Source organism: Oncorhynchus mykiss, chromosome 5, assembly GCF_013265735.2.
Source record: "Oncorhynchus mykiss isolate Arlee chromosome 5, USDA_OmykA_1.1, whole genome shotgun sequence".
NCBI lineage: Eukaryota > Metazoa > Chordata > Actinopteri > Salmoniformes > Salmonidae > Oncorhynchus > Oncorhynchus mykiss.
In genome coordinates, this window is record NC_048569.1 from 94,140,691 (window position 1) to 94,201,638 (window position 60,948).

The following is a 60,948-nucleotide window of genomic DNA, read 5'->3' on the forward strand; positions in this document are numbered from 1 at the left end:
TGATTTATTTAGAATTCAAGGCACACTTAACCAGCATGGCTCCCACAGCATTCTGCATCGATACGCCGTCACATCTGGTTTGTGCTTAGTGGGACTATCATTTGTTTTTCAACAGGACAATGACCCAATACACCTCCAGGCTGTGTAAGGGCAATTTGACCAAGAAGGAGAGTGATGGAGTGCTGCATCAGATGACCTGGCTTCCACAATCACCCGACCTCAATCCAAAAGATGGTTTGGGATGAATTGGACCGCAGAGTGAAGGAAAAGCAGCCAACAAGTGCAGTTCACAGGAAGCTGCCTTCCTGACCCCTCCTGTCTCATCCTCCAGTATTTATGCTGCAGTAGTTTATGTGTCGGGGGCTAGGGTCAGTTTGTTATATCTGGAGTACTTCTCCTGTCCTATTCGGTGTCCTGTGTGAATTTAAGTGTGCTCTCTCTAATTCTCTCTTTTTCTCTTTCTTTCTCTCTCTCGGAGGACCTGAACCCTAGGACCATGCCTCAGGACTACCTGACATGATGACTCCTTGCTGTCCCCAGTCCACCTGGCCGTGCTGCTGCTCCAGTTTCAACTGTTCTGCCTTATTATTATTTGACCATGCTGGTCATTTATGAACATTTGAACATCTTGGCCATGTTCTGTTATAATCTCCACCCGGCACAGCCAGAAGAGGACTGGCCACCCCACATAGCCTGGTTCCTCTCTAGGTTTCTTCCTAGGTTTTGGCCTTTCTAGGGAGTTTTTCCTAGCCACCGTGCTTCTACACCTGCATTGCTTGCTGTTTGGAGTTTTAGGCTGGGTTTCTGTACAGCACTTTGAGATATCAGCTGATGTACGAAGGGCTATATAAATAAAGTTGATTTGATTTTGATTTGATTTGATCTTTGGATAGAAACAGGAGGAATGGGGAATTTTATGGGCACTGGTAACCTCTAAAAAATGCTGTCAGTTTCTGTTGAAGTCTGCTAATGGGGGTCAATGTTTGTTTACGGGAACCCTTGAACTAGTAGGTGTGTCCAAACTTTTGAGTGGTACTGTATATACAGTGCCTTTGGAAAGTATTCAGACCCCTTGATTTTTTCCACATTTTGTTATGTTACAGATGTATTCTAAATGGATCAAATAAACCAAAATAATCAGCAATCTACACATTATACCTCATAATGACAAAGCGAACACTGCTTTTTAGACATGTTTCCAAATTTAAAAACAGAAATACCTTATTTACATAAGTATTCAGACTCTGAATTGAGCTCAGGTTCATCATGTTTCCATTGATCATCCTTGAGATGTTTCTACAACTTGATTGGAGTCCACCTGTGGCAAATTCAATTGATTGGACATGATTTGGAAAGGCACACACCTGTCTATATAAGGTCCCACAGTTGACAGTGCATGTCAGAGCTAAAACCAAGCCATGAGGTCGAAGGAATTGTACGTAGAGCACCGAGATAGGATTGTGTCGAGGCACAAATGTGGGGAAGGGTACCAAACAACTTATGCAGCATTGAAGGTCCCTAAGAACACAGTGGCCTCCGTCATTCTTAAATGGAAGTAGCTTGGAACCACCAAGACTCTTCCTAGAGCTGGCCACCTGGCCAATTTGAGTAATCGGGGGCGAAGGGTCTTGGTCAGGGAGGTGATCAAGAACCCAATGGTCACTCTGACAGAGCTTTAGAGTTCCTCTGTGGAGATGGGAGAACCTTCTAGAAGGACAACCATCTCTGCAGCACACCACCAATCAGGCCTTTATGGTAGAGTGTCCAGTTGGAAGCCACTCATCCATAAAAGGCCCATGACAGCCTGCTTGGAATTTGCCAAAAGGCACCTAAAAACTCTCAGACCATGAGAAACATGAGAGTGCAGCAACGCTCCCCTCAAGCTGACAGAGCTTGAGAGGATCTGCAGAGGAGAATGGGAGAAACACCCCAAATACAGGTGTGCCAAGCTTGTAGCATCTTACCCAAGACTCGATGCTGTAATCACTGCCAAAGGTGCTTCAACAAAATACTGCGTAAATGTCTGAATACTTATGTAAATGTGATATTCCAGTATTTTTTTTATTTTTTTATAAATCAGCAAAAAGTAGATGTGTCTAAACTTTTGACTGGTATTGTATATATATTTTTTTGTTGTTTCCTGTTTTTCATGTTATTTTGGCATTAATACATATCAGTTTGCAAACAATGTAAAAAAATATATATATAATTGAATTATTAAAGCTTTCTTGAGTAAGGCAGCTCAGGTGTTTCAGCCTAGTTAAGTGCTTTCTATGGTGGTTGGGCAGCCAGCGTAAAATAAGGAGTGTAGGGGTTGACAATGTTCTCTAGTTACGCCATGATTGGCTCAGTGTTCTGTCACTCATGGGGACACTACGTCACCGCAAAATCTACGGGGAGAGCTAAAAAAATTCAAGCCCTTTTGGTGCTGCCATAGAGTTAGTTACATTAGAAGTGCCCATGCAAGAAGGCTCAAGGTCATTGGCCACAGAAAAAATAACGTCAAATCACGTTATATCTACCGTAGCTTTGATTGGACTGATCATGTCAACATCATACTTTCAACATCTTAGCTAGCAGTCATCATGAATCAACTCGACAATCTACTGACAGATCCTTTTCAACCCTCGTCAGAGAAAACCAGACTTTGATGACAAAGTTTGATGACAGAATTTGCCCACGAAGGACCGCCGCGCTACCTTCCTGTTCAAGTGAGCACAGCACAACAAGGTGACACAAAAAAATTTATATGAACCGGCCGCGACCAGGAGGTCCGTGGGGCGACGCACAATTGGCCTAGCGTCGTCTGAGTTAGGGAGGGTTTGGCCGGTAGGGAAATCCTTGTCTCATCGCGCACCAGCGACTCCTGTGGCGTAATAGGAAAGTAATAGGAAAGTAATACTAAGTGTATGTTGTGTAGTAAGCTGTTAATAGCACATGTGCCTCACCCTAATAATTTGGAACCCTTTCCCCCTACTAATTTAGCCTACTGTTCTGACTTGGTGGTGCACATGTAGCCTATAGCCTGTTTTAGAGAAATGTCATCATCGAATATTGTAAGAGCTTTCATTGTCTGTTTATATGCCCCCTTTATTTATCCAACGATTCTGACTTGGTGTACAGGGAGAACACTTTAAGAATGGCCCAAGTTCTGAATTCTGTCGCTGTACATTTCAAAAGTGCTAAACAAATAGTTATATTGACTACGTCTGTCCTAGCTCGCTCATTAATGTCTTATTTGAAATTACGGATTGCCTCTTATCAGCTCGCCGTTCCCTTATTCCATAGTTTGTATATCTCAATTGTCAGTAGAAACCATATTTGTATAAGCAAGTCAGCCATTTCAGCATTGTTTTTTTTAAAAGGCAGTAAATGAGGCTGAATGAAATGTTTCGCTGCCAGACAAAACTCCGCTGATAGCCAGGTGTAGCAGTGGTAAGATGTTGGGACTCTGCTGTTGGGACAGCTTTATGTAGGCCCACAGTTTGTGGGCACCGTTTGTCACCGTTATAGTACAATAAATGTATTGTTTAGTGTTGTGTAGTGACATGCATCAAAATATTTTTTTGTTTGTTTCTTTACCCCACCAAGATTTACATGCTAAAATCGCCACTGAGTAATGCAATATGTAATGTATGTATCGCATTGTGACCCATTCTGTCCAATCTTTGGGACATCCCTACTCTAATCCCCAACCCTTAACCTAACCGGTTCCTTACCTTAACCCTTTTAAAATGTCAACTTCAATGGGGTAGGGACATCCCAAGGTTCGGGATAGCACGAGCCTAGCACCAAGTACCTACCCCTTTTAGCTCAAGAGCACCCCTAGAGGTAAAAGTTCTGTAAATAATGTTTTATTGTATGATTGGTTCTGATACGTATCAATTCAATTTCAATTCAAGGGGCTTTATTGGCATGGGAAACATGTGTTATCATTGCCAAAGCAAGTGAGGTAGATAATATACAAAAGTGAAATAAACAATAAAAATTAACAGTAAACATTACACATACAGAAGTTTCAAAACAATAAAGACATTACAAATGTCATATTATACATATATGTATATCTATAAACAGTGTGTGTTGTAACAATGTACAAATGGTTATCACTCACTGGGCTTTGACCAATCAGAGGCGACACAAACAAAGAGATGCGCGCGGAACCTTTCAGCGTCGGGTGCTTCCACCGGTGTGAAAATAGCCACAATAAGGATTAGCCACACTTGCTGAATTTTAGGTTCGCATTCAAAGTTAAAGTCCCCCCTTGAAATTGATTAAAACGCATACAAAAGGCAATACTTTGTTAATTTGACACAAAAAGTACAAATCTGTTGAAAGCACACTATGGCTGTAGTAGACTTTAAAATGACATCAGCCTACTCAGTGACACCCACAGATAACAATTCTGAATAGATTACACAAATACTAGCGTTATGGCTCATACTCATATTAAGAATCTTTAACTGTGTGAAATCACCTCACTATGAAATCAAATTTAATTAGTCACATGCTTACAGCCTTCACAGCTGTAATCTATGGATGTCACTGAGTAGGCTGATACTCCATTTCATGGCCCCTAGATCCATAGATAAGTCTGTTCATTTCAATAGAAATGTCAATATGCACAATAGGCTGAATAGTGAGGTAATTTTCCACAGTTAAAGTTCCTTAATATGAGCTACGACACTAATATTTCTGCAAACGCTTCAGAATTGTAATCTGTTTGTGTAACTGAGTATGATGATACCCCATTTCATGGACACAAGATCCATAGGTAAGGGGCAGCAGGTAGCCAGGTGGTTCGAGCGTTGGACTTGTAACCGAAATGTTGCAAAATCTAATCCCTGAGCTGACAAGGTAAAAATCTGTCCTTCTGCCCCTGAACAAGGCAGTTAACCCACTGTTCTTAGGCCGTCACATTGAAAGTAAGAATTTGTTCTTACCTGACTGGCCTAGTTAAATAAAGGTAAAAAAAAACAACAACATTGCATATAAGTATGCCTACAATGGAATCCTACAATCTAGTTCAGCCACGGTGCGATATTTTTGTTTGTTGTGGTTGCAAAATTAACAAATTATTGTCTTTTGTTGAACTTATATTTCCACATTCCGACCTTGTTTAGCGTTATCTCGTCCAAATGTGTCATTATTCCACTATTTGTATCTGTTTGAATCACTTTCAATTATGGACTTTTACTCTGAAGGAAAACCGCAAACGCCTCTATAGTCGCTCATCCTTATTGTGGCTAGCTTCACACAGGCACCTCTTTCTTGCTAAAGTTTTCCATAAACTCTCGATACAGTTTGAATATTTTTTAAACCAGTTAGCTGGCGAAGCAAGCCATGTCGTTTTTCTATGCATGTAATAACGCAAGTAAAAATTACATTTCGTGGGGATTTGTGAACTACTGAAAGAAAGTAGCAAGGTAAACACAAGCTTATCAATGTAGCTAGCTAACGCTACTTAGTTGGCTAACGTCAACGGAATCAGAGCGAAGCTTGTTAACTAGCTACCTTGCTAACGAGCTGGTTGTAAAGCGGTGCTGTTATCCAAACCTAACCTGCAGCCAGCTAGCTAACCTTGACAAGTTTAGTGCCTGTACAACCTCCTTAGCCGTCTAAACGCAACGATTTACGATAGAGTTGGTTGGCTCCGATGCCAAATAAAATGATTCAAAACGACTGACTTCAGCACCAAAATAATATCCCACAATATACACACAATATTGTTCTTTGGATGCTAAAAGCAGTAGTTTTGATAAGAACTTCATTTTACGACATTAGAGCTGTCTGCCCAAACTAGTCGCAGCTCAACTCCATCGTAAATCGTTGCGTTTAACCGGCGTTTCTATTCCTATGATTTAACTAGTAGCTTGCTACATCTATGGTTTGTAGAGAAAAGTACGAGAATAATGTTCTTTGTTTTGTAGTGTACACCACCTAGGCTGTCATCACCACCATGTCGCAGACCACTCTGTTGGAAGAGGTGGTCCAGTGGAGTAAGGACACCTGTCGGCTGGAAGTCAAATCCGTCCTCCCCAAACTCATCATATCCTTTGGTGGGTCACTATTGTACAAAACATGGCATGGGGCATAAATGATTTAATTATGGTTGAAATGACTGTAAACATCAGTTCCGGGGTCTGCACAAATGCACTTCAGACCTATCCAGTTGATGTGGTATGCCTGTATGTGTAGCTACTACTGTTGAAGTCAAATGGCATTACCTTTGAACTCCCTTAACTGTGTGTACTCCATGCATTATAAGACCGAAAGCTGGGAAGAACATATACGTAAGTCTAATCTTTTTAACATCAAATCAAAGTTTTACGAGTCGTGAAAACACAGATTTGCTGCCGTTATCGCAGGTCCAGCAAAATACGTGTGTTTCTAGCTCCAACCGTGTAGCAATACCTAGCAATAACGTTTAAAAAATATCAGAACGAGCAACGTCGGAGACTGGAATATAAATATATATATGCGTACATACTTTTAATGGTGTGTAAAGACAGTTTTTGACTCACATTTTAGTTGGGGACATGAAGTTCAGGTCGCAGTTGTAATTGAGAACTTGTTCTCAACTGGTCTACCTGGTTAAGTAAAGGTGAAATCAAAATCAGAAGTTGTCACCTGTCAGTAAAACCCAGTCATAATTCAGTGTTCTCCGTGAATAAGGCCTGGAGTGAAAGGACCAGTGGCACTCGTTCTCTCAGTTCATGTTTGTGTCTTCTTTTAGATGTGCTGAAAGTCATCACAGACATGTTCCTGCCTCACCTCAGCCTGTCAGAGCTGGAAGACGAGTGTTTCTCCAAGGTCTTACCTAAGGTAGGACATATTTCATTTCTTGTTTGGACACAGACACGCATGTTCACAAGCATCAGCTCAGTGTGTGTGTGTGTGTGTGTTTAACTGTTGTAATGTCTGCAGGTCGGGAAGATGTTCAACACACTGATGGAAGAGATCACTAACCAAGTAGGAGGGCTGTCCATTCAGAACACGGAAATACACTCTTTTCTCAGGAACATTCTACAGGTGCGTTCTTAATGCCTGGTAAATTCTCTGTCTCTGATACAATATGAGAGAGAATCACTCCCGTCTCTCTCTCTCTGTCTCTGATACAACATGAGAATGCTAATTGTACTGAGTGGACATCATTAGCTGGGGGGAGTTCTGTTTGCCAGGTGATGGTGCAGGTGTTGGAGGTGCTGTCTGGCTGTGTGCGTCATGTCTGCTCATTTGAGGAGGCCCCTGCCCTGGATAGTATCCGCTCCTTACCCTCCTGCATCCTTAAGGTCCTCAGGAACACCTTCCATCACTGCAAGGTATGACTGCAAGGAATTCACTCTTTTAATTATTCTTACTGTGCATTATGTCTATGTCTAGGAGTATCTCTGAGTCCATCATGTTCATATGTAGTTTTGTACTGTATGGAGTCAGTGGCGTTATTACAATATGTTGTGGGAATGACTGTTTCCCCAGGAGAGTGGGGAAGTGTACTGTGGGCGTCTGTCCCTGGTGGGAGACCTGCTTCAGGGCCTGTTTAAAGAGGCTTACTCACTACAGAAAGGTCTGATGGAACTAATGGACAGGATCTCCCCGGAGAACACAGCCTCGGAGGACGACGTCTCCGACATCATCACTGGTGTGTGTGTCTCTCGGAAGAGACTTATGCATCCGTCTGGTTGTTTGTGGGTAGTAATTCTCACTGTAGATAAAAGGGACCATTTTATACTACTCAGTGTTATGGTAAGACATTGTCATACATCAACAATAGTTTTTGCCTCGGTGATGACATTGAAAATGTGTTTATTTTCCTCAGTGATTCATAGTCTCCTGGATATATGCTCGGTTATCTCAAACCTTGACATAGCACTACACGCCAACACATGGAAATTCATTATTAAGTAAGTATAGAACGTGCACATTTTTAATCATCATAAACATGATCTGATCGATTGTAAATTAATTATTCACTAAGTAAAGTCCGTCCCAAAAACATTACATTTTGCTGATAATTTAAATCTATCTGGCTGTTTTTGTTGGCTGACTGATTGATTGATCTGATCAGGCAGTGTGTGAAGTATGGGTCATTGGTGGAGGAGCGGCTTCGTCACGGTGACATCACATCCTGTCTGTGCGATGACCTGCTGGCATCGTTCCACAGCTGCCTGGAGCTGGCTGAGCAGATCAGTCAGGCGGGGTCACAGGTACACGGCCAATCACATCACAGTCAGAGGAACACTCCCTATGAGCGAAAGACGACGATACATCTTTTGGGTTGAAAAGCTGTTGAAAATTGATATTTTTGTTTGAAAAGACGTTGAAATATATATTTTTGGTTGACAAGATGTTGAAAATACATATTTTTGGGTGAAAAGACGTTGAAAATAAATCTTCAACTTGTGCTCACCGGGCTGGCATTCATCTTTCATTCATTTCCTCATGTTTTTTGTTGCTGCGTGCTCACTGAACATGACCTTGATGAGTGGAATGAGCTGATTTCCTTCTATAATTATTGATTTATTTCACCTTTATTTAACCAGGTTGGCCATTTACAACTGCCACCTGGCCAAGATAAAGCAAAGCAGTGCGGCACAAACAACACAGATTTACACCTGGAATAAACAAACGTACAGTCAATAACACAATAGAAAAAGCCGTATACAGTGTGTGCAAATGAAAAGCCTGGAGTCCAAATTTATTATTCATTAATATTACACAACAATAGAGTTTGTTACTGGTCAATTCAGGACAGAAATGCAACGTTCTCACTGTGACCCTAGATGTCTGAGCGTGAGGTGAAGGGTAGAACACAGCCACACAGTGAAACAATGCTCTCTGCTTGATCTGGTTGTTCCTGCTGTCCTGTTGAACCGCTGGTCTCTGTGTTTTCTACAGCAGGTGGCACACAGCCCAGAATACAAGCTTTTTCAGAAAACTACAAAGATGTGCAGATTTTTTGCCAACACATTAGTTCATTACATAAAGGAATTCAAGGCTTTTCTTTCCAAGTCTTGCGGACGCTTCCACCAACTCTACCTTCAAATTGTCAGGTACAATACGGCTACACCTTCTGCAACTCACGCGTACTGTACACTCACACACACACACACACACCCCCTCTGTGGTTAACGTTTGCTATTTTATCCACAGCAAGTTTCCCCCCAGCCTGTGTTCCCCAGTGCTCCCCTCCCCTCTGTCTGAGGAGCTGAACGGAGCAGCTCTGGTGCCCATGGACGCTCTGCTCTCCCAGCTGCTCCCCCTCAGACCCTTCGTCGAGTCCGTCCTCAACCCCAGCCAGCGTGAGTCCACCTCTACCTTCACCCTTGTGTAGAAAAATAAGAAATACTGCAGTCTATGCTAACCCATGTGCTTTATTGACATTGTTTGGGGCCACACGTTTTTTTTCTTCCCATGATGCACTTTACTGCCATGAGCCTTAGGTCTTGAATTGTACAGTCTTGTTTCCTTATTACATCCCTGTCCACTGTCCCACGTCCATCTGGGGCCTCTGTCAATGTACTGTAGGGATGCTTTCCGCCTCGAGACATATGTAGCAAACACACACACACACACACCCCTTCTGTTGGTGTCCTTTGAGGACATTGGTTTGCTGAGTGTGCTCTATTTTATTTTTTATTTTTTGGGGGGTCAGAGGTCAACTTGGAACACAATTCTCTCACAAGGCCAAAGTACTACTTTGAATATCAGGGCTCTGCTTGTTATCTGTCATTAATCAGGCGACATAAACAGTAGAGATAAGAAGTTCAGCTCTTTTTACTGACTCTGATCTTATTGACTCGTTCAGTCAAAATAACAAATCTTTCGACTCGTTTAGTTCCTTTGAGACAGTAATGCCCAGTGCACACAGGACCACCTTACCTGCAAACCATGAACTGAAGACTCTACAAGTTCACGTCGTTCACTCTAAGGGCTTATTGGAGCTGTCATTTGTGACTGAGAAGTGTGCTTTAAACAATGTTGATCGCTATTGTATTCATTCTTGCACCATGCGACCAATGATAATTTCTAAACATGTCTTTTTCGTCTATGCTGCCTGCAGCACGATCTGTTTTCCTGCGCGGCTACATGACAGACAGTAGTTGGTCAGAGGACGTCTCTGGAGACACTGAGCCAGAGGAGAGTGTAGTAATCCTGCTGTAGGACTTCACTGGAGCCACTGAGCCAGAGGAGAGTGTAGTAATCCTGCTGTAGGACTTCACTGGAGCCACTGAGCCAGAGGAGAGTGTAGTAATCCTGCTGTAGGACTTCACTGGAGCCGCTGAGCCAGAGGAGAGTGTAATAATGCTGCTGTAGGACTTCACTGGAGCCACTGAGCCGGAGGAGAGTGTAATAATGCTGCTGTAGGACTTCACTGGAGCCACTGAGCCAGAGGAGAGTGTAGTAATCCTGCTGTAGGACTTCACTGGAGCCACTGAGCCAGAGGAGAGTGTAGTAATCCTGCTGTAGGACTTCACTGGAGCCACTGAGCCAGAGGAGAGTGTAGTAATCCTGCTGTAGGACTTCACTGGAGACACTGAGCCAGAGGAGAGTGTAGTAATCCTGCTGTAGGACTTCACTGGAGCCACTGAGCCAGAGGAGAGTGTAGTAATCCTGCTGTAGGACTTCACTGGAGCCACTGAGCCAGAGGAGAGTGTAGTAATGCTGCTGTAGGACTTCACTGGAGCCACTGAGCCAGAGGAGAGTGTAGTAATCCTGCTGTAGGACTTCACTGGAGCCACTGAGCCAGAGGAGAGTGTAGTAATCCTGCTGTAGGACTTCACTGGAGACACTGAGCCAGAGGAGAGTGTAGTAATCCTGCTGTAGGACTTCACTGGAGCCACTGAGCCAGAGGAGAGTGTAGTAATCCTGCTGTAGGACTTCACTGGAGCCGCTGAGCCAGAGGAGAGTGTAATAATGCTGCTGTAGGACTTCACTGGAGCCACTGAGCCGGAGGAGAGTGTAATAATGCTGCTGTAGGACTTCACTGGAGCCACTGAGCCAGAGGAGAGTGTAATAATGCTGCTGTAGGACTTCACTGGAGCCACTGAGCCAGAGGAGTGTAGTAATGCTGCTGTAGGACTTCACTGCGGTCAGCAGGTCAAAACGAATTACTAAAATGAACGAGTCACTCACAACAACAAAAAACGAAGCACGACTTGAGTCAGTAAAAAGAGTAGATTGCGATAATAATGCCTAAAAATGTCACTAATAATAATGGCTAAAATATCCCCTCGTGTCCGTTTTACCAGTAGGCCTACAGTCTCATGAGTCTTGTCAGGCCTACCTTGTGTTGAGTGTGTGCCTTTTTGTGGCCCCTGCCTGTCCTGTTTGTGTACCTGTATGTAGAGTTGAGTCCTGAGACAGAGTTACCTCATTGCCTCCTGCTGGTGAGTGTCATGGGTCAGTTCCCCTCCCATCCAGAGGAGGCACTGCAGCTGTGGTGTGACGGCAGCCACTTCCCTGAGGACACACCCAGGTAGGAGGGCTCTAGACTATGGCTGTCGACCAGACATGAGTCAAATAGTTTTTTTATTTAGTTTGACTAGTGCAAAAGAACCCATTAAATAGTCCCAAAAACTCCATAATACATCAAGTATTTCATTTTCATCCAGACATTTCTTTGATCTGGCATTCTCTCTCTCCCCTCTATCTTTCTCTCCTCCCTCTCTCTCTCCCCTCTATCTTTCTCTCCTCCCTCTCTCTCCCCTCTATCTTTCTCTCCTCCCTCTCTCTCTCCCCTCTATCTTTCTCTCCTCCCTCTCTTCCCCCCTGCCTGCCCTGTCTTCAGACTGCCTCTGTTCCGGGCCTTGTTCCAGAGCTTCAGGCGGTGCTGTACGGAACGCAGGGTTCCAGTCCTGTTGCCTGGGGTGATGATGAAGGGTCAAGCCCAGGGGAACGTGACCCTACATCATCACGTCTGTGTGATGCTCTGTGCCCGTGTGGCATCGCTGCCCCCAGAACACTTCCCCGTACTGGTGAGGCCCTGCCCACAAACTGTTGGGTGTAAATTGTTGTAGATATTGTGTGTAAGAATTTTACACACACACATACTCTACACAGCACTGAGCCCCTGAGTTTTTCCTAGCTTGGAAAAACTGTAAATTATTGCATTATGATGAAATTGTGGATACAGTATGTTTATGATATCGTACCAAATCTCAGTTTCTCTTTTATTTAGTGGAAACAACAAGGTCATTTCTGGTGAAATTATCACCCTGAAACGCGGCTCAATCATTATCCTTCATCTGTTTTTCTACTGTGGATCAGTTCATACCAAACCTTCCTCTCTTTGTTTCTCTGTCCTTCATTTGTGCTAATCCATCCATCAGGAGCGTAGTCTGTTGGAGGCCGTGCTGCAGCCTGACACCCAGACGGCCCTGCTGGCTACTGACGTGTGGTGCTTCATGGCCCGGTGAGCATCTGGCCACAAAAACACCGGCCTTCCTTCCACCAACACTGACATTGCTTATAAACTGATTATTATTTTTTTTTTTCAGGGACAAAATTAGCTCACTATGCTTATGTGGTTGTCTCACTTAACCACCTTTTTAAAAAAAATGGATGTACTAACTGGAAGTCTTCTCTGGAGGGAGACTGTCTGCTAAATTACTCAAATGTAAAGTACATTTCACATAAATGTCGCGATACTGTAAATGTCCGTTGCATGTCCTGTGTGTTTGCTGCCGGCTGTGAGTGACTCTGTCCTCTCTCTGCAGGTATGGTACAGCTGAACTGTGCTTGCATCACGGTCTCCTCACAGCTCAACTGGTGAGTAGAGAGGACAGACGGACCACAGGGGTCACACCTTCTCCCTTGCTATCAGTGATCTCTCTCTGTCTGGTCTCTTTCTCTCTGTGTGTATCGTAGAGAGGACAGACGGACCACAGGGGTCACATCTTCTCCCTTGTGATCAGTGATCTCTCTCTGTCTGGTCTCTTTCTCTCTGTGTCTATCGTAGAGAGGACAGACGGACCACAGGGGTCACACCTTCTCCCTTGCTATCAGTGATCTCTCTCTGTCTGGTCTCTTTCTCTCTGTGTCTATCGTAGAGAGGACAGACGGACCACAGGGGTCACACCTTCTCCCTTGCTATCAGTGATCTCTCTCTGTCTGCTCTCTTTCTCTCTGTGTGTATCCTAGTTTATGATCCCTATCCAAGGCCCAGGCCCGAATCCACCCCATAAGGCCAACGCACTTGTGGAGATCTGAGAGGATTTGATTGTTAGTTATTTATTTCACATTTATTTAACCAGGTAGGCAAGTTGAGAACAAGTTCTCATTTACAACTGTTATAAGGCAAGCTGGAGCTGCTACCAGATGGCTTAACACCTGTCTAATCCAGTCAGATCTCCACAAGTGTGTAGGGTGCAAGCCTTAGGGGTAGATTTGGCATCTCTCTGTGGGCAGGGTGGCTGTGGACTAGGGCCTCTCTGATACCCCGACAGAGGCGACAATTGGTGTTTCTGGATCCTGGGGGAAGGAGACACCTGTTAGTAACCGTGCCCCAGGTCATGAAATTAACTGAAGCTACCTACCTTCCCTTTTTCCACCCCCTCCTCACCCCCCCCCCCCCCCCCCCCCCCCCAGGTGAAGTCGTGTGGTGGGGAGTGTTACCAGCTGTCCCACCTGTCTCTGCTGCTGAGACGTATGGTGTTCCTCATGACTCCTGAACACCAGGTCAGACAGCAGCACGGAGAAAACGTGTGTGTGTGTGGGGGGGGGGGGCTGGCTGTCACTCTCTGGTTTTATAAAGTGATATGAGCTTGTGGTTTTTATTTACGTTAGTATGTGACAGAGTGTGTGTTTTTCATGTGATATGTGTTATACAATTCTGTGTGTTTTCATTGTAGATGGAGTTGGTGGAGCGTTTCCCTCCCTCCCAGGATGACAACCTCCCTGTATGGTGTCACATCCTCCTTAGAGCCCTTTCCCATGATGCCCGGCAGCGGGTCGAGGCAGACATCATCACCTTAACTGACACCACTGTGACAAACTGGCAAAAGGCTGGGTGCAAACTGGGACAATTGGACAAAGTGGTGAGGAGGACACTTCAGAATCCCTCGGTTCAGAAGCTGCTTTAGACCAAGGGGCAAAGCCTATCTAAAACGCTTTTTAGTGCCCAGCTGAACAAAGTTAATGTTGTGGACAATAAAGTTGTATTCTATTCCACTGGAGTGATAGTGCTGAACCTACTTGTTTTATACAGCCTCATTGACAGGCAGGCACCTTTAAAAAAAATAATGAACATGCCTCGTGACACATTTCGGCCTTTAGTTACCACGCTGAAGGTCTCATTTCATTACCAAGAGTATAGACAGGGCAAGGCTACACTATTATCTGCTGCGTGGTTGTCTCCTGTCCTATAGTAGGTGTTGAATAGAAAGATCATGACTGGATATAAGAGCTTAGAGAAGGTGAAGAGTTTGGTTTAAGAGCTTAGAGAAGGTGAAGAGTTTGGTTTAAGAGCTTAGAGAAGGTGAAGAGTTTGGTTTAAGAGCTTAGACAAGGTGAAGAGTTTGGTTTAAGAGCTTAGAGAATGTGAAGAGTTTGGTTTAAGAGCTTAGAGAAGGTGAAGAGTTTGGTTTAAGAGCTTAGAGAAGGTGAAGAGTTTGGTTTAAGAGCTTAGAGAAGGTGAAGAGTTTGGTTTAAGAGCTTAGAGAAGGTGAAGAGTTTGGTTTAAGAGCTTAGAGAAGGTGAAGAGTTTGGTTTAAGAGCTTAGAGAAGGTGAAGAGTTTGGTTTAAGAGCTTAGATAAAATGTACCAATAAATAATTGTTTGGTGTGAGGAAAATCAGGGTAGAGAAGGTAATTTCTTGTCGTCCTAAGTGGACCATTCTGTTTTTAATTTAGTAAGAAAGCACTACAGTATGGCCTGTCAGTTCGGCCCATTTTCCCGCCCCCCAGAACAAAGCGCTGTTGTCCCTGCTGATGGTGGTTCGAGGTGTATCTCCAGAGGCAGAGTGTGGCTCGTCTGCACTGACGATCATCTCACAACTCTGGGTTGCCATGTGTCCCAGACAGGTGAGGGAAATGCTTCTGGACACACGCAAACACACTCACAAGTACATTTGGGTGTACAGTTTGCCTGTTCAGTTAACTCTATCCCTTTTGATTGGCAGGTGCAGAGCCACCCTAGCATCCAGTGCACTCTGAAACTCCTCCTCTCCATGTCAGCCATCTTGGTGAAGAGTTTTGACCCACAGGTCATCTGTCAGGTACAGAACACAAACTCACTTCAGTGACTATGATGCTCAGTGATGTGCTAAACTATCAGGTCCAGTGGGCTATCCAGACAACGCACAGGAGGGAACTTGACTAGTAGAATACAAAAGGTGCAATTTCGACAATCACTCAATTAGCCCATGTCAGAAAAACATTTTCTTCATTGGTAAGTTAGTCTAGCCAGCTATCTAAACTAGTAGTAATCATGGTTAAATTACCGACCGGGAGGGGCCCCATTGATTTTGTTAGTCACTCTCACTCAGATATCATATTCAAAACTGAAAACTTTTCTCTCTGTCCCATGGCAAAATGTGTAGAATTGTGTTATAAAATTGCAAAATCTTCTACCCCATGGCAAAATCTGTTGAATTGCACAACATTTTCTCTCCGCCCCATGGCAAAATGTGTGGAATTGCAGGAGATTTACTCCAAAACAATGTTTTGTCTCCGCTGTCAAGAGGGGGGGGGGGGGCGCTAAAATGTTTTGCTCACAAGGTGTGGGGGGGCCCGCCAACAACATTTCACTTAGGGCCCCCAAAAGGCTAGGGCCGGCTCTGACTGCATGTGTATGGATGTGGGTAGGCAGACCTGCGGCCCCTCGTGATGATTTCATATTTTTTGTGCCCCCACCCCAATTATTATTATTTTTTTGTAAATGTGGAGATGTTCATATTGAAATGTGTATCTCGTGAACTGCACTGCAATTCAGTTTTCTTGCCTAGTTAAATAAAGGTTCAATTAAATAAATAAATATTGTAAACTGCTAAAGTGCACCAGTGTAAAAAGGCCTATAGTTGACTCTAAAATGTTGTACCCTATACCTATTTGAAAAATGTGTTTTAATAAGATTACAGATTCTCAAGACTCCAAGTTTGGGAACCATTGTGCCACTGATCTCTCTTTCTCTCCATCTCTCTCTCTATATGTCTCTGTCTCTCTCTGCCTCCATGGTGGCCGGCCTCACTACTAAAGCCACGTTAATTTTGTTATGAGAACTTATAGTAGCCTATCTTTTTGTTAAGAATATAGCTTAATTTCAGTCAACTACTCATGCTGAGGTCAGGCTCCGTTTTAACGTTACCTTCTAACTTAATCCTTCTAGTTATAACTAGCTATCAGGCTAAAAGTAGCCAGAGTCCTTGAGCTACCTGGCTGAAATTCCAGCGACTATTTACCAGTTGTTGTGTATTATAAATTGATTGAGTGTGTTTTTAGGCCCTTGTGTGTGTGGGAGCCATGGTCTCTGAGAAGTGTCCTGATGACCTGCTGCTGGCTGCTCTGGAGTTCTTGGCCTCTCTAGGCAAGGTGTTCATCCCACATGATAGCCAGGTATTGTATGATAGCCAGGTACTACTGTACGATGGACAGAAAAATGTATTCTGAACAAAAATATTAAGTGTTGGGCCCATGTTTCATGAGTTGAAATTAAAGATCCCCGGAATTTTCCATATGCAGAATAAGCTTTATCTCAAATTTTGTGCATACATTTGTTTATGTCCCTGGTAGTGAGCGTTTCTCCTTTTCAAAGATAATCCCATTCATCTGACTGGTGTGGCATATCAAGAAGCTGATTAAACAGAATGATCATTGCACAGGTGCACCTAAAGGCTACTCTAAAATGTGCAGATTTGTCACACAACACAAGGTTTTTAGGGAGCGTGCAATTGGCAATTTGAATGCACAGAGATACCGTGATGCGATCCTGAGACCCATTGTCATGCCATTCATACGCCGCCATCACCTCATGTTTCAGCATGATAATGCACAGCTGAAAAGGTCTGTTCTGCTATGGCCTGCATACTCTAGACATGTCACCCAATGAGCATGTTTGGAATGCTCTGGATCGACGTGTACGACAGCGTGTTCCAGTTCCGGACAATATCCAACAACTTTCACACAGCCATTGAAGAGAAGCGGTACAACATTCCACAGGCCACAATCAACAGCCTGATCAACTCTGTGCGAAGGAGATGTGTCGTGCTGCATGAGGCAAATCGTCACACCCGATACTGACTGGTTGTCTGATCCACGACCTTACTTGAATTTTTTTTTTTTTAAGGTATATGTGACCAGCGCGTGTGTGTGGTGTGTCGTCCACAGAGTCAGGTGTTTCCCAGGCTGAGTGCTCTGTTTGGGGTCCTGCTAGCTGAGCGGTCCTGGCTAATAAACCAACATGCCCTGGAGGCCTTCGCCCACTTTGCAGAGGTGAGACTCTCCTGAACACCGTTTTATAAGTGATAGGAATATAATGAATCTTAAAAATTCCTATGAGTTTCCTTCTTCCTGAGGACACTTGGCTGAGTTTTTATTTAAAACTGGAGGGACAGTGGCCACTTTAATGTACGCATGAACTTCAATGTGCTTTCAGAAAGGATACACACCCCTAGAATATTTTTCACATTTTGTTGTATTCCAAAGTGGGATTAAAATGGATTTGTAATTTTTCTTCAACGATCTACACAAAATACTTTGTCAAAGTGAAAGAGAAATTATTACATAAAAAAAAAAATCACTAATGTATCTTCATTAGATAACTATTCAACCCCCTGAGTCAATTACAGTTGAAGTCGGAAGTTTACATACACCTTAGCCAAATACATTTAAACTCAGTTTTTCACAATTCCTGACAGTTAATCCTAGTAAAGATTCCCTGTTTTAGGTCAGTTAGGATAACCACTTTATTTTAAGAATGTGAAATGTCAGAATAATAGATTTATTTAAGCTTTTATTTCTTTCATCACATTCCCAGTGGGTCAGAAGTTCGCTCAATTAGTATTTGGTAGCATTGACTTTAAATTGTTTAACTTGTGTCAAACGTTTCGGGTAGCCTTCCACAAGCTTCCCACAATATCTTGGGTGAATTGTGGCCCAGTCCTCCTGACAGGGCTGGTGTAACTGAGTCATGTTTGTAGGCCTCCTTGCTCGCACATGCTTTCTCAGTTCTGCCCACAAATTGTCTATAGGGTTGAGGTCAGGGCTTTGTGATGGCCACTCCAATACCTTGACAATGTTGTCCTTAAGCAATTTTGCCACAACTTTGGAAGTATGCTTGGGGTCATTGTCCATTTGGAAGACTCATTTGCGACCAAGCTTTAACTTCCTGACTGATGTCTTGAGATGTTGCTTCAATATATCCACATAATTTTCTTTCCTCATGAAGCCATCTATTTTGAAGTGCACCAGTCCCTCCTGCAGCAAAGAACCCCCACAACATGATGCTGCCACCCCCGAGCTTCACGGTTGGGATGGTGTTCTTCGGCTTGCAAGCTTCCCCCTTTTTCCTCCAAACATAACGATGGTCATAATGCCAAACAGTTCTATTTTGTTTCATCAGACCAGAGGACATTTCTCCCAAAATTACGATCTTTGTCCCCATGTGCAGTTGCAAACCGTAGTCTGGCTTTTTTATGGCGGTTTTGGAGCAGTGGCTTCTTCCTTGCTGAGCGACCTTTCAGGGTATGTCGATATAGGACTTGTTTTACTGTGGATTTAGATACTTTTGTACCTGTTTCCTCCAGCATCTTCACAAGGTCCTTTGCTGTTGTTCTGGGATTGATTTGCACTTTTTGCACAAGTATGTTCATCTCTAGGAGACAGAACGCGTCTTCTTCCTGAGTGGTATGACGGTCCCACGTGGTCCCATGGTGTTTATACTTGCGTACTATTGTTTGTACAGATGAACGTGGTACCTTCAATTGCTCCTCAAGTCTTGGCTGATTTATTTTGATTTTCCCATGATGTCAAGCAAAGAGGCACTGAGTATGAAGGTAGGCCTTGAAATACATCCACAGGTACACCTCCAATTGACTCAAATGATATCAATTAGCCTAACAGAAGCTTCTAAAGCCATGACATAATTTTCTGGAATTTTCCAAGCTGTTTAACCTTTCTGATCTCCCCATCCCGGATCCGGGTTCGTGAATACAGACTCAAGCTCATTACCATAACGCAACGTTAACTATTCATGAAAATCGCAAATGAAATGAAATAAATATGCTAGCTCTCAAGCTTAGCCTTTTGTTAACAACACTGTCATCTCAGATTTTCAAAATATGCTTCTCAACCATTGCAAAACAAGCATTTGTGTAACAGTATTGATGGCTAACGTAGCATTTAGCATTAGCATTCAGCTGGCAACATTTACACAAAAAAACAGAAAAGCATTCAAAAAAATCATTTACCTTTGAAGAACTTCAGATGTTTTCAATGAGGAGACTCTCAGATAGCAAATGTTCAGTTTTTCCTGAAAGATTATTTGTTTAGGACAAATCGCTCCGTTTTCTGCGTCACGTTTAGCTATGAAAAAACCCCTGTATCCAGGATTGTGTAAATCTATCAGCAAGCTCATTAGCATAACACAACGTTAACTATTTATGAAAATCGCAAATGAAATGAAATAAATATGCCATCTCTCAAGCTTAGCCTTTTGTAAACAACACTGTCATCTCAGATTTTCAAAATATGCTTCTCAACCATAGGAAAACAATAATTTGTGTAAAAGTAGCTAGCTAGAGTTAGCATTTAGCGTTAGCATTAGCGTTAGCATCCAGCACGCAACATTAACAAAAACATAAAAGCCTTCAAATAAAATCATTTACCTTTGAAGAACTTCTGATGTTTTCAATGAGGATACTCTCAGTTAGATAGCAGATGCTCAGTTTTTCCAAAAAGATTCCTTGTGTATTAGAAATAGCTCCGTTTTATACATCACATTTGGCTACCAAAAAAAATCCATAAATTCAGTCCTCAAAACGCAAACTTTTTTCCAAATTAACTCCATAATATCGACTGAAAACATGGCAAACGTTGTTTAGAATCAATCATCAAGGTGTTTTTCACATATCTCTTCATTGATACATCGTTCTTGGACACATGCTTTCTCTCCTGAATCAAATGGTAAAGTAGAAGCAGCTGGCAATTGCGCACCGAATTCGACGCAGGACACCAGGCGGACACTTGGAAAATGTAGTCTCTTATGGTCAATCTTCCAATGATATGCCTACAAATACGTCACAATGCTGCTAAGACCTTGGGCGAACGACAGAAAGTGTAGGCTCATTCGTTGCGCAATCACAGCCATATAAGGAGAGAATGGAAAACAGAGCTTCAGAAATTCTGCTAATTCCTGGGTGATGCATCATCTTGGTTTCGCCTGTAGAATGAGTTCTGGGGCACTTACAGACAAAATCTTTGCAGATTCTGAAACTTCAGAGTGTTTTCTTTCCAAAACTGTCAAGAATATGCATAGTCGAGCATCTTTTCGTGACAAAATATCGCGCTTAAAACGGGAACGTTTTTTATCCAAAAATGAAATAGCGCCCCTAGAGCTCTAACAGGTTAAAGGCACAGTCAACTTAGTGTTTGAACTTCTGACCCACTGGAATTAGGATACAGTTAAACAATCTGTCTGTAATCAATTGTTGGAAAAATTACTTGTCATGCACAAGGTAGATGTCCTAACCGACTTGCCAAAACTGTAGTTTGTTAACAAGAAATTTGTGGAGTGGTTGTAAAATGAGTTTTAATGACTCCAACCTAAGTGTAAACTTCTGACTTCAGCTGTACATGTTAGAATCACCTTTGGCAGCGATCACAGCTGTGAGTCTTTTTGGGTAAGTCTCTAAGAGCTTTCCACACCTGGATTGTACAATATTTGCACATGTCTTTTTTTAAATTCTTCAAGCTCTGTAGTGTTGGTTGTTGATCATTTCTAGACAGCCATTTTCAAGACAATTTTAAGTCCAAATTGTAACTAGGCCACTCCGGTACATTCAATGTGGTTTTGGTAAGCAACTCCAGTGTATATTTGACCTTGTGTTTTAGGTTATTGTCCTGCTGAAAGGTGAATTAGTCTCCCAGTGTCTGTTGGAAAGCAGACTCAACAAGGTTTTCTAAGATTTTGCCTGTGCTTAGCTCTATTCTGTTTATTTTTATCCTAAAAAAAACTCCCTAGTCCTTGCTGATGACAAGCGTAGCCATAACATGATGCAGCCACCACAGTGCTTGAAAATATGAAGTGGTACACAGTGATGTGTTGTGTTGAATTTGCCCCAAACATACAGCTTTTTATATTCTGGACAAAAAGTGAATTTCTTTAGCATATATTTTGCAGTATTACCTTATGCATCCTGTTTGCAACAAGGCACTGTTTTGGAATATGTTTATTCTGTACAGGCGTCCTACTTTTCACTCTGTCATTTAGGTTAGTATTGTGGAGTATTTACCAAGTTGTTGATCCATCCTCAGTTTTCTACTATCACAGCCCAAAAAAACTCTAACTGTTTTAAAGTAATCCTTGGCCTCAAGGTGAAATCCCTGAGCGGTTTCCTTCCTCTCCGGAAACTGAGTTGGCAAGGACGCCTGTGTCTTTTGTGCTGACTGTGTGTATTGATATACCATCCAAAGTGTAATTAATAACTTCACCATGCACAAAGGGTATTCAGCATCTGCTTTTTACATTTTTACACACCTACCAATAGGTGCCCTTCTTTGCGAGGCATTGGAAAATTCTCTGGTCTTTTGTGGTTGAGACTGCTTGAAATTCACTGCTCGACCGATAATTGTATTTGTGGTGTACAAAGATTAGGTAGTCATTCAAAAATCATGTTAAGCACTATTATTGAACACAGAATGAGTCCATTCAACTTATTCTGTGACTTGTTAAGCACATTTTTACTCCTGAACGTATTTTGCCATGACAAAGGGGTTGAATACTTATTGACTCAAGACAATTTTCTACAAACAAAATTCCACTTTGACCTTATGGAGAATTCTGTGTAGATAATTGAGACAATCTCAATTTTAATTTCAGGCTATATCACAACAAAATGTGGACAAAGTAAAGAGGTGTGAACTTACAGCACTGTGTAAAAAAACTTTAAAAAAAACGATTTAACTGGGCAAGTCAGTTAAGAACTCATTCTTATTTACAATGACGGCCTACCTTGGCCAAACCTGGACGACGCTGGGCCAATTGATGTGATACATCTAAGTCGTTCTGGATAAGAGTGTCTGCTAAATGACTAACGTGTGTCATGTTCATGTTTCAGGTCACCAATCATGAGGAGGTGATCTCCCAGAGCTTGTCTTCAGAAGACACCAAAAACAAAGTGGTGAATTTCCTCAGTAAGGTAATGAATGGAAACTCAACTAGCAGAACTGAGCCACAGCATTTTATAGTTAAGACCCACCCTCCTGAATACATGACAAACAACAGATGTGTGGAATGGGTCAAACGTTTAGGATTATTATGAAATAAATGAGTAATTCATAGCAGACAGAATCTGCTATGAAGACTGTTCTCATTGTATGGAAACCAGGGTTTGGCCCCCAAGACGAGGTCCTCCTTATCAGCAATTCATAACGGATCTCGTCCCTGGTACCTTAGACACCCATTTTTGTTTTAGGTCAGTTGAGAACATGTTCTCATTTACAGCTGCGACCTGGCCAAGATAAAAAAACAAAGCAGTGCGACACAAACAACACAGAGTTACACATGGAAGAAACAAACGTACAGTCAGTCAATCACACAACAGAAAGACATCTATATACAGTGTGTGCAAATGAGGTAGGATTAGGGAGGGAAGGCAATAAATAGGCCGTAGTGGCGAAGTAATTACAATTTAGCAATTAAACACTGGAGTGATAGATGTAAAGTAGAGATACTGGGGGTGCAAAGGAGCAAAAAAAACAAAACATATGGGGATGAGGTAGTTGGATGGGCTATTTACAGATGGAGGCTCAGTCCCTCACATGCACCACTGATCATAGAATGGAATGTGGCTGTTGGGTTTTATCACCTAGCCATCACTTAATCAGTTGCCAGCCCAAGCTTCAGAGACTCCTCCTCATATTGTACTTTTCTACCATAACATGTGTTCTTCTAGACTATTAACGCACAGGAAACGGCGGAGACTCGGCTTGAGAGGTTAAGATTGGAGATGCCTGTTCTCGAGCGACACAACATCATACTGGAGACCAATGAGGAAACTGCTGCTGAGGTTTCAGCTGCATCTGCCGATGATGACCAGTCCACTGCTGACACTGAGGTGAGTGATGAGGCTGATGCCTGTGACCATATTATGTGTGGTTTTTTTTTTGAGGGGGGGGGTGAAAGATTAACTCTACAACAGCTGTTGATGGCAAACTTGGCAGATTTAGTCAGTGAGAGGATGGTAATTCTAAAACAAATAGTTTGTCTCTGAACCAATAGCTCAAAATACCTTATTCATTTCACTTCCTAGACGTACATTATTCACCAAGTCTGTCCCGTCAGTGATTACTTAAAGGAAGTTGGGATGTATTTTGTAAGTGTTCAGACTTGGATAATGATACAGTGACTCATTACCCCCCCCCCCTATCCAGCCCTGTCCCAAGCGAGCACGGCAGGAAACCAGCGTTGAGGAGTACAGCCGTTACCTCCAGACAGCTGAGAGTTCCCTGAGGGCCCTGCAGACGCTGGTAGAGGGGTGTGCCACCGACACCCCAGTCCCCACCCCACATTGGGTGACATCCAGACTACAGGAGCTGCAGACTCTAATAACCCATATCAGCACAGCCAACCCACCAAACCACTAGTGAACTGGACATTTTTCTATTTTTTGAGCTTTGTTATAAATCTGCCCTTTTTATAAAATAGTTTTTGTAGGGGGGGGGGGGAAGGGTCAGTCCTTATTAAACATGAATCCCTTTAATCTCCCTTGAGTCTTTTCAGTAATTTGGGTGTGTCCAGGCTGGATTGACAAGAGGTTCATGATTGCCCTCTGCTGGTGAATGTGACATTACCATCCTGTGGACCTCTACAGCACAAATTCACTAGTTCTCAATCAACAGACAATATTGCAAGTGAAGCTGCAGTACGGTATAATTTAATCTAGGTCCATTGTAGCCACTCATAAGACAAGGCAGGAAAGAGCAATTGAATCATGTGCTTGAACTGGGAAATCAAGATGTCTAAGAATCCCAGTACTGAGCTATGGTCCATTTAAAAAGCTTGGGATTGTTTTGCTTTTGCCTGTAAATATCCAGTTGCTTTCACTTTAAATCAGACTGTTTCTTCTTACTGTTAGCATTTAATTTTTTTTGACAAATGTCACGTGGTGCAAGTGAAGCTGAGCGCAGGGATGTAAACGCAGCATTTGGGGCGGCAGGTAGCGGGTTAGAGTGTTGGGCCAGTAACCCAAAAGGTTGCTAAGATCTAAACATAGCTGGCAAGGTAAAGTCATCCTGCACCTGAACAAGGCAGTTAAATTCTTCAAGGTTACATAGGAAAAAATGACCCATGCCCCGCTTCCATCCAGACACTATTAGGCTTGTCAGACAACTGAACCGGAAAATTAAAATATTTTATTCCACCAGAAAGATACAAATAGTCAAATCTTTCATTCAAAGTCTATTCCCCCCCCCCCCCCAAAAAAAATCTCACTTCTCTCCAGGGGTTTATCAAGTCTTTTCCTCAATTCCTTGCATGCTCTCCTCGGAGGGACGTGAGGAGAGTATTGGAGATCTCATGAAAATTCTCAGGAAGCAAAGAAAGACTTGAGGTTACCCCCCTCTCAAAAAGTCATCCAAATTAAACTGCCAGATGAGAAATGTTTGGCACAAAACTAGAATTAAAACAGTCCACTAGTTTAGTGGATGACATTTTGGCAAACTATGATGAAGGATTCCCAAGGTCGGTCTGCTGCCCCAGTCTAGCTGGTAACAATCCCAAAGAGTCCCCTCACATCATTCTAGTACAAAAGTCAAGTTCCATAGATATAATTCCTTATTAACCATCTGAAAACTCTTGATTAAAATCTCAATTGTAAAATGTATTCTTCAGTGTCTCACATCCCATCACATTTATTTTTCATTTGCAATATTACTTCATGATAACGGTTTAGAACAGGATGTGCAGCTGTTCCAGTTCTCTGATTGGCTGGTTAAGGAGAGGTGCATCCTGGAAATTGAAGTGCTGCAGTAACCAGCAACATGTAAGTCTCTACAACGTGTCTGAGTAATAGATCCAGCCAGGTAACTGTCAATCACCAGGGGTTCTCATCCTCTCCCCAGTTAAGGTCATCTCCTTCTTCCCAGCCTTCTGCTTCCGTCTGTAAAATAAAGGAATACAGAGATTAATTAACATGGCCACTCATGAAGCAGGAACTTTTCTTACGCTAATGAATTTCCTTTATAGTACGTGGGATTGACATTACATTCTGAAAGGCACTTGCCCGTTGGGCAAGTCAGGACTATTATGTTGGTTGCCTGAAGTTTATGATCACTTGCCTGACAATGTAAATGAACCAGTTACACGCAGAAATGCCATATTGGCTGCCTTTCACCTACACATTCGGGGAGGAACCAGAAAGATCACTACTGGAATTCTGTGTATTTTGACTATCAGTAAAAAAAAAATTTAAAAACAGGCTCAACTGCCATAAACACAAAATTGTCTTTCACTTAATTTTTCCAACAGCAAACATTTTTTGTTGTTGCCCCTTGTAAACTCACCTGATTCAACTCGCAGTGCTTGATGATTAGAGGACCAGTTGAATCAGGTGTGTTTACAAGGGGCTTCAATAATGTGCATCGTTGGGGATTCTCCAGGACTGGAGTTGGGGAAACAGACTTAAAAAAAAATCACTGGGCAGGCACCAGACAAAATCCGTACTGGAATTCTTAGCCGTTTGACTTTAAAAATCACATTTCAAGCCCTGGATTCTGTGAATATCCCGGCGAGGGCCTGGTGAAAGACGTGGATTGCTTTTTAAAGTGATCCAGGGGTACACAACTGACCCTGGACCTGCCTAGTCACAGAGAATAGTAGTACTTTGTTCCTTTCACATGGACTCACCTCCGTCTGGTCAGCAGCTGCGAACTTGGCGGGGAGTGTTAGTGTGTCAACAGATGGCTCAGTGTGTTCTGACGGTGCGGCTGTGAGCAGCCCAGTATCACTAACATTGCTCTTCACAGGCAGCAGCAGAGCTACAGCAGACGATAGTTTAATGTCCGGCTCCATGTCTGCAAAGAAGTCCAATTCCGGGTCTCTCTCCTGCTTCCTCTTCACCTCGATGGTGAACTCCTCTCCCAGAACCCTCGTGCCGCCATCCTTGCGTGCGGTGTGCAGCTTGGGCCTGGGCTCGTCGTTAGGTTGCGGCTCTTCTTCCTGCCCCCAGCCGTTGTCCCAGGAAGACGTTACCGTTGTCTTCCTCTCTAAGGCCTTGAGGTTATAGCTCAGTTTGAGTGGTTTGGACCCCCCTCGCAGGGGCTCGGCCATCAGGTTGAGGGGGGGTGGTGGTGCGGTTAGGACGACAGGGTCTGGTATGGGCGCAGTGGGGGAGAGGTCAAACGTGGGCTCTGTGTCTTCGACGTTGTCCCATGGTTCCTCTTGATCCCGCGTTCTGTCTGAGGCCTGGATGTGTGTCTGGACTGGCTGCTCCTGTTCCCCCTCCTCTGGGTCACTCCAATCTGGCCAGTCCTCAGCCTGACTCCGGCCCTCTGGCCTTTCTGGCTGGTCGGGACTGTAGGAGGACTCCTCTTCCTCGTTTTTGCTGAAGCCGTTCAGGGGTAGAGATATCTCTCTACTACTACCTGGAATAAGGGCCAGATGACTGGTATAAGCTTCAACCACTGAATGTGAGTGAATTGGAAGAGGTAAGGTTCTCAGTATTACTTCCTTACCTGATTTGGGTGGCAGGGAGTATATCCTGGTGGTCTCTCTGGCCTGAAGGCTGTCTATGTTCCCCAGGACCAGACCCCCTCTCACTGCTACCGGTTTGGGGAACAGACTCAGGACCTTTGAGGGCTGGGCAATCTGGGGATGGGACCCTCCAACTATGTGAACTGGAGAGGCTAGAGAAGGTAAGGATGAATTGTTTTGTAGGGAACTATGACTAGCAGCACCGCAGTTATACGAAATCTAAAAAAGATAAGCGTTATCTTATGCGTTTCTTACTTTCTGGGGTGACCTCTGTAGACTTAGTGAAGTTGGGCCTGGTGCGTTTGAACACCTTGGTCCTCTCCCCACCCACCACCACTTGGGCACCTAGCAACGGCACCAGCACAGCCAGGCTCTGCAGCGTCATGGCTACCAGAGAATCATTTGTGTCTCTCATCCCAAGCAACACCTGCAGTTTACAAGGGAGGGAGGAAGAGATCTTGAATTGAAAGTGTTTTCAAAACATACGAGGCAAATCCCAGCAAAGACTAAATATACTGAACATGCAAATGTTGGAACCACAGACATTACCGTATATTGTTTCTGAATAAAGTTATTGGAGGTGAACCACACATCTGGTAAGTAACTTTCCGGAGACCCCTAATAACTAGGTTCACATCAGTGGGGTAACAGTCGTGCAGCAAATGGACAACCTGGCTTCAAAACCAGTCAGTAACATCAGCAAATATGAAAAGGGTGTTTTGTTTGTCTGACCTGAGGTAGGATTTGGTTCTTTAGCTCATCTTGGGAGAAACACTCAGCGTAGACGTGAATGTGAGCCAGCAGCACCATCCGGACGTGTTCCTCGTTGACCTTGAAGAGCTTCAGCAGCTGAGGAACCACGTGTTTTCTGTAGAGAGAGACCGACAGGAGGCACTCCTCACTCCCACCACAATCTGTCAACACAGACAGATTGAAATTAAAATATATTCATTGTGTGTAATCCCTTGAATAAACTTGATTTAAAAACGGAACACGGTGCATTCAACATGTCAATACTACTCACAAATAGGTAAGTAGTGATGGAGTCAATCTCTCCTCTACTTTCAGCCAGGGGAGATTGACATTAATATTAGCTCTCGGTGTACATCCAAGGGCCGGCCGTGCTGCCCTGTTCTGAGCCTATTTAAGTTTTCTTAAGTTCCTCTTTGTGGCACCTGACCACACGACTGAACAGTAGTCCAGGTGTGACAAAACTAGAGCCTGTAGGACCTGCCTTGTTGATAGTGCTGTTAAGAAGGTAGAAACTAGGGCCTGTAGGACCTGCCTTGTTGATAGTGTTGTTAAGAAGGTAGAAACTAGGATCTGCCTTGTTGATAGTGTTGTTAAGAAGGTAGAAACTAGGATCTGCCTTGTTGATAGTGTTGTTAAGAAGGTAGAAACTAGGATCTGCCTTGTTGATAGTGTTGTTAAGAAGGTAGAAACTAGGACCTTCAGCTGCACTGAAGTCTAACAAAACAGCTCCTACAATATTTGTATTATATATATATATATATATATATTTCTCTCAGCCAATCAGTCATTTGTGTAAGCTGTGTACATGTTGAATACCCTTCCCTATAAGCGTGCTGAAAATCTGTTTACTGTGAAATCTGGTCAACAACAAACAAATTCCCCTAACGTTTACTAAGGTTTGGCAACAGGCTGATTGGTCGGCTGTTGGAGCCAGTAAAAAGGTGCTTTGCTACTTTTAGGTAGCGGAAGGACTTTTGCTTCCCTCCAGACCTGAGGACACACGTTCTAGCAAGCTTAGATCGAAGAGATCGCAAATAGGAGTGGCAATATCGTCCTCAGTAACTTTCCATCCAAGTTGTCAGACCCATGTGGCTTGTCATTGATCCAGAGTGCTCCACATGGGTAATAAATAACCAATAATACAACATTTAAAAAAAAGACAAACCCTTGTTTGGCTTTAAGAGGTGAGGCAGAAAGCTCCTCACAGCGGTGGGTTCAGCAAACACCATCCCATTGAGGAGTTTAGGAACAAGACGAGTTGCGATCAGTTCCTCTGGTAGACTCTGCACCCGGTCCAACAGAAACCTGCCGTACAGACAGAAGATACTTTCTGTGGGCTCAGACAGTAACAAGTTCATTGGCAGACATTTTGTATGAGGAAATTAATAATACAAAGATAACGATGTATTGTCACATACACCGGGTAGGTGTAGTGAAATGTCGTTTTACAGGGTCAGCCCATAGTAGGAACGATGACAAAGGCACAGCTGTCACTGACAAATCACTAAACAATCTAATTAAATACGCACACAGTCACTCACTCACTTAAAGAATTCATTCTTCTCTTCCTCTGCCTTCAGGGTCAGGCTCTTCAGAAAATTCATGACCTCCAGAAAGTCATTTCTGAAGAAGTCGTGAGTGAGTAGGGAGCTGAGAGAGGGCCGAGACAAGGGGTCAGAGGTCAACAGGCCTGCTTGGAGAGTCCTCTTCAGACTGCCTGATAACTCTTCAGAGACTGCAGAAAGAGATGATACAGAGAGTTCCCTCAAATTAAAAGCTGACAGTCTGCACTTTTAAATCAAATCAACATGTACTTAATAACACATCTCATAAGGCCAAAGTACCACTTTGAATATCAGGGCTCTGCTTGTTATCTGTCATTAATCAGGCGACATAAACAGTAGAGATAAGAAGTTCAGCTCTTTTTACTGACTCTGATCTTATTGACTCGTTCAGTCAAAAGAACTAATCTTTCGACTCGTTTAGTTCCTTTGAGACAGTAATGCCCAGTGCACACAGGACCACCTGACCTGCAAACGATGAACTGAAGACTCATGATTCTACAAGTTCACGTCGTTCACTGTAAGGGCTTATTGGAGCTGTCATTTGTGACTGAGAAGTGTGCTTTAAACAATGTTGATCGCTAGCAAAACAAATATGATTATTTCTTGATGCATTTGAAACGAAGTCTATAATAAAATTTTTAAAAATCTGCAAGTTGGCGAGCAAAAATACAGATTTCCGATTGTTATGAAAACAAGAATGGTCCACCACCCAAAGAACATCCAGCCAATTTAACACAACTATGGGAAGCATTGGAGTCAACATGGACCAGCGTCCCTGTGGAATGCTTTCGACAACTTGTAGAGTCCATGCCCCGACAAATTGAGGCTGTTCTGAAGGCAAAATGGGGAGGTGCAACTCAGTATTAGGAAGGTGATTCCTAATGTTTTGTACACTCAGTGTGGGGAGAGAGAGAAGAGGTTTGGCAGGAAGAGAGAGGACAGGGAGGATGAGGGGAAGACAAGACCCGGCAAAGGAGAAGGAGAGCGTCACAAAGTCGGAGATTATCAAGCATAATGTTCACTTCTATAAGAAAAAAAATCTATTCCATCCTATTGTACAAGTGTTCTGTTCAAGGTTTGAATGGAATGTTCCAACAGTCAATCAAGTTGAGGCTTCTCCACTCACCATAGCCATTGAGAGAATCATTTATTTTCAAATTCAGGAGAGGGATAAGGGTTTCCACCATCATTCCAAAGGAGAAGCAGTCTCGAGAGTGTGCGTGCTTATCTGGCAGCGTTTTAAAGCCTTCCACCTGCAAAGAATGATTTTATGAATTAAAGACTTAAGACTGCATAATTACCAATAATACAACAATGTTAAAATAACAGTGATGGGTCTGTTAACCTTACCCGTTCCTCCGGAGGAACAGTACTGGTCTCCCTCACATTCTGAATGGTGCTGAGAAACTGAGGTGGACAATAGAATATAACTTTAAAACACTTACAATAACCACAGACAATAGTGATGGAAAGTAGATTAGTTCTTTCCAGCTGAATTGTCAGTCACCTCTGGGGTAGCCTCAGCGAACTTGCAGACAGTCTCCATCCCCCCCAGCTTCCAATGGCCGTCTTCACTTACGAACACAGAAGACATGCAGACGTTGTTGTGGCTCGATTTTCCCTGAGGGGAGAAAGAAGACCTGTTATAACAGAAATGAGAACTGTAATACTTGATCAGCGCAGAATCATGTGAGAGTTTAAATGTTAAAACGTTCCCGTCCACCACTTCGGTCTTATGGAGAAAAAAAATGGATGCCTGCAGGGATTCTTCATTAATAGTGTCTGCCTGTGTGTGTGTGTGTGTTCCTTACCCTCTCATGCAGGAAAATCAGGGCCTGTAGCAGGTCATAGATGCCTGCACACAACTCCTCCGGAGTCAGGCTGTCCAGCAGGGGCTCCAGAGGCTGCACACGCTCCGTCACCAGGTGGATACCCCCGTCCTGCACCGAGCATGACAGGAAACGCAGCAGACACGGGTGCCTCAGGGTCTTCAGGTGCTACAGGGAACCAAACATTCATTAATGGCTCTTATTTTGTTCCAGCAGCTCACTCCTGTAGGATGAATGTAAAACTATAATTTCTTCAGGTCATAAAAGGCAGTACAGGATGGGAGGGGAGAGGCTGGAGGGATGTGGATGTAGCCTTATCCCTTGTAATGCTGTGCTTCCTTATCACATTGATGTTTTTTTTTTTTTTCACGATACCACACTCAAGCAAAGGGACGGCAAGTGATTTCCTTGGTAATGGCAGCTACATACACAAGGGAGCATCATTGCCCTCCATTAGCCTCACATCATGAGTAGCAGCATGTCACACTTACTGTAAGTCACTCTGGATGAGACTGTCTGCTAGGGCTTAAATATAACGCAACAAGGCTCAGACAATTTCAAGTGACCATTTATCATGAGGATATATTACAGCCAGGGCAGCAGACAGGAGACACTGGTGATGCCTTGCCCAAATGTGACTAGCCTGGAGAAATCCAGTCTGTTTGTGCTAACATTCCACTTAGTTGCTTGAATAATTGTAAGCGAGCGTTGCGCCTTTTCAACATTCCTCTCCTTCTCACGCTAAACATGGCATGACACGAAGTGGCAAAGAGTGGAATGACAGCTAAACAGGCTGGTACCCAGGCAACAATCAGACGGCTGTGTCACTCGCATGGGTGATGCCATACTCTGTCTGGAAGAAATGTTTTATAGATACCATATGTGTTTACCTTAGCAGCTTTGTTGACTTTGTCTTCGTTGCCCTGCTTGTGAACAAACACAGAAGCCGGCTTGCCATCCTGGAGCACGGCAGAGTACATGGTCAGCCCTGAGGGCAGGGTTAGGAGCGGTTCCTCCAAGATGATGCTCCGCATAGCGCTGCTCTCCGCGCCCATGGTCGCTCACCCCTCGATGCGGTTGTTCGGGACGCAGTGCCTGACGATCACACTGTACAGTGATTTAAAAGAGAATTAGAAAAACTTTATTGTCCACATTGTGGACATTTTTCTTCAGCTTCACCACATAAAAAATACATTGAACACCATCAGAAGCACATCAACATCATTAAATAAACTATACAAAGTACAAAAGTGCAAATTCTGTATCAAGTTCACATATATTAAATCATTTATCTAAACCATAATCAATAGTTCCTAATTTAAAATAAATCAAATTATCAAAAACCATCATCATCATCATCATGACAGATAGTTAGCTAGCTAGGCAGCGTGGCTAACTAGTATCTGTATGTTAAAGTGATACACATCTGGCTAGCTGACATGGTTGAATGCTGTTGATTTAACTAGGTCACGCTAACCAGCCCCTTGGACTCGTGTCAAGCAGAGTAAATACAGCAAAACGGAACTCGGAAAGCAAAAGGTGTTTACACCTGGCTAGCTAGCTAGCTACTAGCTAACCTAATCATCTTATTTTTTTGCTAGCGATACCCCGGTTGCTTTACAAATGGCTAGGTAGCAATGAAATAACGTAGTGTACCCAGTATCAGTAGTGTTAATGTCACATCGAAGTGTGTGTTACCTGTTTGGTTGAGTGCCACTTCTACGTATGGACAGCCAGCTAAGTTAGATGGCTACGCTCGCAAGCTAGCCTTGCTAAAAGTAGTCATCGCATTGGTTGTCACTTGGTCTTCAGTCATAGACACAAACATTTATATATATATATATAATGTAAATTGCCAATAGGTTAGCAATCCACGTATTTAACAATGAAAAAAATATTCGCTGTTTAACTTTAACGTGAAGCAAATAAATCGCTTCCTGTGTACCAACTGTAAACAACCGGCTCTTCCTGTCAAAGATTAGGACGAAACCATTAAATAAAAGCCAGTGGCAGGCGGACCGGGCATCAGAATCAAAATATGAATTGTCGTTTGAACAATCACGAATAAGTGACTATAAAATAATTATAGTGGTTCTAAACAGTTCGTTCATTTGGTATCGTGTGGCATTTGTTGATTAAATCCGTATGATGTAACAACATCTAAATACGTTACCCTCTTTATCAATACAAATGGTCAATGCCATAGTGGTGCGGGAAAACGCGGGTAGAACGCAACATATTTCGCTACGTTACGTAACTGCAATCATTTATACACCTGTATGGCTGCAATAGCAGCGGGCTATGCATTATTTATTTTTTGACATGAGGCATTGCCTACTCCAGTCGTCGGGGCCCTGATTGGTGTCACACTTTTGCCCCAGCTAACACACCTGACTCCAATGATCAACTAATCATGAGTCTTCAGTTTAGAATGAGATTACGCTGAACAAAAATATAAACGCAACATGTAATGTGTTGGTCCTATGTTTCATGAAGTGAAATAAAAGACCCCAGAAATAATACATACATACACAGAAAGTGTGTTTATCTCCAATTTTGTGGAGCAATAAGTTTACATCCTTGTTAGTAAGCGTTTCTCTTTTGCCAAGGTGTGGCATATCAAGAAACTGATTAAACAGCATGGTCATTACACAGGTGCACCTTGTGCTGGGGACAAATTTTTGTTTGGTATAGTTTAATCAGCTATGTTTGCTACTATCCCTGAGGGCTGTAGTTTCCCAGCCCATAGGCCAAAGGCAGGCAGATAGCGATATTGAGTCCTTTCCTAAAACATTCTCCATTAAGGCTGCAAATGAATCGATTTCCTACTTTCCTACTAACATGCACCTCCATGCTAAAGCGTCTAATGCCTAGGAATGCTAGTCCTGGATGGTGCGCATCTCGTTCAGCCACGAACATGAATGGTGGTGGAAATCAAATCATATCCAATTTTATTTACCATGTGCGCCGAATATAACCTTACAGTGAAATGCTTACTTACAAGCACTTAACCAACAATGCAGTTCAAGAAATAGAGTTAATTAAATATTTACTAAATAAACTAAAGTAATTAAAAAAATTTTTAAAAAAAGTTACACAATAAAATAACAATTATGAGGCTATATACAGGGGGTACCGGTACCGAGTCAATGTGCAGAGGTACAGGTTTGTCAAAGTAAATTGTACATGAATCCCCGAGCTGACAAGGTAAAAATCGCCATTCTGCCCCTGAACAAGGCAGTTAACCCACTGTTCCTAGGTCGTCATTGTAAATAAGAATTTGTTCTTAACTGACTTGCCTGGTTAAATAAAGGTAAAATAAAAAATAAATGTAGGTGGGGGTAAAGTGATTATGCATAGATAATTAACAGCGAGTAGCAGCAGTGTAAAAACAAAGAGGGAGGGGGGGGGGGGCAATGTAAATAGTCAGGGTGGCCATTTAATTAATTGTTCAGCAGTCGTATGGCTTGAGGAGAGAAGTTGTTAAAACTTCTCTAGGGCAGGGGGCAGCATTTGGAATTTTGGATGAAAAGCGTGCCCACATTAAACTGCCTTCTACTCAGGCCCAGAAGATAGGATATGCATATAATTAGTAGATTTGGATAGAAAACACTCTAAAGTTTCCAAAACTGTTAAAATAATGTCTGTGAGTATAACAGAACTGATTTGGCAGGCGAAAACCTGAGAAAAATCCATTCAGGAAGTTGGATTTTTTTTGTGTGTAGTTTTCTATTCAATGCTTTTTCATGCGCGCGCTCGAGAGAGTGCCTTTCTTGTTTACCTTTTATATTGACACGTTATTGTCCGGTTGAAATATTATCGATTATTTAGGCTAAAAACAACCTGAGGATTGAATATAAACATTGTTTGACATGTTTCTATGAACTTTACAGATACAATTTTGATTTTTTTGTCTGCCTGTTGTGACTGCGTTTGAGCCTGTGGATTACTGAAGAAAACGCGCAAACAAAATGGAGGTTTTCGGATATAAAGAGAGACTTTATTGAACAAAAGGAAAATTTATTGAATAAATGAATGTCTTCTGAGTGCAATCATATGAAGATCATCAAAGGTAAGTGATTCATTTTATCTCTATTTCTGACTTGTGTAACTCTTCTACTTGGCTGGTTACTGTTTGTAATGATTTGTCTGTTGGGCTATGTTCTCAAATAATTGTATGGTATGCTTTTGCCGTAAAGCATTTTTGAAATCTGACACCGTGGTTGGATTCACAAGAAGTTAATCTTTAAACCTATGTAAAATAGTTGTATCTTTTCTGAATTTTTATAATGAGTATTTCTGTTTTTGAATTTGGCGCTCTGCAACCTTACTGGATGTTGGCCAGGTGGGACACTAGTGTCCCACATACCCTAGAGGTTTTAAGGAGCCTTTTGGTCCTAGACTTGGCGCTCCGATACCACATGCCGTGCGATAGCAGAGAGAACAGTCTATGACTTGGGTGACTGCAGTCTTTGACATTTTTTTGTGCCTTCCTCTGACACCGCCTAGTATATAGGTCCTGGATGGCAGGAAGCTTGGCCCCAGTGATGTACTGGGCTGCACACACTACCCTCTGTAGCGCCTTATGGTCGGATGCCAAGCAGTTGTCATACCGGGCGGTGATGAATGTATTAGAATGTTTTAGGTACGAACCGGTCCACGGGGGATACAAGTGCCTTGCAGGCAGCATGGACCAGGGATGTGTAGCCTAAAGGCCATTAGAGGGCGATATTAATCTAGTATTGAGGGTTTCATTTCACCGTGCGTTTGGTGTATGGGCATTGCCAACCAGTTTTAGATTATTTTAACCACAGTTAGCAAATTAATTTGTTCAAAAACAAACATGTCAATAAATAATCAGTGGTGTAATGTAGTTCAGTAAAACATATTTTAAAGTAATACTTATGTAGTTTTTTGGGGGGTATCTGTACTTTACTATTTATATTTTGTACAACTTTTCCTTTTCCTTTACCACATTCCTAAAGAAAATAATGTACATTTTGCCTGACATCCAAACGTACTTGTTACATTTTGAATGGCTAGCAGGACAAGAAAATTGTCAAATTCATGCACTTAATCAAGAGAACATCCCTGGTCATCTCTACTGCCTCTGATCTGGTGGACTCACTAAACAGAGAACATCCCTGGTCATCTCTACTGCCTCTGATCTGGAGGACTCACTAAACAGAGAACATCCCTGGTCATCCCTACTGCCTCTGATCTGGAGGACTCACTAAACAGAGAACATCCCTGGTCATCCCTACTGCCTCTGATCTGGAGGACTCACTAAACAGAGAACATCCCTGGTCATCCCTACTGTCTCTGATCTGGTGGACTCATTAAACAGAGAACATCCCTGGTCATCTCTACTGTCTCTGATCTGGAGGACTCACTAAACAGAGAACATCCCTGGTCATCCCTACTGCCTCTGATCTGGAGGACTCATTAAACAGAGAACATCCCTGGTCATCCCTACTGTCTCTGATCTGGAGGACTCACTAAACAGAGAACATCCCTGGTCATCCCTACTGCCTCTGATCTGGAGGACTCACTAAACAGAGAACATCCCTGGTCATCTCTACTGCCTCTGATCTGGAGGACTCACTAAACAGAGAACATCCCTGGTCATCTCTACTGCCTCTGATCTGGAGGACTCACTAAACAGAGAACATCCCTGGTCATCCCTACTGCCTCTGATCTGGCGGAATCATTAAACATAAATGCTTCATTTTGTAAATGATGTCTGAGTGTTGGAGAGAGCCCCTGGCTATCTGTAATGATGTCTGAGTGTTGGAGAGAGCCCCTGGCTATCTGTAATGATGTCTGAGTGTTGGAGAGAGCCCCTGGCTATCTGTAATGATGTCTGAGTGTTGGAGAGAGCCCCTGGCTATCTGTAATGATGTCTGAGTGTTGGAGAGAGCCCCTGGCTATCTGTAATGATGTCTGAGTGTTGGAGAGAGCCCCTGGCTATCTGTAATGATGTCTGAGTGTTGGAGAGTGCCCCTGGCTATCTGTAATGATGTCTGAGTGTTGGAGAGAGCCCCTGGCTATCTGTAATGATGTCTGAGTGTTGGAGAGAGCCCCTGGCTATCTGTAATGATGTCTGAGTGTTGGAGAGAGCCCCTGGCTATCTGTAAATGATGTCTGAGTGTTGGAGAGAGCCCCTGGCTATCTGTAAATGATGTCTGAGTGTTGGAGAGAGCCCCTGGCTATCTGTAATGATGTCTGAGTGTTGGAGAGAGCCCCTGGCTATCTGTAATGATGTCTGAGTGTTGGAGAGTGCCCCTGGCTATCTGTAAATTATGTCTGAGTGTTGGAGAGAGCCCCTGGCTATCTGTAAATGATGTCTGAGTGTTGGAGAGAGCCCCTGGCTATCTGTAATGATGTCTGAGTGTTGGAGAGAGCCCCTGGCTATCTGTAATGATGTCTGAGTGTTGGAGAGAGCCCCTGGCTATCTGTAAATTATGTCTGAGTGTTGGAGAGAGCCCCTGGCTATCTGTAATGATGTCTGAGTGTTGGAGAGTGCCCCTGGCTATCTGTAAATTATGTCTGAGTGTTGGAGAGAGCCCCTGGCTATCTGTAATGATGTCTGAGTGTTGGAGAGTGCCCCTGGCTATCTGTAATGATGTCTGAGTGTTGGAGAGAGCCCCTGGCTATCTGTAAATTATGTCTGAGTGTTGGAGAGAGCCCCTGGCTATCTGTAATGATGTCTGAGTGTTGGAGAGAGCCCCTGGCTATCAGTAATGATGTCTGAGTGTTGGAGAGAGCCCCTGGCTATCTGTAAATGATGTGTGAGTGTTGGAGAGAGCCCCTGGCTATCTGTAAATGATGTCTGAGTGTTGGAGAGTGCCCCTGGCTATCTGTAAATTATGTCTGAGTGTTGGAGAGTGCCCCTGGCTATCTGTAATGATGTCTGAGTGTTGGAGAGTGCCCCTGGCTATCTGTAAATTATGTCTGAGTGTTGGAGAGTGCCCCTGGCTATCTGTAATGATGTCTGAGTGTTGGAGAGTGCCCCTGGCTATCTGTAAATGATGTCTGAGTGTTGGAGAGTGCCCCTGGCTATCTGTAAATTATGTCTGAGTGTTGGAGAGTGCCCCTGGCTATCTGTAATGATGTCTGAGTGTTGGAGAGTGCCCCTGGCTATCTGTAATGATGTCTGAGTGTTGGAGAGAGCCCCTGGCTATCTGTAAATTATGTCTGAGTGTTGGAGAGAGCCCCTGGCTATCTGTAATGATGTCTGAGTGTTGGAGAGAGCCCCTGGCTATCAGTAATGATGTCTGAGTGTTGGAGAGAGCCCCTGGCTATCTGTAAATGATGTGTGAGTGTTGGAGAGAGCCCCTGGCTATCTGTAATGATGTCTGAGTGTTGGAGAGTGCCCCTGGCTATCAGTAATGATGTCTGAGTGTTGGAGAGAGCCCCTGGCTATCAGTAATGATGTCTGAGTGTTGGAGAGTGCCCCTGGCTATCAGTAATGATGTCTGAGTGTTGGAGAGAGCCCCTGGCTATCAGTAATGATGTCTGAGTGTTGGAGAGAGCCCCTGGCTATCTGTAATGATGTCTGAGTGTTGGAGAGTGCCCCTGGCTATCTGTAATGATGTCTGAGTGTTGGAGAGAGCCCCTGGCTATCTGTAATGATGTCTGAGTGTTGGAGAGTGCCCCTGGCTATCTGTAATGATGTCTGAGTGTTGGAGTGTGCCCCTGGCTATCTGTAATGATGTCTGAGTGTTGGAGAGTGCCCCTGTCTATCTGTAAAAAAAAGAAAAACAAGAAAATGGTGCTGTCTGGTTTGCCTAATATAGGGAATTTTAAATGATTTTTACTTTTAATATTTGAAGTATATTTTAGCAATTACATTTACTTTTGATACTAAAGTATATTTAAAACCAACAACGTTTAGATTTTTACTCAAGTCGTATTTTGCTGGGTGTCTTTCACTTTTAATTGAGTCATTTTCTAATAAGGTACCTTTACTTTTACTACAGTATATGACAATTTGGTACTTTTTCCACCAGTGTAAAATAATGTGATCATTATAGACCAAATTAACAGCGTAATGGGTTGTTGTCATTGGAGAAGATCTTGCATCACTTATAGCAAAAGTTTGGTGGATTTCATTGATTGAAAAAAGTATATACATGTGATAAATTACTGTAGTATGCAGTTTGAATACATTTCAGTGACCTGTCAGTCGGACAAAACATCTGCATTGAATCAGGTAGGCCTAGGTTTCATCATTAGAATAACATTGATCCAATTTGTCAATATGACAAGTTTACTTATTGGCGATGGGGCTCCCCTCCCTCAGCCACTGCCTGTCACCAAGGGAGTAACCCTAGGCTAGTTCCTAGGCCCCGTTCTTCTCAATTTACATCAACAACATAGCTCAGGCAGTAGGAAGCTCTCTCATCCATTTATATGCAGATGATACAGTCTTACAGTCTTAGCTGGCCCCTCCCCGGATTTTGTGTTAAATGTTCTACAACAAAGCTTTCTTTGTGTCCAATAAGCTTTATCTACCCTTAACCTTGTTCTGAACACCTCCAAAACAAAGGTCATGTGGTTTGGTAAGCAGAATGCCCCTCTCCCCACAGGTGTGATTACTACCTCTGAGGGTTTAGAGATTGAGGTAGTCAACTCATACAAGTACTTGGGAGTATGGCTAGACGGTACACTGTCCTTCTCTCAGCACATATCAAAGCTGCAGGCTAAAGTTAAATCTAGACTTGGTTTCCTCTATCGTAATCACTCCTTTCACCCCAGCTGCCAAACTAACCCTGATTCAGATGACCATCCTACCCATGCTATATTATGGCGAAGTAATTTATAGAATGAAAGGTAAGGGTGCTCTCGAGCGGCTAGATGTACTTTACCATTTGGCCATCAGATTTCAAATCAAATCAAACTGTATTTGTCACATGCGCCGAATACAACAACTGTAGACTTTACAACTGTAGACCTTACAACTGTAGACCTTACAACTGTAGACTTTACAACTGTAGACCTTACAACTGTAGACTTTACAACTGTAGACTTTACAACTGTAGACTTTACAACTGTAGACTTTACAACTGTAGACTTTACAACTGTAGACTTTACAACTGTAGACCTTACAACTGTAGACCTTACAACTGTAGACTTTACAACTGTAGACTTTACAACTGTAGACCTTACAACTGTAGACTTTACAACTGTAGACTTTACAACTGTAGACTTTACAACTGTAGACGTTACAATTGTAGACCTTACCGAGAAAGGCTTAATTGCCACCAATGCTTCTTATAGGGAGAATAAAAAACGGCTACAATTTGTCGTTAACTTTTGATTTGTACTTTCTTTGAATTACTTCCGTGTCTTGCTATCGGTCTTTATACCAGTATGACAGCTTAGACATCCTGTATTTCAGTTGTTGTGTATCTTGAGTAATGTCTTCATCGTGGCACATTTAGTCAGTTATTACGATCTGCCCTCTCATCCTCAGTGGTCTTATGCAGTGAGCTGTATGAACCTGGGAAGGGTTCCATGGCCTGCTCCCATCCCCTGGGCTCCTTCAGCTACCTGTCCACCTGTACCTTTACCTGTGAGGAGGGCTATGAAAGGCTGGCCTCCAGCTCTGCTACCCTGCAGTGTGGAGCCTCGGGACAGTGGAACGACTCACAGCCGCAGTGTGTTGGTGTGTACAGGTTCTGGATATCTGTAAACGTAGCCCCCATAACATGTTACATCAACTGTAGTTGACTTTAGCTGCTCTGAGGGTTATCTCCTCAAGGGGGCGATCACGCTGACCTGCACATCAGCTGCTGAGTGGAGTGAGGAGATACCACACTGTGAAGGTCAGGACAAACTTTTTTTCATCTTTAAAATAGACCTGATTTTAACCATTGTCTATATTGACAACAGTTTATAAACCAATTTAAACCATTATCTTTGTTGACAATATAGACATATGAACACTCTAACAATGGAAATACATGTCCTTAAAGATGCAAAGCAGACGGGTGGAGGCAAGAATGTTGAAGTATTACATTTTCTTCTCCCTCATTGGCCGATTGTTCCCAACTCCTAGAATCCCCACCCAGGGGACTACTAGAAATGAGTGGAGGCCTCTAATGGCAATCTCCCTGCTAAAAGGGTTAAAGCCATGACGAGTCCCCCATCTACAGTGCCTTGCGAAAGTATTCGGCCCCCTTGAACTTTGCAACCTTTTGCCACATTTCAGGCTTCAAACATAAAGATATAAAACTGTATGTTTTTGTGAAGAATCAACAACAAGTGGGACACAATCATGAAGTGGAACGACATTTATTGGATATTTCAAACTTTTTTAACAAATCAAAAACTGAAAAATTGGGCGTGCAAAATTATTCAGCCCCTTTACTTTCAGTGCAGCTCCAGAAGTTCAGTGAGGATCTCTGAATGATCCAATGTTGACCTAAATGACTAATGATGATAAATACAATCCACCTGTGTGTAATCAAGTCTCCGTATAAATGCACCTGTACTGTGATAGTCTCAGAGGTCCGTTAAAAGCGCAGAGAGCATCATGAAGAACAAGGAATACACCAGGCAGGTCCGAGATACTGTTGTGAAGAAGTTTAAAGCCGGATTTGGATACAAAAAGATTTCCCAAGCTTTAAACATCCCAAGGAGCACTGTGCAAGCGATAATATTGAAATGGAAGGAGTATCAGACCACTGCAAATCTACCAAGACCTGGCCGTCCCTCTAAACTTTCAGCTCATACAAGGAGAAGACTGATCAGAGATGCAGCCAAGAGGCCCATGATCACTCTGGATGAACTGCAGAGATCTACAGCTGAGGTGGGAGACTCTGTCCATAGGACAACAATCAGTCGTATATTGCACAAGTCTGGCCTTTATGGAAGAGTGGCAAGAAGAAAGCCATTTCTTAAAGATATCCATAAAAAGTGTCGTTTAAAGTTTGCCACAAGCCACCTGGGAGACACACCAAACGTGGAAGAAGGTGCTCTGGTCAGATGAAACCAAAACTGAACTTTTTGGCAACAATGCAAAACGTTATGTTTGGCGTAAAAGCAACACAGCTGAACACACCATCCCCACTGTCAAACATGGTGGTGGCAGCATCATGGTTTGGGCCTGCTTTTCTTCAGCAGGGACAGGGAAGATGGATGGAGCCAAATACAGGACCATTCTGGAAGAAAACCTGATGGAGTCTGCAAAAGACCTGAGACTGGGACGGAGATTTGTCTTCCAACAAGACAATGATCCAAAACATAAAGCAAAATCTACAATGGAATGGTTCAAAAATAAACATATCCAGGTGTTAGAATGGCCAAGTCAAAGTCCAGACCTGAATCCAATCGAGAATCTGTGGAAAGAACTGAAAACTGCTGTTCACAAATGCTCTCCATCCAACCTCACTGAGCTCGAGCTGTTTTGCAAGGAGGAATGGGAAAACATTTCAGTCTCTCAATGTGCAAAACTGATAGAGACATACCCCAAGCGACTTACAGCTGTAATCGCAGCAAAAGGTGGCGCTACAAAGTATTAACTTAAGGGGGCTGAATAATTTTGCACGCCCAATTTTTCAGTTTTTGATTTGTTAAAAAAATTTGAAATATCCAATAAATGTCGTTCCACTTCATGATTGTGTCCCACTTGTTGTTGATTCTTCACAAAAAAAATACAGTTTTATATCTTTATGTTTGAAGCCTGAAATGTGGCAAAAGGTCGCAAAGTTCAAGGGGGCCGAATACTTTCGCAAGGCACTGTATCTCTATGACAACAACAGGTACAACTCCAATATTAAGTAATTTTTCTCAAAGTTGCTGAAATGCCACATGCGTCCACTCATATCAGTACATTCGTAAAACAACATGTATTTATTTAACTTGGCAAGTCAGGTAAGAACAATTTGTTAATGTAACTCAATTAAAAAATATATATATATATGAGCTCTCACATGAGCTCTCCAACGACAATCATTTTCATTATTTCATCCACAACTGTTTGTTTCCTTTTGTGGTGTTTTTATATACTAACCACTGTGTCCTTCTCTCAGCTGTCCAGTGCCCCTCTCCTGTGGTTCCTCTGGGGGGTCAGGTCAGCTGTGAGGCCCCCTCACATCCCTGGGGCACTGTCTGCAACTTCAGCTGTGATGAGGGCTACGATCACCAGGGGGCCCCAAACATGCAGTGTTCACGGTCAGGGGAGTGGAGCGCTGACACACACCTACCTGCACAGGTATGTTATAACCTCTGTTACTCTCTCTGTGAGACACAATCAAACTGAATATTCTGTGAGACACAACCAAATTGAAATTCTGTGAGACGACCAACTTGGATTTTTGCTGGTCATCAGGACAATGTACGTTTATGTAGAGGTTATAAAGGCTTCATGAATGCATCATGAATGCATATCCTACATAAGGGGGCTACCAAAATTCGAACATTCTTGAGAGGGTTGTAAATCAGTGATGTGACCGATCAGTTGATTCAGATTGTTTGACTGTTTTCCTCTGTTGTTTCTTGTTTCCTCCAGCCACACCTGAGCCTCCATTGAACCCCACTATCCTAGGCCTGGCAGCAGGGGGCGCTGTGTCATTATCTGGCCTGTCTCTGGCTGCATGGCTCCTCAAACGAATCAGACAGAAAGGTAAACACAGAAGAAGTCCCTTATCTTCTACACTCAGTCATTGGTTAGGAATTAGAAAGTTATAAGAAATTCAAAAATATCTCTGTTTCATAACACAGATTTGATTCAGAATGGCTATTTCTTACTTGACAATACTCATCAATATTCTCTTCATTGTCTCCTTCCAGCTAACAAGTTTGATCTGAACAGCACCTCAGACATTGAGCATCCTTTACAGACCTACAGGAACAGCATCGAAAGCCTGATATAGAGACCAACAACAATAACAACAGCAGGAACAACAGCAGGAACAACAGCAGGAACAACAGCAGGAACAACAGCAGGAACAACAGTCGGAACAGGTTGGCTCTGTTTTCAAAGAAGATCTGCTGGTCACACCTGGATCACAGTTCCTCAGTATTGTAATGTAGTAGGTTAGATAGCCTTGAATCGTCTGACTGGGAGAGAGGTGCTACGTTGAGTATACAGAATCATCTGTTCTCATGATGGTCCTACAGAAAATGTATTTTTTCTCCCAAAGGGAGTTTTGTATTGAACAAATTGTTCACCACTGGCTGGTATATGACCACAAGTCGACACATTTCTTATGATACTGATTTTGACAGCTATTTTATACAAACTACAGAAAGTTATATATTGTATTCCCCTGTATAATTATTTGTATTATCATAAATATATTTTTATGATTTTACAGAACTGTGAAATCAATGCCTTTCAGTATTTAAGATGTATTTATTTTTAAACCAGTCTGTGTTACAGAATTACATTTGATGTTGAAAAAGTGTATTTTTAAATATAATTAATGTTTCAAACATTGTCAATAATGTTCTTATTTTTTCCATTTTCTGTGCAACACTTTTTATAATAGCTGTAAATAAATAGTCCATGGCTATCTGAGTTCAAATGTACCAACAGAGAGCAACATTACTTCAAATACACCAGTAGAATAAGAATAGGTGGAGTGGCACGAAAGGACCCCAAGAGGGCTTCGCTAAGTTACTTTAGCAAACTCAGACATTTTCCCAGGAAGCCCAAATCCCCTTTCAACCACTGGCAAAATCCCCTCAGAATGATCCCAATCTGTGTTTCTAATGAACAATAAATAAACACAGACTACCCCTTACAAATCAGGAAACTCTTGGGTATGTTGTGTCAGACTTCACTAAGCCCCACGCCCCACTGGGTTACTATAGCAACCATTGACATTTTCCCAGAAAGCCCAAATCCCCATTCATTCACTGGCAAAATCCCCTCAGAATGATCTCAATCTGTGTTTCTAATAAACAATAAAATAAACACAGACTGACTACCCCTTGAAAATCAGGAAACTCTTTGGTATTTTGTGTCAGACTGTCATTACAATTGCTTCACAGAAACCTGGTAAAATGATGTTTGTAGTATAACTAGCCACTAAATGGCTCTGAATTCACTGTCAGCATACAGTCAAAGCTATAACCACACAGAGCACAGTATGACAATAGGCAGAAACTGCTTCTCCTATAGAAATCCCCAATAAAACTCAGGCGATACAGTTGCAATGTTGGCTGGCTAAGCTCATATGTAGAAACACATCATGGGGTCTAACGGTCTTCTCACACCAAACTGTGCATGTGTAGGCCATCAAATCAAAGGCACTCCTTTGATATAAAGTTGTTTTTGACAAAAAAGAAAACACGTCAGTTTGTAACTGATGTCTACAGCAGATTGGAGTTGTATTCATAACATTTCCAACTTGCTAACATACATTTTGAGAACAAGTTATTGTGAGGACAGACGCTCGGAGACGAGAAGCAAGTACAGGGAGTGAACATATAATAAACGACATGAATCAAACAAGGACAGCATCTGGACAGGGGAAAACAAAACAACAATAATGCTGACACAGGGAACAAACTGAGGAACAGACAGATTTAGAGGGGCAATCAACAAAGTGAAGGACTCCAGGTGAGTCCAATGAGAGCTGATGCGCGTAATGATGGTGACAGGTGTGCGTAATGATGGGAAGCCTGGCATACTCGAGCTCCAGAGAGGGGGAGCTGGAGCAGGCATGACAGTTATATTATATTAAGTGGTTAGCTAGCGTCAGCAACGTTTTGTGGTCAATGAGACTGAGAGCTAGCAAACCAGCTGATCTACCAAATAATGTCACAAAAATATAATTTTGGATTTGAAAAAAATACTCCATCAACAGGCTCTGCATTTCAGAGATCACATTATCAAGTACTCCTGCTTCTCTGTTCAATTATTTAGCCATTTAAACATGATTTGTTTTAATGATAATAGCCCTAACTGGCTTTCATGGGATTTAAAGGTGAGCTCAACTTGTTTGAGGTGTTGGACTCAATGACATTTCCTATCCATTGGAACACTGTTAATGAATGCATCATGGTGGCGGTGGGGTTATGGTATGGGCAGGCATAAGCTACAGACAACAAACACAATTGCATTTAAAGGATGGAAATTTGAATGCACAGAGATACCGTGATTGAGATCCTGAGACCCATAGTCATGCAATTCATGAGCTGCGATGAACCTCACGTTTCAGCATGATAATGCACGGCCCAAGATGGCAAGGATCTGTACACAATTCAGAGAAAACAGATTCGCACAGCCATTTAAGAGGAGAGGGACAACATTCTACAGGCCACAGTTAACTGCATTGATCAACTCTACGCGAAGGAGATGTGTCTCACTGCATGAAGCAAATGGTGGTATCACCCAGTGGCGATTTTAGCGTGTAAATGTTGGTGGGGCAAAACCTAAAATAAGTGGGATGCATGCCAGCAAAGCCACTACACAACACAACACAACACTAAACAATACATTAAACAACTAAATACAAAACAAAACAATACATTATTTGCACTATAACAGTAACAAACGATGCCAACTAACTGTTAAGGCCTACATAAAGCTACACCTGGCTAACAGTGGAGCCTTGTCTGGCAGCGAAACAGTTCATTCAGCCTCAATTACTGCCTTTCAAAGAAAAATAGATTTTATGGCTGACTTTTGCTATGCTTAAACAAATGTGGTTTTTAATGACAACTGAGATATACAAACTATGGCAATAGGGGACGACAAGCGGATAAGAGGCCATCTGTCATTTCCATTAAGACATTAATGTGCGAGCTAGGATGGACCTAACGTTGGTCAATATAACAATTTGTTTAGCACCTTTGAAATGTACAGCGACAGAATTCAGAACACGGGCCATTCTTACAGTGTTCTCCCTGTACACCAAGTCAGAACAGCAGACGAAATTAAGAGGGGTAAATAGACCAAATTATTAGGTTGAGGCACATGGACTACTATTTTTATTTTTTTTTATTTAACCTTCATTTAAACAGGAAGTCACATTGAGATTAAAAATCTATTTTACAAGAGAGCCCTGTACTCATTAGAATAAAAACAGAATATTAAAGCAACATACACATGTTTATAAAACAATATAATTCAGCACAATAAAAAACAAACATTTAATAAAAGCAATCAACTGCAACTACGTAGAGGTCGTCAATCAATCATTTAAACTTCCAGAGTGACATCAGCACATCTAACTGCAGTGAACTCTGCAGATTGTTCCACAAATTAGGGGCAAAAAAACAAAACGCAGATTTTCCCAAATCTGTGGAGACTGGAGGGATCTCTAGTTTTATCTGTTCCTGTGAACGGGTTTGATAACTTATGATTCTTAACTTTATTAATGATGTTACATATAGAGGGAGTTTCTGTCAGATTGCTTTGTAAATAAATAAAAGAGAATTCACCTTTCTTCTTACAGACAGAGAGGTCCATCCCACATGTTTATACAGAATACAATGATGAGTCCTAAAATTGTCCCCTGTGATAAAACGTATTGCTGAATGGTAGACTGTGTCCAAGGGTTTAAAAACAGAGGTTGTGCCGCGTGCATGTAAACAATATCACCAACATCCAATACAGGGAGAGGTGTTGTTTGAACAATCATTCTCCCATTTGTAATAATTAGGCTTGATTTATTTTGATATAAAAAAACTATCTTGGATCTTAGCTTCTTCACTCAGATTTTTTATATGTATTACGAAGGACAACTAACATTTTACTACACAACATAGACTTAGTATTTCTTAGCTACAGTATACATATCTCTCTGGCATATTACATCATTTATGCAGCAGCATACAATACATTTTTGGACTCCCCTTGTTGTGCTGTGTTCACTTCAACAGGAAGGTGGTGCGGCGGTCCTTCGTGGGCAAATTTTGTCATCAAAGTCTGGCATTCTCTGGATTTATGGGTCTTTCAAAACAACTGGAGGCTGGATTTACAATCCTGAGTTGGATGACTGTTCAAAACGTATTTTCCAAGTTGGAGCTAATTTATTCACGACTTCCCAGTTGTCGTGAACTCACTAAAGTCAAAGTTTTCACACTTCCAAGTTAACAGTTATTTGGACGAGGCACAAATCATGCTTCACTGACAGCATGGCCGATGTCGAATGTTGATCATTTTAAACTTGGAAAAGAGCCCCTTAATCCCAGATTTGGGACCACACAGCCACTGTCACTGATTCCTTCCAAACCAATCGCTGAATTTGCGATTTCCAACTTGTTGTGTAATGTTTATGTCCAATGGCCGATGAGCACCGATACATTTAATCTATAATTTCTCTTTCTCTTGACAAGGATTAAAAAGGATTTGTCAGTAGCTTGTCGAGTTGATTCATGATGACTACTAGCTAAGATTTTGAAAGTATGATGTTGACAAGATCAGTCCAATCAAAGCTGCCTGTAGATATAACGTGATTTGACGTCATTTTATCAGTGGCTAATGACCTTGAGCCTTCTTGGATGGGCACTTCTAATGTAAGTCTATGGCAGCACCCAAAAGGGCTAGACATTTTGAGGTTTTCTTTTAGACTTTGGGGTGACGTAGTGTCCACATGATTGACAGAACACTGAGCCAATCACGGCGCAATGCTCCATATTTTCTGCTGGCTTCCACACCACCACAGAGAGCACTGAGCTAGGCTGAAACACCTGCATTTTTCTGCCTTACTCAAGAAAACAAAAAAGAGGTCATGTTTGTATGCGGCTTTTTTAAACTAAAATAAAGTTTGCAAACTGATATGGGACACGTATTAATGCCAAAATAACATGCAAAACAGGCAAGCCACACCCTCCCACCAAAACATTTTCATAACATTTTTTTCCCAAAAATGTGGGGCTCAAAACATGAATGACGGGTCACTACTGGTCACACCAGACACTGACTGGTTGTCTGATCCATGGCCAGGCATTCTTTTTAAGGTATCTGTGACCAACAGATGCATATCTGTAGTCCAAAGATTAAGGCCTCAATTGACTTATTTCCTTGTATGAACTGTACAATCTTTGAAATTGTTGCATGTTGTGTTCATATTTTTCTTCAGTGTAGATGATACAGTATCTGTCACCTCATCAGTCACACCTGGACTTCATTACTACCTTGATTACTTAACCTAACCTTTATTCTAGCCCTGCAGGGTAGCCTGGTGGTTAGAGCGTTGGACTAGTAAATGAAAGGTTGAAAGTTCAAATCCACATGCTGACAAGGTAAAAATCTGTTGTTCTTCCCCTGAACAGGCAGTTACCCACTGTTATTGAAAATAAGACTTTGTCCTTACCTGACCTGCCTAGTTAAATAAAATAATTCTAGCCTGAAAGCTAAACCTCATTCTGGCTTTCACCAGCCGTCTTTCATCCTAGCCTGAGAGCTAACCCTCATACAGGCTTCCTTCTTTCATAATAACAACCATATTTGAAGCCTAAACTTGATTTTTTGGCATGTTTCCACATCTCCCTTTTCTTGTAAAACATCTACAGGGCTTCTAAATTAAATAGCTTTGAAGATACCAACATCCTGCCCTTTTCCTCTGCATTTACAGTATACGCCAACCTTAACAATAACCGTTATGACTAGTAAAAATGTCACTGAAGTTACCAAGCAACACTGTGTATGATTACATTATTAAGTGGTTATACTCAAACATAAACTGTTGGAAAGTGATTATTTCTCCACCTGTTATTACTCATAACTGAGTCATCCTAATTAGAATCCATTAGGGATTATCAAACGTTTATCAGACTTCATGTTGAAATCTCTGTTTCCTCACCGTCAGCATTAACGTCTTGGCCTAAGGAATGGGGGAACCTCTAGGAGTTAAATAAACAGTACTTCTGACGTAGACTTTCAGAGTGTAAGTGAGTCCAGTCAGGAAGGATGTGAGCCATGGTAGTCAGTGCAGGCAACCAAAAGGAGTCTATAGTGTTGTTTCCCATCACACAGACAGAAAACCTGTCTGTCTCCCTGTATCCTCATGACAAGTTGTCTTTCTCCCTGTATCCTCATGACAACCTGTCTGTCTCCCTGTATCCTCATGACAACCTGTCTGTCTCCCTGTATCTTCATGACAACCTGTCTGTCTCCCTGTATCCTCATGACAACCTGTCTGTCTCCCTGTATCTTCATGACAACCTGTCTGTCTCCCTGTATCCTCATGACAACCTGTCTGTCTCCCTGTATCCTCATGACAACCTGTCTGTCTCTCTGTACCCTCATGACAACCTGTCTGTCTCCCTGTATCTTCATGACAACCTGTCTGTCTCCCTGTATCCTCATGACAACCTGTCTGTCTCCCTGTATCTTCATGACAACCTGTCTGTCTCCCTGTATCCTCATGACAACCTGTCTGTCTCCCTGTATCCTCATGACAACCTGTCTGTCTCCCTGTATCCTCATGACAACCTGTCTGTCTCCCTGTATCCTCATGACAACCTGTCTGTCTCCCTGTATCCTCTCAAGCCGTGCATATCCTTTAATAAAAATGCAGAAACACAGTAGTGGGTTAGTCAAGTTCTACACTGTTATAACAACTGTAACGGTTTTCTTGAGGTGAAGGAGAGGCGGACCAAAACGCAGCGTGGTTATTATTCATGGTTCTTTAATGAAGAAAACTATACATGAATAAACTAACAAAATAATAAACGTGCGAAAACCTAAACAGCCTATCTGATGACAACAAACACAAAGACAGGAACAATCACCCACGAAACACTCAAAGAATATGGCTGCCTAAATATGGTTCCCAATCAGAGACAACGATAAACACCTGCCTCTGATTGAGAACCACTCCAGACAGCCATAGACTATGCTAGATACCCCCACTAAGCCACAAACCCAATACCTAACAAAACCCCAAGACAAAATACACCACATAAAAAACCCATGTCACACCCTGGCCTGACCAAATTAATAAAGAAAACACAGAATACTAAGACCAGGGCGTGACAACAACACCTAATTCAATGAAATTAACTTGAAATAGAGGTTGACTTGACATAGTACATTTCTCAACTGTTAGCTTAAAAAATGATGACTAATTAATAGATTATGCACCCCACTATTCATGACAACAAATGCTTGATGTGGTGTTAGCCAGACATTTCAAAGGAGTGAAATAAATTTTCATTTCAACACCAGCTCAGTATCTATGGGCAGAGGCTGTTGTTGATGTGAGCTTCCTGCTACCTCATGTTTTGTTTCCTGTTGCAGCCTGGGCTTTGGGCTCTGGCACCTGCTCAGAAAAACCATTCTCTGTCTGACCGACACATTAGGATAGAGTCCAGATATCTAAAAGAGGGAGGGAGAAAGAGGGAGAAAGTTTCCAAGTTGAAATTCTAGAGTAGCTGATTCACGCCCAGGCAGTGTCATAACGATGAATTCCGGTCTTTGGCCATTGTTGAAGTGTTGGTTGGTGTATATATATGTATGCACAGAGTACCAGAGAGCAGTATCATTTCATCCACTGGATCAGACTAGAAACATATCCTTTGGAGATTTACCTGCAAAAGAGCATCACATTTTAATCTTACAATGGTAAGTACTGTTGAGAGAATTGTTTTATGCCTTAAAATTAAGATGCACCAGTTAGTTTATATACATTTCAGACAGCCAATGCATTTCTCAGTCTGTAAGGTATGGCTTGATGTTGTCTCCACAGGACTTCTGCTCTGCATCACAGCAAGCCAGAAGCCCCAGCTCATGGATCACCCTCTTCCTCCTGTACACAGGTAAGAAACACATTTCAAAAGATCTATGCATTTCTAAAATCCCACTCATGTAAACTCATTCATGTACTGTATGTCAATATTGACCTTTTTTGTCATTCCTCAGTTGTCACCATGTGCACTAGAGTAGAGGGCTGGTCCTACCATCACTCCAACAAAACTATGAACTGGGACACTGCTAGAAAGTGGTGCACGGAGCACTACACTGACATGGTGGCAATCCAGAACCGTGGAGAGATCTCCCACCTTAACAGCATCCTGCCCAGGCAGACCAACTATTACTGGATAGGGATCCGTAAGGTGGACGACGTGTGGACCTGGGTGGGGACCAATAAGATCCTGACTAAAGAGGCAGAGAACTGGGCAGACGGGGAACCCAACAACGGGGGGAACAACGAGGACTGTGTGGAGATGTACATCAAGAGACAGGTGGACACAGGGAAGTGGAACGACGAGTCTTGTATGAAGAAGAAGACGGCTCTGTGCTTCACAGCCTCGTGTCAGAGCGACTCATGTTACCATGGAGAGTGTGTGGAGACCATCAACAGCCACCACTGTAAATGCTCTGAGGGCTTCTACGGAGAGCAGTGTGAACACGGTAAGCAAGCCCAGGATGATATAGTCCAAATATCTAATACAGGCAGTATGAAGCCAACTGTTATCACATTCAATGTTCTCTTAATTGTAACTTTTTGCCTGTTTTCCTTTGTTGGCAGTTGTTGAATGTAAGATGGAGGAGGTCACTGTCCCTGCTAAAGCCAGTGTCAGTTGCTCTCACCCCAATGGGAATTTCTCCTTTGACTCGACGTGTCAGTATTCCTGTGAAGAGGGGTACCGGCTGAGCAGCTCCGGGCCTATGAGATGCACAGGCTCAGAATCATGGTCAGAACAGCCTCCCACCTGTGAATGTAAGTATATCCTCTTATAAACCTTATAAATAAGGTGTTCTGGAAAGACTAATAACAGAAGAAAATAAGCTACAATTTGTCATGAACTTTTGATTTGTACTTTCTTTGAATTACTTCAGTGTCTTGCTATCGGTCTTTATACCAGTATGACAGCTTAGACCTCCTATATTTCAGTTGTTGTGTATCTTGAGTAATGTCTTCATCGTGGCACATTTAGTCAGTTATTACGATCTGCCCTCTCCTCCCCAGTGGTCTTATGCAGTGAGCTGTATGAACCTGGGAAGGGTTCCATGGCCTGCTCCCATCCCCTGGGCTCCTTCAGCTACCTGTCCACCTGTACCTTTACCTGTGAGGAGGGCTATGAGAGGCTGGCCTCCAGCTCTACTACCCTGCAGTGTGGAGCCTCGGGACAGTGGAACGACTCACAGCCGCAGTGTATTGGTGTGTACAGGTTCTGGATATCTGTAAACGTAGCCCCCATAACATGTTACATCAACTGTAGTTGCTATAAATATATGAATGACACAGGACATTTTCCATTCAGAAATATCTAGGAGGATAAAAATAGTTTTGTAATTGTATAACAGTAGAATTGTCTCTGGACACAGACTGACCACTGCACCACTCTGTCTTGCAGCTGTAAGCTGCCCTACCCTCCAGCAGCCACAGGATGGCGCTATCAGCTGTGGAGAAGACTTCACCTTCGGAAGCAGCTGTAACTTTAGCTGCTCTGAGGGTTATATCCTCAAGGGGGCGATCACAGTGACCTGCACATCAGCTGCTGAGTGGAGTGAGGAGATACCACACTGTGAAGGTCAGGACAAACTTTTTTGCATCTTTAAACTAGACCTGATTTAAACCATTGTCTATGTTGACAAGAATTTTTAAATCAATTTAAACCAATGTATTTATTGACAAGATAGACTTCTGACCACTCTAACAATGAAAAAACATGTCCTCAAAGACGGAAGTCAGGCAGGAAATGGCGAGAACAGGTGGGACCATTCTAGCCAATGAGAGGGCAGATATGTGTGTGAACAACAGACCATAGAAACAGATTGAGTACTCATCTCTGTATATCAATCAAATGTATTTATAAAGCCCTTCTTACATCAGCTGATGTCACAAAGTGCTGTACAGAAACCCAGCCATAAACCCCAAACAGCAAGCAATGCAGGTGTAGAACGACTCCGAAAGAGAGGGAAACGAGGCGGTCTTCTGGTCAGACTCCGGAGACGGGCACAGCGCGCACCACTCCCTAGCATTCTTCTTGCCAATGTCCAGTCTCTTGACAACAAGGTTGATGAAATCCGAGCAAGGGTAGCATTCCAGAGGGACATCAGAGACTGTAACGTTCTTTGCTTCACGGAAACGTGGCTTACTGGAGAGACGCAATCCGAAGCGGTGCAGCCAACAGGTTTCTCCACGCATCGCGCAGACAGGAAAAAACATCTTTCTGGTAAAAAGAGGGGCGGGGGCGTATGCCTTATGACTAACGTGACATGGTGCGATGAAAGAAACATACAGGAACTCAAATCCTTCTGTTCACCTGATTTAGAATTCCTCACAATCAAATGTAGACCGCATTATATACCAAGAGAATTCTCTTCAATTATAATCACAGCCGTATATATCCCCCCCCAAGCAGACACATCGATGGCTCTGAACGAACTTTATTTAACTCTCTGCAAACTGGAAACAATTTATCCGGAGGCTGCATTCATTGTAGCTGGGGATTTTAACAAGGCTAATCTGAAAACAAGACTCCCCAAATTTTATCAGCATATCGATTGCGCAACCAGGGGAGGAAAGACCTTGGACCATTGTTACTCTAACTTCCGCGACGCATATAAGGCCCTGCCCCGCCCCCCTTTCGGAAAAGCTGACCACGACTCCATTTTGTTGATCCCTGCCTACAGACAGAAACTAAAACAAGAGGCTCCCACGCTGAGGTCTGTCCAACGCTGGTCCGACCAAGCTGACTCCACACTCCAAGACTGCTTCCATCACGTGGACTGGGAGATGTTTCGTATTGCGTCAGATAACAACATTGACGAATACGCTGATTCGGTGTGCGAGTTCATTAGAACGTGCGTTGAAGATGTCGTTCCCATAGCAACGATTAAAACATTCCCTAACCAGAAACCGTGGATTGATGGCAGCATTCGTGTGAAACTGAAAGCGCGAACCACTGCTTTTAATCAGGGCAAGGTGTCTGGTAACATGACCGAATACAAACAGTGCAGCTATTCCCTCCGCAAGGCTATCAAACAAGCTAAGCGCCAGTACAGAGACAAAGTAGAATCTCAATTCAACGGCTCAGACACAAGAGGCATGTGGCAGGGTCTACAGTCAATCACGGACTACAGGAAGAAACCCAGCCCAGTCACGGACCAGGATGTCTTGCTCCCAGGCAGACTAAATAACTTTTTTGCCCGCTTTGAGGACAATACAGTGCCACTGACACGGCCTGCAACGAAAACATGCGGTCTCTCCTTCACTGCAGCCGAGGTGAGTAAGACATTTAAACGTGTTAACCCTCGCAAGGCTGCAGGCCCAGATGGCATCCCCAGCCGCGCCCTCAGAGCATGCGCAGACCAGCTGGCCGGTGTGTTTACGGACATATTCAATCAATCCCTATACCAGTCTGCTGTTCCCACATGCTTCAAGAGGGCCACCATTGTTCCTGTTCCCAAGAAAGCTAAGGTAACTGAGCTAAATGACTACCGCCCCGTAGCACTCACATCCGTCATCATGAAGTGCTTTGAGAGACTAGTCAAGGACCATATCACCTCCACCCTACCTGACACCCTAGACCCACTCCAATTTGCTTACCGCCCAAATAGGTCCACAGACGATGCAATCTCAACCACACTGCACACTGCCCTAACCCATCTGGACAAGAGGAATACCTATGTGAGAATGCTGTTCATCGACTACAGCTCGGCATTCAACACCATAGTACCCTCCAAGCTCGTCATCAAGCTCGAGACCCTGGGTCTCGACCCCGCCCTGTGCAACTGGGTACTGGACTTCCTGACGGGCCGCCCCCAGGTGGTGAGGGTAGGCAACAACATCTCCTCCCCGCTGATCCTCAACACTGGGGCCCCACAAGGTTGCGTTCTGAGCCCTCTCCTGTACTCCCTGTTCACCCACGACTGCGTGGCCACGCACGCCTCCAACTCAATCATCAAGTTTGCGGACGACACAACAGTGGTAGGCTTGATTACCAACAACGATGAGACGGCCTACAGGGAGGAGGTGAGGGCCCTCGGAGTGTGGTGTCAGGAAAACAACCTCACACTCAACGTCAACAAAACTAAGGAGATGATTGTGGACTTCAGGAAACAGCAGAGGGAACACCCCCCTATCCACATCGATGGAACAGTAGTGGAGAGGGTAGCAAGTTTTAAGTTCCTCGGCATACACATCACAGACAAACTGAATTGGTCCACTCACACAGACAGCATCGTGAAGAAGGCGCAGCAGCGCCTCTTCAACCTCAGGAGGCTGAAGAAATTCGGCTTGTCACCAAAAGCACTCACAAACTTCTACAGATGCACAATCGAGAGCATCCTGGCGGGCTGTATCACCGCCTGGTATGGCAACTGCACCGCCCTCAACCGTAAGGCTCTCCAGAGGGTAGTGAGGTCTGCACAACGCATCACCGGGGGCAAACTACCTGCCCTCCAGGACACCTACACCACCCGATGTCACAGGAAGGCCATAAAGATCATCAAGGACATCAACCACCCGAGCCACTGCCTGTTCACCCCGCTATCATCCAGAAGGCGAGGTCAGTACAGGTGCATCAAAGCTGGGACCGAGAGACTGAAAAACAGCTTCTATCTCAAGGCCATCAGACTGTTAAACAGCCACCACTAACACTGAGTGGCTGCTGCCAACACACTGACACTGACTCAACTCCAGCCACTTTAATAATGGGAATTGATGGGAAATGATGTAAATATATCACTAGCCACTTTAAACAATGCTACCTTATATAAATGTTACTTACCCTACATTATTCATCTCATACGCATACGTATATACTGTACTCTATATCATCGACGGTATCCTTATGTAATACATGTATCACTAGCCACTTTATACTATACTATGCCACTTTGTTTACATACTCATCTCATTGTACATACTGTACCCGATACCATCTACTGTATCTTGCCTATGCTGCTCTGTACCATCACTCATTCATATATCCTTATGTACATATTCTTTATCCCCTTACACTGTGTACAAGACAGTAGTTTTGGAATTGTTAGTTAGATTACTTGTTATTACTGCATTGTCGGAACTAGAAGCACAAGCATTTCGCTACACTCGCATTAACATCTGCTAACCATGTGTATGTGACAAATAAAATTTGATTTGATTTGATTTGATTTAGAAGCACGGTGGCTAGGAAAAACTCCCTAGAAAGGCCAAAACCTAGGCAGGAATCTAGAGAGGAACCAGGCTATGAGGGGTGGCCAGTCCTCTTCTGGCTGTGCTGGGTGGAGATTACAACAGAACATGGCCAAGATGTTCAAATGTTCATAGATGACCAACAGGGTCAAATAATAATAATTACAGTGGTTTACGAGGGTTCAACAGGTCAGCACCTCAGGAGTAAATGACAGTTGGCTTTTCATAGCCGATCATTCAGAGTTTCTCCACCACTCCTGCTGTCTCTAGAAAGTTGAAAACAGCAGGTCTGGGACAGGTAGCGCGTCCGGTGAACAGGTCAGGGTTCCATAGACGCAGGCGGAACAGTTGAAACAGGAGCAGCAGCACGGCCAGGTGGACTGGGGACAGCAAGGAGTCATCAGGCCAGGTAGTCCTGAGGCATGGTCCTAGGGCTCAGATCCTCTGAGAAAGAAAGAAAGAAAGAAAGAAAGAAAGAAAGAAAGAAAGAAAGAAAGAAAGAGAAATAAAGTATTAGAGAGACCATACTAAAATTCACACAGGACACCGGAAAAGACAGGAGAACTCCTCCAGATATAACAGATTTACCCTAGCCCCCCGACACATAAACTACTGCAGCATAAATACTGGAGGCTGAGTCAGGAGGGGGGCTATCTGTGCCATTATAGAGTCTGTGACAGCAAAGACACATTTAGTCATGTATTGCGATCTGCCCTCTCCTCCCCAGTGGTCTTATGCAGTGAGCTGTATGAACCTGGGAAGGGTTCCATGGCCTGCTCCCATCCCCTGGGCTCCTTCAGCTACCTGTCCACCTGTACCTTTACCTGTGAGGAGGGCTATGAGAGGCTGGCCTACAGCTCTGCTACCCTGCAGTGTGGAGCCTCGGGACAGTGGAACGACTCACAGCCACAGTGTGTTGGTGTGTACAGGTTCTGGATATCTGTAAACGTAGCCCCATCAACTGTAGTTGCTATAAATATATGAATGACACAGGACATTTTCCATTCAGAAATATCTAGGACGGAAAATAGAGTTTTGTAATTGTATGACAGTAGAATTGTCTCTGGACACAGACTGACCACTGCACCACTCTGTCTTGCAGCTGTAAGCTGCCCCACCCTCCAGCAGCCACTGGATGGCGCTATCAGCTGTGGAGAAGACTTCACCTTTGGAAGCAGCTGTAACTTTAGCTGCTCTGAGGGTTATCTCCTCAAGGGGGCGATCACAGTGACCTGCACATCAGCTGCTGAGTGGAGTGAGGAGATACCACACTGTGAAGGTAAGGACAAACATTTTTGCATCTTTAAAATAGACCTGATTTTAACCATTGTCTATATTGAGAAGAGTTTTTAAATCAATTTAAACCATTGTCTATATTGACAAGAGTTTTTAAACTCTTAATTAACAAGACCACTCTAACAATGGAAAAACATGTCCAATATTAAGTGATTTTTCTCAAAGTTGCTGAAATGCCACATGCGTCCACTTATATCAGTGCATTCGTAAAACATGTATTTATTTAACTTGGCAAGTCAGTTAAGAACAATTTGTTATTTACAATGAGATGCACTGACTTAGACCGCTGCACCACTTGGGAGCCCCAAACTACCAGGGCCATAAACATAACCATTACGAAACTTCTATTCAATCAAATAAGCCTCACGTAGCAAGTTAACAATGAAATTTTGTTGTTGACCAAATCCATCTCATTGACCTTCATACTAAAATTCCTCACTTCATGGGCTTATTTTCATGGACAGATTTTGGGCTGAGTAAAACCTCTCACTTCGCCTCTCCTCTCCTCTTAAACTCAGTCAATTTACACAATTACACACGATACTAAAACAGTATAGACTGAGTTTAAATGGAGAGAAAGAGGTGAAGTGAGAGGTTTTACTCAGCCGAGTGTACAAAATCTTTAGAACACCTGCTCTTTCCATGACAAAGACTGACCAGGTGAATCCAGGTGAAAGCTATGATCACTTATTGATGTCACTTGTTAAATCAACTTCAGTCAGTGTAGATGAAGGAGAGGAGACAGGTTAAATAAGGATTTTTAAGCCGTGAGACAATTGGATTGTATCTGTGTGCCATTCAGAGGGTTAATGTGCAGGACAAAATATTTAAGTGCCTATGAATGGGGTATGGTAGTATGTGCCAGGCGCACCGGTTTGAATGTGTCAAGAACTGCAACGCTGCTGGGTATTTCACGCTCAACAGTTTCCCATGTTTCAAGAATGGTCCACCACCCAAAGGACATCCAGACAACTTGACACAACTGTGGGAAGCATTGGAGTCAACATGAGCTAGCATCCCTGTGGAATGCTTTCGACACCTTGTAGAGTCCATGTCTGACGAATTGAGGCTGTTCTGAGGGCAACTCCGTGGGGGGGGGGGGGGGGGGGGGGGGGGGGGGGGGGGGGGTGTAACTCAATATATATATATTAATATACCTTTTAGCAGATGCTTTAATCCAAAGTGAGTTGCAGTCATGTTGCAGTCATGCGGGCATCCATTTGACCTATTGGTCTTATCTCCTTATGGATGTCTGCCACACACATGAGCTCTCCAACGACAATCATTTTCATGATTTCATCCACAACTGTTTGTTTCCTTTTGTGGTGTTTTTATATACTAACCACTGTGTCCTTCTCTCAGCTGTCCAGTGCCCCTCTCCTGTGGTTCCTCTGGGGGGTCAAGTCAGCTGTGAGGCCCCCTCACATCCCTGGGGCTCTGTCTGCAACTTCAGCTGTGATGAGGGCTACGATCACCAGGGGGCCCCAAACATGCAGTGTTCACGGTCAGGGGAGTGGAGCGCTGAAACACCTACCTGCACAGGTATGTTATAACCTCTGTTACTCTCTCTGTGAGACAAAATCAAACTGAATATTCTGTGAGACAACCAAACTGGATATTCGCTGGTCATCAGGACAAAGTATGTCTCATGTAGTGGTTATAAAGGCTTTATGAATGCATCATGAATGCATATCCTACATAAGGGGGCTACCAAAATTCGAACATTCTTGAGAGGGTTGTAATCAGTGATGTGACCAATCAGTTGATTCAGATTGTTTGACTGTTTTCCTCTGTTTCTTGTTTCCTCCAGCCACACCTGAGCCTCCATTGAACTGCACTATCCTATGCCTGGCAGCATGGGGCGCTGTGTCATTATTTGTCCTGTTTCTGGCCGCGTGGCTCTGCAAACGAAACAGACAGAAAGGTAAACACAGAAGAAGTCCCTTATCTTCTACACTCACAGTCATTGGTTAGGAATTAGAAAGTTATAAGACATTCAAAAATATCTGTTTCATAACACAGATTTGATTCAGAATGGCTATTTCTTACTTGACAATACTCATCAATATGCTCTTCATTGTCTCCTTCCAGCTAACAAGTTTGATCTGAACAGCACCTCAGACATTGAGCATCCTTTACAGACCTACAGGAACAGCATCGAAAGCCTGATATAGAGACCAACAACAATAACAGCAGGAACAACAGCAGGAACAACAGCAGGAACAACGGCAGGAACAACAGTCGGAACAACAGCAGGAACAACAGCAGGAACAACAGCAGGAACAACAGCAGGAACAACAGCATGAACAACAGCAGGAACAACAGCAGGAACAACAACAGGAACAACAGCAGGAACAACAGCAGGAACAACAACAGGAACAACAGCAGGAACAACAGCAGGAACAGGCTGGCTCTGTTTTCAAAGAAGATCTGCTGGTCACACCTGGATCACAGTTCCTCAGTATTGTAATGTAGTAGGTTAGATAGCCTTGAATCGTCTGACTGGGAGAGAGGTGCTACGTTGAGTATACAGAATCATCTGTT

At 43.1% G+C, this 60,948-nt stretch overlaps 4 protein-coding genes across 9 annotated transcripts; 3 read left to right on the top strand and 1 right to left on the bottom strand.

The window, feature by feature from the left end:
• The first annotated feature begins 4,753 nt into the window (after positions 1 to 4,753).
• c5h1orf112 (chromosome 5 C1orf112 homolog) lies at positions 4,754 to 23,917 on the top strand. Of its 4 annotated transcripts, none has more exons than XM_036978886.1 (24): positions 4,754 to 4,774; positions 5,931 to 6,049; positions 6,254 to 6,293; positions 6,737 to 6,825; positions 6,928 to 7,032; positions 7,182 to 7,322; positions 7,480 to 7,642; positions 7,820 to 7,904; positions 8,069 to 8,207; positions 8,899 to 9,053; positions 9,154 to 9,302; positions 11,350 to 11,479; positions 11,792 to 11,978; positions 12,333 to 12,415; positions 12,720 to 12,771; positions 13,591 to 13,680; positions 13,854 to 14,039; positions 14,907 to 15,023; positions 15,122 to 15,217; positions 16,440 to 16,553; positions 17,325 to 17,429; positions 22,274 to 22,354; positions 23,111 to 23,272; positions 23,589 to 23,917. In XM_036978886.1, the coding sequence occupies exons 2-24, from the start codon at positions 5,960 to 5,962 to the stop codon at positions 23,799 to 23,801; spliced, it is 2,772 nt and encodes a 923-aa protein (XP_036834781.1). In that variant the 5' UTR covers positions 4,754 to 4,774; positions 5,931 to 5,959; the 3' UTR covers positions 23,802 to 23,917. The 4 variants fall into 4 exon arrangements, with proteins under 4 accessions (XP_036834781.1, XP_036834782.1, XP_036834780.1 ...); XM_036978887.1 differs by lacking the exon at positions 4,754 to 4,774 and adding an exon at positions 5,232 to 5,426 and having other exon boundaries at positions 15,128 to 15,217; XM_036978885.1 differs by lacking the exon at positions 4,754 to 4,774 and adding an exon at positions 5,233 to 5,426.
• Positions 23,918 to 24,547: 630 nt separating this feature from the next.
• scyl3 (SCY1-like, kinase-like 3) lies at positions 24,548 to 33,313 on the bottom strand. Of its 3 annotated transcripts, none has more exons than XM_036978891.1 (13): positions 33,228 to 33,313; positions 31,945 to 32,161; positions 31,037 to 31,222; positions 30,733 to 30,846; positions 30,576 to 30,632; positions 30,352 to 30,478; positions 29,206 to 29,395; positions 28,826 to 28,965; positions 27,640 to 27,821; positions 27,163 to 27,334; positions 26,889 to 27,059; positions 26,062 to 26,798; positions 24,548 to 25,315 (listed from the first exon to the last, which is right to left on the bottom strand). In XM_036978891.1, exons 2-13 carry the CDS (start codon positions 32,107 to 32,109, stop codon positions 25,250 to 25,252), a joined length of 2,307 nt encoding a protein of 768 aa, XP_036834786.1. In that variant the 5' UTR covers positions 32,110 to 32,161; positions 33,228 to 33,313; the 3' UTR covers positions 24,548 to 25,249. The 3 variants fall into 3 exon arrangements, with proteins under 3 accessions (XP_036834786.1, XP_021460516.1, XP_021460515.1); XM_021604841.2 differs by having other exon boundaries at positions 26,889 to 27,050; positions 32,753 to 33,303; XM_021604840.2 differs by having other exon boundaries at positions 32,753 to 33,300.
• Positions 33,314 to 40,573: 7,260 nt separating this feature from the next.
• On the top strand, positions 40,574 to 44,419 carry LOC118964736 (P-selectin-like). Its single transcript, XM_036979085.1, has 5 exons — positions 40,574 to 40,724; positions 40,786 to 40,884; positions 43,093 to 43,274; positions 43,572 to 43,685; positions 43,853 to 44,419. The coding sequence occupies exons 1-4, from the start codon at positions 40,574 to 40,576 to the stop codon at positions 43,590 to 43,592; spliced, it is 453 nt and encodes a 150-aa protein (XP_036834980.1). The 3' UTR covers positions 43,593 to 43,685; positions 43,853 to 44,419.
• Positions 44,420 to 50,956: 6,537 nt separating this feature from the next.
• Positions 50,957 to 60,651, top strand: LOC110523054 (E-selectin-like). The gene is made up of 11 exons (XM_036978892.1): positions 50,957 to 51,584; positions 51,709 to 51,778; positions 51,882 to 52,373; positions 52,492 to 52,683; positions 52,933 to 53,124; positions 53,321 to 53,497; positions 57,836 to 58,027; positions 58,211 to 58,387; positions 59,767 to 59,946; positions 60,215 to 60,328; positions 60,496 to 60,651. Exons 1-11 carry the CDS (start codon positions 51,582 to 51,584, stop codon positions 60,576 to 60,578), a joined length of 1,872 nt encoding a protein of 623 aa, XP_036834787.1. The 5' UTR covers positions 50,957 to 51,581; the 3' UTR covers positions 60,579 to 60,651.
• Positions 60,652 to 60,948: the final 297 nt, after the last annotated feature.

What these genes read in the sequence shown, in the direction of transcription:
- c5h1orf112 (XM_036978886.1), top strand. Translation starts at nt 5,960, where the DNA reads ATGTCGCAGACCACTCTGTTGGAAGAGGTGGTCCAGTGGAGTAAGGAC. An exon ending in CTCTACCTTCAAATTGTCAG is followed by an intron (nt 9,054 to 9,153) that starts GTACAATACGGC and finishes TTTTATCCACAG; the next exon opens with CAAGTTTCCCCCCAGCCTGT. An exon ending in ACCCACAGGTCATCTGTCAG is followed by an intron (nt 15,218 to 16,439) that starts GTACAGAACACA and finishes GTGTGTTTTTAG; the next exon opens with GCCCTTGTGTGTGTGGGAGC.
- scyl3 (XM_036978891.1), bottom strand. Translation starts at nt 32,109, where the DNA reads ATGGGCGCGGAGAGCAGCGCTATGCGGAGCATCATCTTGGAGGAACCG. An exon ending in AAGTCAACAAAGCTGCTAAG is followed by an intron (nt 31,223 to 31,944) that starts GTAAACACATAT and finishes GGTTCCCTGTAG; the next exon opens with CACCTGAAGACCCTGAGGCA. An exon ending in AGAACCAAATCCTACCTCAG is followed by an intron (nt 27,335 to 27,639) that starts GTCAGACAAACA and finishes TGTAAACTGCAG; the next exon opens with GTGTTGCTTGGGATGAGAGA.
- LOC118964736 (XM_036979085.1), top strand. Translation starts at nt 40,574, where the DNA reads ATGGCCTGCTCCCATCCCCTGGGCTCCTTCAGCTACCTGTCCACCTGT. An exon ending in GGAGATACCACACTGTGAAG is followed by an intron (nt 40,885 to 43,092) that starts GTCAGGACAAAC and finishes TCCTTCTCTCAG; the next exon opens with CTGTCCAGTGCCCCTCTCCT. An exon ending in ACACACACCTACCTGCACAG is followed by an intron (nt 43,275 to 43,571) that starts GTATGTTATAAC and finishes TGTTTCCTCCAG; the next exon opens with CCACACCTGAGCCTCCATTG.
- LOC110523054 (XM_036978892.1), top strand. An exon ending in ACAGCCTCCCACCTGTGAAT is followed by an intron (nt 52,684 to 52,932) that starts GTAAGTATATCC and finishes TCTCCTCCCCAG; the next exon opens with TGGTCTTATGCAGTGAGCTG. An exon ending in CAAACGAAACAGACAGAAAG is followed by an intron (nt 60,329 to 60,495) that starts GTAAACACAGAA and finishes GTCTCCTTCCAG; the next exon opens with CTAACAAGTTTGATCTGAAC.